This window comes from Moschus berezovskii, chromosome 8, assembly GCF_049115385.1.
Source record: "Moschus berezovskii isolate FMDL1 chromosome 8, NW_MosBer_1.0, whole genome shotgun sequence".
NCBI classification, from domain to species: domain Eukaryota; kingdom Metazoa; phylum Chordata; class Mammalia; order Artiodactyla; family Moschidae; genus Moschus; species Moschus berezovskii.
Window position 1 is genome coordinate 108,566,763 of NC_142467.1, and position 65,959 is coordinate 108,632,721.

The 65,959-nt window shown below is 41.3% G+C and overlaps 2 protein-coding genes across 4 annotated transcripts; one reads left to right on the forward strand and one right to left on the reverse strand.

Moving 5' to 3' along the window:
• Nucleotides 1–21,035: 21,035 nt before the first annotated feature.
• On the reverse strand, nucleotides 21,036–46,128 carry ZNF93 (zinc finger protein 93). 3 transcript variants are annotated; one of them, XM_055431298.2, is made up of 5 exons: nucleotides 45,927–46,128; nucleotides 44,811–44,898; nucleotides 41,330–41,456; nucleotides 40,496–40,591; nucleotides 21,036–24,201 (listed from the first exon to the last, which is right to left on the reverse strand). In XM_055431298.2, the coding sequence occupies exons 2-5, from the start codon at nucleotides 44,841–44,843 to the stop codon at nucleotides 22,622–22,624; spliced, it is 1,836 nt and encodes a 611-aa protein (XP_055287273.2). In that variant the 5' UTR covers nucleotides 44,844–44,898; nucleotides 45,927–46,128; the 3' UTR covers nucleotides 21,036–22,621. The 3 variants fall into 3 exon arrangements, with proteins under 3 accessions (XP_055287273.2, XP_055287275.2, XP_088695356.1); XM_055431300.2 differs by having other exon boundaries at nucleotides 44,811–45,023; XM_088839230.1 differs by lacking the exon at nucleotides 45,927–46,128 and having other exon boundaries at nucleotides 44,811–45,825.
• On the forward strand, nucleotides 45,612–56,172 carry LOC148777196 (uncharacterized; the record flags this gene model as incomplete). The annotated part of the gene is made up of 2 exons (XM_088839231.1): nucleotides 45,612–46,003; nucleotides 47,355–56,172. Coding segments are annotated over 2 exons (459 nt in total), but the record flags the coding sequence as incomplete, so codon positions are not given.
• Nucleotides 56,173–65,959: the final 9,787 nt, after the last annotated feature.

A 65,959-nucleotide genomic window follows, 5' to 3' on the forward strand; every position in this document is an offset into this window, starting at 1 on the left:
TTTAAGCCTGTAAAGAAAGAAAAAGAAAGTTATGGGCAAGAGAAGCTTTCTGGTCACAATGTCCTATCAGCCACTTTTGTTTTTCTCTAAACTTTCTGCTCCAGTCTCAGAACCTTCACCAGCCCTATATTCCTACCCATCCACCCGCCCCAGGCTCACAGGGGCATCTCTGAGGCCGACAGGGCCTGTGACCTCCTGTACCTGGGACAGGGACATTGTTCACAGAATCCTGGTGAGCAGCAGATGTTCAAGGCCCTTTCTGAGGACAGATTACATTCCTGAGATGAAGGATGAGACCACCCAGGCCTTAAAATTCTTAGTCAAAGTCCTTGTGTTCTGTGAGTTTTCAGATTTCATTATTCATTACTGAACTTGAACAATACCCAGGCACACAGAAGCTTCCGAACAAGACCGTGAGTACAGGGACTGGGTATTAGTTCTCCCAGTGATGCTGTGTCCCAAACTTCTCATTAATATTTTATCCTCTCCCACCAACAGACACAAAGGCAGGTGTAGGTCTTGTCAGTGTAGAGGGAGGGTCTCTGAAAACCATTGAAATATACACTGAGTCATGCCAAAGTGCACCCACATCTCTGTCCCTTCCTGGCCAGTACTTGCCACAAAATGGGGAATCCTTTTGCATCTTGAATCAAGGAAGAAGAATCATGGACAGCAAAGACAACCCCAAGACTCTCAAGCCCAGGGCCAAAAAGAAGAACTGGAAACGATGTCCTCAGGTTAGTCTGTAAGACTTGAATACTCGTGAAGCCAACAAGTGAACACTGGCCCATCATTATGGAGGAAACCTAAAGAAGAACTTGGGCCAGACTGGAAAGAGCATGTCCCCTCTGGTATGTCTCTTACACGACATTTTCATGATATTTAAGTAACCAGCATGGGCTGACCCAGACAATCACACTGTGCCCTAAGCAGAGTAGAGGATTATGAGACCAGGCTTTGCCCATGGTCCTGTTTTCACAAGACTGGAAAGGATTTCACACTCTGAGCCTGCCATACATCTCTCTCCTAGTTGCTCCTTTACAACTATGGCCCAAAGCAATGATGCTGAGGGACTCAGGGAATCATCTGTGGATATTGTTCACAGTGTTCACAGCCCCTGAGGAAGACAGGTTCAGAGGGAGAGAGACATGAAGTAGATCTGGGTCACCTAATCCAGCCCTGAAGTTATTTGTTCCAGTCAGCTCTTCCCTGTGCACATGGCCACCTCCCACTTCCCAGGACCAGCTCCAGGCTTGGTTCCCGAGGGTCAGATTTCCACCTCAAAAGTGAACTATATTGAGACACTTGAGTACTGTAATAGGTTCTGTGAAACTTGGGTCTTGTCTGGCTATCTCAACACCCATTTCCTTGTCTTCTGTTGAAGACCTCAAGCTTAGTAACAGTGGTGGACTTTATCAGATTATCATCTTGAAGACAGGACTTAAAGTCATTTAAACCTGTGTTATATAGCAACTTCCCACTAGTTATCTATTTTACATATGGTAATGCATATATTGGGCTTCCCTGGTGGCTCAAAGGTTAAAGCGTCTGCCTCCAATGCGGGAGACCCGGGTTCGATCCCTGGGTCGGGAAGATCCCCTGGAGAAGGAAACGGTAACCCACTCCAGTGTTCCTGCCTGGAAAATCCCATGGACGGAGAAGCCTGGTAGGCTACAGTCCACGGGGTCGCATAGAGTCGGACACGACTGAGCGACGGAGCAGAGCGGAATGCATATATTATACACGACCAACCTAGACAGCATATTAAAGAGAAGAAACATTACTTTGCCAACAAAGGTCCATCTAGTCAAGGCTATGGTTTTTCCAGTAGTCATACATGGATGTGAGAGTTGGACTATAAAGAAAGTTGAACATCAAAGAATTGATGCTTTTGAACTGGTGTTAGAGAAGATTCTTGAGAGTCCCTTGGACAGCAAGGCAATCCAACCAGTCCATCCTAAAGGAAATCAGTCCTGAATATTCATTGGAAGGATTGATGCGGAAGTTGAAACTCCAATACTTTGGCCACCTAATTCGAAGAGCTGACTCATTAGAAAAGACCCTGATGCTGGGAAAGATTGAGGGTAGGAGGATAAGGGGACGACAGAGGATGAAATGGTTGGATGGCATCACCGACTCAATGGACATGAGTTTGTATAGACTCTAGGAGCTGGTGATGGACAGGGAGGCCTGGCATGCTGCAGTCCATGGTCATAGAGTCGGACATGACTTAGTGACTCAACTAAACTGAATGTATATATTTTAATGCTACTCTTTCAATTTGTCCCACCTTCTCCTTCCCACACTGTGTCCGTAAATCTGTACTCTACATGTGCCTCTCTATTCATGTTCTACAAATAGGTTCATCAGTACCATTTTTATAGATTCCATATACAAGCATTGAAGCATCAGCCTGGTGCTCTGTAATGATCTAGAGTGGTGAGATGAGGGGGTGGGTGGGAGGATGGCTCAAGAGGGAGGGGACATGTGTATACTTACAGCTGATTGATGCTGTTATGTGTGGCAGAAACCAACACAACATTATTCTCCAAATAAAAATAAAATTTTTTTAGAAAGTAATTTAAACTGGATACCAATTCTGTTTGAAAGACAAGGGTTGCATCCACTGAACTGTATAACATCAGAAGGTTAACACTATGTGTGTGTGTATTTATATGTATTCAGTTCAGTTCAGTTCAGTTCAGTCGCTTAGTCGTGTCCGACTCTTAGCGACCCCATGAACCACAGCACGCCAGGCCTCCCTGTCCATCACCAACTCCCGGAGTTCAGTCAAACTCATGTCCATCGAGTTGGTGATGCCATCCAGCCACCTCATTCTCTGTCTTCCCCGTCTCCTCCTACCCCCAATCGCTCCCAGCATCAGAGTCTTTTCCAGTGAGTCAACTCGTCGCATGAGGTGGCCAAAGTATTGGAGTTTCAGCTTTAGCATAAGTCCTTCCAATGAACACCCAGGATTGATCTCCTTTAGAATGGACTGGATGGATCTCCTTGCAGTCCAAGGGACTCTCAAGAGTCTTCTCCAGCACCACAGTTCAAAAGCATCAATTCTTCGGCAATCAGCCTTCCTCACAGTCCAACTCTCACATCCATACATGACCACGGGAAAAACCATAGCCTTGACTAAATGGACGTTGGTTGGCAAGGTAATGTCCCTGCTCTTTAATATGCTATCTAGGCTGGTCATAACTTTCCTTCCAAGGAGTAAGCGTCTTTTAATTTCATAGCTGCAATCAGCATCCGCAGTGATTTTGGAGCCCCCAAAAATAAAGTCTGACACGGTTTCCACTGTTTCCCCATCTATTTCCCAAGAAGTGATGGGACCAGATGCCATGATCTTCGTTTTCTGAATGTTGAGCTTCAAGCCAACCTTTTCACTCTCCTCTTTCACTTTCATCAAGAGGCCTTTGAGTTCCTCTTTATATGTATAGAGTTCAGTAAAATAATCCAACTAGTCATTAACAATATAAACATGTTAATAGAAGCAACAATCTACAGGGGTTTGAAATACTCCAACAAAAGATATGAAACATACAAAGAAACAGGGAAGGAAGGCCTGTATGCTGGGAAATAAGCAGAGACCAGAAATTGCTTGTGAATAGGTGACAAATGAAACAGAAAAAGACTTCAAAATAGCTAAAAAGTACAGTTAAAATGAAAAATTTACTGGAGTGTCTCAATAAATTTGAACTAGTAGAAAAAATAGCAAACTTAAATGTGGATTGATAAAAAAATCATGTAATCTGAGAGAAGAGAAGATGAAAGAAATAGAAAGGAGACTCAGAAATCATGGGACATGGTTAAACAAATACACAATGTGAGTATCAGAAGGATAGGAGAGAAGGGAACATAAAATTATTTTGAGGAAATAATAACTGAAAATAAGCCAAATTTATTTTTAAAAACACAGTAATCTACACACTCAGGAAACTCAACAAATTCCAACTAAAGCAAATGCAAAGAGAGAGGCAATTATATCCATCACATTAAAACAATGAAAGCCAAAAGGAAAAAACATACTCTTGAAAAACCACTTGTCACTTGCAAGGGAAACTTAATAAGAATAGCAGCTAACTTCTCTTTTTTAATTAATTTTTTCACGTTAATTTTTTTTTTATTTTTAAAAAATGAATTAAGAAAAATTTTTTTTGACTGTACTGCTTAGCATGTGGGAACTTAGTTCCACAACCAGGGATTGAACCCACACCCCCTGCAGTGGAAGTGCAGTCTTAACCACAGGACTGCCAAGGAAGCCCTAATGGTTATCTTCTTATTAGGAACAATGGAGTCTAGAAAACAGTGGGATATTCAAAGAACTAAAGGAAACAATTGCACCCATCTCACATGATAGCAAAGTAATGCTCAAAATTCTCTAAGTCAGTCTCAACAGTATGTGAACTGTGAACTTCTAGATGTTCAAGCTGGATTCAGAAAAGGCAGAGGAACCAGAGATCAAATTGCCAACATCCACTGGATCACTGAAAAGCAAGAGAGTTCCAGGAAAACACCTACTTTTGCTTTATTGATTATGCCAAAGCCTTTGTCTGGTGTGGATCACAATAAACTGCTAAAAATTCTTCAAGAGATGGGAATACTAGACCACCTGACCTGTCTCCTGAGAAATCTGTATGCAGGTCAAGAAGCAACAGTTAGAACGAGACATGGAACAACAGACTGGTTCCAAATTGGGAAAGGAGTACGTCAAGCCTGTATATCGTCACCCTGCTTATTTAACTTATATGCAGAGTTCAGTTCAGTTCAGTTCAGTAGCTCAGTCGTGTCCAACTCTCCGCGACCCCATGAATCATCATGTGAAATGCTGGGCTGAATGAAGCACAAGCTGGAATCAAGATTGCTGGGAGAAATATCAAGAACCTCAGATGACACCACCATTATGGCAGAAAGCAAAGACAAACTAAAGAGCCTCTTGAGAAAAATGAAAGAAAAGAGTGAAAAAGTTGGCTTAAAACTCAACTTTCTGGAAAAAGACCTAAATGGACATTTCTCCAAAGAAGGCATACAGGTGGATAGCAAACATGAAAAGATGCTCAACTTCGCTCATTATTCAGTTCAGTTCAGCTCATTATTAGAGAAAGGCAAATCAAAACTACAATGAGATATCACCTCACACCAGTCAGAATGACCATCATCAAAAAGTTTGCAAACAATAAATGTTGGAAAGGGTGTGGAGAAAAGGGAATGCTCCTGCACTGTTGGTGGGAATGTAAATTGATACAACCACTATGGAAGACAGTATGGAGATTCTTTAAAAACTTGGAATAAAACCACCATATGACCCAGCAATGCCACTCCCAGGCACATACCCTGAGGAAACCAAAATTGAAAAACACACATGTATCCCATTGTTCACTGCAGCACTATTTACAATAGTTAAAACATGGAAGCAACCTAGATGTCCATCGACAAATGAATGGATAAAGACCTTGTGGTACATATACACAATGGAATACTACTCAGCTATAAAAAAGGAACACATTTGAGTCAGTTCGAATGAGGTGGATGAACCTAGAACCTATTATAGAGTGAAGTAAGTCAGAAAGATAAAGATAAATATCGTATTCTAATACATACATATGGAATCTAGAAAAACGGTGCTGAAGAACTTATCGACAGGGCAGCAATGGAGAAACAGAGAATAGACTTATGCACACGGGGAGAGCGGGGGAGAGGGTGAGATGCATGGAAAGAGTAACATGGAAACCTGCATTACCATATGTAAAATAGAGAGCCCATGGGAATGTGCTGTATGGCTCAGGAAACCAAAACAAGGTCTCTGTATCAACCTAGAGGGGTGGGATGGGGGGAGATGAGAGGGAATTACAAAAGGGAGGGGATATATGTATACCTATGGCTGATGACTGTGTGGATCACAATAAACTGTGGAGCATTCTGAAAGAGATGGGAATACCAGACCACCTGACCTGCCTCTTGAGAAACCTGTATGCAGGTCAGGAAGCAACAGTCAGAACTGTACATGGAACAACAGACTGGTTCCAAATAGGAAAAGGAGTACTTCAAGGTTGTATATTGTCACCTTGCTTATTTAACTTATATGCAGAGTACATCATGAGGAACGCTGGGCTGGAAGAAGCACAGCTGGAATCAAGATTGCCGGGAGAAATATCAATAACCTCAGATATGTAGATGACACCACCCTTATGGCAGAAAGTGAAGAGGAACTCAAAAGCCTCTTGATGAAAGTGAAAGAGGAGAGTGAAAAGGTTGGCTTGAAGCTCAACATTCAGAAAACAAAGATCACGGCATCTGGTCCCATCACTTCATGGGAAACAGATGGAAAAACAGTGGAAACAGTGTCAGACTTTATTTTTTTTGGGCTCCAAAATCACTGCAGATGCTGACTGCAGCCATGAAATTAAAAGACGCTTGCTCCTTGGAAGGAAAGTTATGACCAACCTTGATAGTATATTAAAAAGCAGAGACATTACTTTGCCAACCAAGGTCCGTCTAGTCAAGGCAATGGTTTTTCCCATGGTCATGTATGGATGTGAGAGTTGGACTGTGAAGAAAGCTGATCGCCGAAGAATTGATGCTTTTGAACTGTGGTGTTGGAGAAGACTCTTGAGAGTCCCTTATACTGCAAGGAGATCCAACCAGTCCATTCTAGAGGAGATCAATCCTGGGTGTTCATTGGAAGGACTGATGCTAAAGCTGAAACTGCAATACTTTGGCCACCTCATGTGACGAGTTGACTCACTGGAAAAGACTCTGATGCTGGGAAAGGTTGGGGGCGGGAGGAGAAGGGGACGACAGAGAATGAGATGGCTGGATGGCATCACCGACTCAATGGACATGAGTTTGAGTGTACTCCGGGAGTTGGTGATGGATAGGGAGGACTGGCGTGCTGTGATTCATGGGGTCGCGGAGAGTCGGACACGACTGAGCGACTGAACTGAACTGAACTGATGGCTGATTCATGTTGAGGTTTTACAGAAAACAACAAAATTCTGTGAAGCAATTATCCTTCAATTAAAAAATAAATAAATGTTTAAAAAGAGAAAATAAGAAAGCTAAGATCATGACATCTGGTCCCATCACTTAATGGCAAAGAGATGGGGGAACAAGGGAAACAGTGAGAGACTATTTTGGGGGCTCCAAAATCACTGCAGATGGTGACTGCAGCCATGAAATTAAAATACGCTGACTCCTCCTTGGAAGAAAAGTTATGACAAACCTAGGCACCATATTAAAAAGCAGAGACGTTACTTTGCTGACAAAGGTCTGTTTAGTCAAAGCTATGGTTTTTCCAGTAGTCATGTATGGATTGTGAGAGTTGGACCACAAAGAAGGCTGAGCACTGAAGATTGATGCTTTTGAACTGTGGTGTTGGAGAAGACTCTTGAGAGTCCCTTGGACTGCAAGGAGATCCAACCAGCCAATCCTAAAGGAAATCAGTCCAGAATATTCTTTGGAAGGACTGATGCTGAAGCTGAAACTCCAATACTTTGGCTACCTGATGGGAAGAACTGACTCATTGGAAAAGACCCTATGCTGGGAAAGGTTGAAGGCAGGAGAAGGGGATGACAGAGGATGAGATGGTTGGATGGTATCACCGACTCAATGGACATGAGTTTCAGGAAGCTTCGGCTGTTGGTGATGGACCGGGAAGCCTGGCATGCTGCAGTCCATGGGGTTGCAAAGAGTTGGACATAACTGAGCAACTGAATGGACTGATGAATGTTCAAAACCATCAATTCTTTGGTGCTTAGCCTTCTTTCAGGCCAACTCTCATATCCATATGTAACTACTGGGAAAACCATAGCCTTGCCTATACAGACCTTTGTCAGAAAAGTAATGTCTCTGCTTTTTAGTATGCTATCTACATTGGTCATAGCTTTTGTTCCAAGAAGCAAGCGTCTTTTAATTTCATGACGGCAGTCACCATCTGCAGTGATTTTGGAGCCCAAGAAAATAAAATTTGTCACTGTTTCCCCATCTCTTTGCCATGAAGTAATAATCTTTGTTTGAAGCCACAATCTTCGTTTTTTGAATGTTGAGTTTTAAGCCATCTTTTTCACTCTTTTCTTTCACTTTCATCAAGAGGCTCTTTAGTTTGTCTTTGCTTTCTGCCATAAGTGTGGTGTCATCTGTGTATCTGAGGTTATTGATATTTTCCCCAGCAATCTTGATTCCAGCTTGTGCTTCATCCAGCCCAGCGTTTCACATGATATACTCTGCACAGAAGTTAAATAAGCAGGGTGACAATATACAGGCTTGACGTACTCTCCTTTCCCAATTTGGAACCAGTCTGTTGTTCCATGTCTTGTTCTAACTGTTGCTTCTTGATCTGCATGCATGTTTCTCAGGAGGCAGGTTAAATGGTCTGGTATTCCCACCTCTCTAAGAATTTTCCACAATTTGTTGTGATCCATGCAGTCAAAGGCTTTAGTGTAGTCAATGAAGCAGAAGTTTTTCTGGATTATCTTGCTTTTTCTATCACCCAACTGATATTGACAATCTGATCTCTAGTTCCTCTACCACTCTACTATTTGTATTTATCATTTCTATGTTTATATTCTCATGTATCTTTGTTTCATATATCATTTTCTTAACATTCTTTTTATTTTGGCCGTGTCAAAGGGCATGTGGAATCCCAGTTCCCCAACCAGGTTCAAACTCAAGCCCCATGCATTGGAAGTACAGGATCTTAACACTGGACTGCCAGGGAGTCCTCAATTTCGTAATATTCATTACTTGTCTATCTGTGTTCTCTTTTACCTCACTGAGCATCTTTAAGAAGGTCATTTTGAATTATTGTTCATACAATTCACAAATCTGTTTCTTAGGGCTGAATAATGGAAATTTAGTTTATTGCTTTGACTGTGCCATGCTTCCTTGTTCCTTTCTAGACTGTGACTTTTGTCAGATTGGTTATGGGAAAAAACAGTCCCCTCCTCAGTCTTTATGGGCTGAGAGCGTATCTTCCAGTCATTATGGACTGGACAGGGGAACACTGTTATTAATCAGCTGGGCCAGATATTCTGAGGGTGTCTCAAATCTTTTTTAGGGACTCTTCTCTGAACTAGTGTGTATAATTTCCAAATTAAAGGAGATTGCTGCTGTTTCTCTGGAGACTGTAATGTCTTGCTTCACCTGGTGTCTGTCTGTGGTATTACAGTCTCTTTGGTGTTCCCCTTCAGTTCAGTTCAGTTCAGTCGCTCAGTCGTGTCCGACTCTTTGCGACCTCATGAATCACAGCACACCAGGCCTCCCTGTCCATCGCCAATTCCTTGGTTTTCAGCAATCCCAGCTTGGTGTCCAAACTGCCATTCCAGTCAATGCTCTGAGCCAAGTGAGGGAGAAATCAGTCCCCTACGCAAGACACTGAAAAGTCAGACCACTGGATGTATAGTCTATTTTTTTAATCTTTTTCACTCCTGGGGGAGAAGCTAAGAGTTGGGAATTTTTCTCCTGAATGTGTCTTGCTGTGCTAGCTAAAGTGAGTAAAATAGCACCAATTTTATTCTCCAATACAATGCATTTCTTACTGGCTTTGCACTCACCTGGAGTGCTGCAACCTCTTAAATGCATTCTGCACTTCTCAGAAAAGCAATTTTATCTATATCTTATTTAGTCAAAGTCTTTGTAAGAGAATGAAGGCCTGGAGCTTCCTAGTTCACATCTTACTGATGTGATTACCCTGGGTTCACAGATATTTTATTTCAGTCCTTGTACCTGTGTGGTTTCTGATGAAATATCTGCTTTTGTTTGCTTTTTTCCCCTTTATAAGGGGTCATTCTTCTCTATAACCTTTTAAAATTTTCCCTTTCACTTCAGTTTCCAGAAGTTTAACTGTGAAGTATTGTGGTACAGATTTCTTTGGTATAATGCCTTTAGGGGTTTATTCACCTTCCTGAGTTTGAAAGTTTACATCTCTTGCTAAACTTGGGAATTTTCAACTATTACTGCTTCAGACTTTGCCGGCCTGTACTCTTTTATTTTCCCACTTTTAAACTGTGATAATATGAATGCTAGATCTTTTGCTACAGGTACAGGTACCTGAGTAGCTCTGTTCTTTCTTTTGGCCTTTTTTCTCTCTGCTATTAAGTTCTGCTCCTCTGTCTTCAAGTTTATAGATATTCTGTCCACTCTGTTCTGCTCTTGAGCACATGTAGTGTATTTTTAAAATTTAGGTTACTGCATGTTTTCAGTTCTAAAATTTCCATTTGTTTCTTATCTTTGCTGAGACTTAAATTTCTTCACTAAGACCCAATTTTTTTGTTTCAAACATTTTAAAAATTGATTATTGAAGAATTTTTAGGATGGCTGTTATAAAAATGTTTGTTAAATTATTTTAACATCCTTGTCATCTAATTGTTGCCTTTTTCATTTAGTGATCTTCCTGGGTTTTGGTATGATGAAAGTTTCTTTTGTTGAATCCTTGAAATTTTGGTTATTACGTTACAAAACTCTTGATCTTATTTTAGTCTTTAGCTTCAGCTGACTTGCTTTGATACTGCCATGGAAAAGGTAGAGGTAAAGTGCCACCTCAAAATGGCCATGTGACATAGATCAGCTTTCCCATTTGATCTCCCTAGAAACCTAAGGAATTAAGGGTTTCCTTTTTATTGCTTGGTAGGGGTGGGATTTCTGGTTCCTCACTAAGCCTTCACTGGTATCACCTTGGCTGAGACAGATCAGTGCCTGGTTTGCTCCCTATTTGTCCTCTAATGGTGCTATGGGGTGGGACTGTGGCCTCCGGTGGTAAAAGTTCTAACCTGGCACTGGTGTGCGTGTGTGTGGGTGTCCCAGTTTCCCATGCAGTGTCCAATAATAGATTGCTGTGAAGATGGGTCACTTATTACCACCAAGCATGGGTGCATGTCTTAGCTCCTGGCCTTCTGTGACACCACCAGCAGAGTTTTATGGCCCCACTTTACAGTCTTGTAAGGGTAGAAGTTTAGACTCTTCACTCAGCCATTGCTGGTGTGTGTAGTGATGCTTTTTTTTTTTTTTTTGGTGATTTTTGGCTGGAGTAGAATGGTTATTATCTAAAAGTCATCTGTCTTGCTAGGGTACCCTTTTCCTGGTCCTTTGGCTAATGAAACTGAACACTTCGTTGGGGGTTTGTAAACTCTTTCTGTGTGTCTATGTCTCTTGCTGTCTCTGGGTTCCTGATTCTTCAGCTCTACATTTGGGATATAAGAGGCAAAACAACTGCCATATCATTCTTCTGGTCCTCCTAAGGTTCCTAGCAGGCCTATCCTTTTTCTCCATTTAAAAAAATCTTCTTATATATGTACACAATACATATATAATGTACAGGGGGGTTAGGTGTACTTGGTGGGAAAATAACACAAAGTATATACCTGCCTACTCCATCTTCCTGGAAAAATTTTGGATTGAAAAGTTGAGTTCATAATATATAACCTGATTATTTTATCCAACAATATATGCTAACACTGTTACAGATTAAAGATGTTTCTGCCACCAAAATACATAAGCTGAACACTTAAAATTATGAGTTAATCTACACCATTCATTGTTGCTGTTGTTCAGTCACTAAGTTGTGTCTGACTCTTTGCTACCCCATGGACGCCAGGCTTCCCCGTCCTTCACTATCTCCTGGAGTTTGCTCAAACTCATATTCATTGAGTTGGGGATGCTATCAAATCATCTCATTCTTTGTCATTCCTTTCTCCTACTGCCCTCACTCTTTCCCAGCATCAGGATCTTTTCCAATGAGTCGGCTCTTCACACCAGGTGGCCATAGTATTGGAGCTTCAACTTCAGCATAAGTCTTTCTTATGAACATTCAGGGTTGATTTCCTTTAGGATTGGCTGGTTTGATTTCCTTGCTGTCCAATGGACTCTCGAGTCTTCTCCAACATCACAACTTGAAACAAGTGTCTTTTAATTTCATACCTGCAGTCACAGTCTGCAGTGAATTTGGAGCCCAAGAATATAAAATCTGTTACTGCTTTCACTTTTCTCCCTCCTATTTGCAGTGATGGGACCAGATGCCATGATCTTAGTTTTTTAAATACTGAATCTTAAGCCAGCTTTTTCACTCTCTTCTTTTACCTTCATCAAGAGGCTCTTTAGCTCTTCTTTGCTTTCTGCCATTAGAGTGTTATCATCTGCACATCTAAGGTTGTTGACATTTTTCTCAGCAATCTCAATTCCAGCTTGTGATTCACCCAGCCTGGCGTTTTCTATGACGTACTCTACCTATAAGTTATATAAGTAGGGTGGCAATATACAGCCTTGATGTAGTCAGTGAAACAAGTGCTCTTCTGGAATTCCCTTGCTATGATCCAACAGATGTTGGCAATTTGATCTCTGGTTCTTCTGCCTTTTCTAAATACAGTTTGTATATCTGAAAGTTCCTGGTTCAGGTACTGCTGAAGCCTAGCTTGAAGGATTTTGAGTATTACCTTGCTAGTATGTAAAATAAGTGCAATTGTGTGGTAATTTGAACATTCTTTGGCATTGCCTTTCTTTGGGATTCCAATGAAAACTGACTTTTCCAGTCTTGTGGCACTGATAAGTTTTCCAAATTTGATGACGTAGTGAGTACAGCATTTTAACAGCATCATCTTTTAGGATTTGAAATAGCTCAGCTGGAATTCCATCACCTCCACTAGCTTTGTTTGTAGTGATGCTTCCTAAGGCCCACTTGACTTCACATTCCAGGATGTCTGGCTCTAGGAGAGTGTTCACACCATCATGGTTATCCAGGTCATCAAACCTTTTTTGTATAGTTCTGTGAATTCTTGCCATCTATTCTTAATCTCTTCTGTTTGTTAGGTCCTTCTCATTTCTGTCCTTTATTGTGCCCATCTTTGCACAAAATATTCCCTTGGTATCTCTAATTTTCTTGAAGGGATCTCTAGTTTTTCACATTCTACTGTTTTCCTCTTTTTTTGCATTGCTCCTCTCTTAAGAAGACCTTTTTTTTTTTTTTTTTTAAAATCTCTGCTGGCTATTCTCTGGAATTCTGCATTCAGTCGGGTATATCTTTACCTTTTGTTTCTCTTCTTTTCTCAGTTATTTGCAAGGCCTCCTCAGACAACCACTTTGCCTTCTTGCATTTCTTTTTCTTTGGGATGGTTTTGGTCACCACCTCCAGTACAATGTTACGAATCTCCATCCGTAGATCTTTAAGTGCTCTGTCTACCATATCTAATCCCTTGAACCTATTCATCAGTTCCACTGTACAATTGTAAGGGATTTTATTTGGGTCATACCTGAATGGCCTAGTGTTTTTCTCTACTTTCTTCAAGTTAAGACTGAATTTTGCCATAGGGAGTTCATGACTTGAGACACAGTCCACTCCAGGTCTTGTTTTTGCTGACTGTATAGAGCTTCTCCATCTTCAGGTGCAAAGAATACAATCAATTTAATTTTGGTATTGACCATCTGGTTATGTCCACGTGTAGAGTTCTCTTTTGTGGTGTTGGAAGAGGGTATTTGCTCTGATCAGTATGCTCTCTCGGCAATATTCTGTTAGCCTTTTCCCTGCTTCATTTTGTACTCCAAGGTCAAACTTGCCTGTACTTCATGTATCTCTTAATTTCCTATGTTTGCATTCCAATCTCCCATGATGGAAAGGACATCTATTTTGGTGTTAGTTCTAGACGGTCTTGTAAGTCTTCACAGAACCACTCAACTTTGTTTTCCCCAGCATTAGTCACTGGAGCATAGCCTTGGATTACTGTGATGTCAAATGGTTTGCCTTAGAAACAAACTGAGATCATTCTGTCATTGTTGAGTCTGCACCCAAATACTGTGTTTTGGGCTCTTTTACTGAACATAAGGGCTCCTCCATTTCTTCTAAGGGCTCTTGCCTACAGTAGTAAATATAACGGTCATCTGAATTAAATCTGCCCATTCCCCTCCATTTTAGTTCACTGATTTCCAGAATGTCGATGTTTACTCGTGCCAGCTCCTGCTTGACCATGTTCAGTTTACTTTGATTCATGGACCTGACATTCCAGGTGTCTATGCAGTATTGTTCTTTACAGATTTGTACTTTACTTTCACCACCAGACTCATCCAGAACTGGGTGTGGTTTCTGCTTCGACCCAACCTCTTCATTCCTTCTGGAGCTATTTCTCCATTCTTCCCTAGTAGCATAATGAATACCTATCAACCTGGGGAGCTCATCTTCTGGTGTCATATCTTTTTGGGTTTTCACACTTAATCTACACCATTAGGAACTATAAAGCAGTATATGAAAAAGGTGGCATTTCTATGGTTTAAAAAGCCAGAGACTGTGTAACTTGAACCAGAATAGGGGTAGGAAAACACATAAGTCTCTTTACTCTTTGTCCAATGCTCTCATGGAATGTTATCTCTCTCAAAAATAAAATATAATAAAACCTTACAAGCAGCTGTTGGAAGTTGTTTTTATAATCTGAAGCACACTGACTTACAATACAGAGATTATACGTTCTTATTTTGAAAGCATAGTGAAAGTCGCTCAGTCGTGTCCAACTGTTTGCTCTTCCATGGACTATAGAGTCCATGGAATTCTCCAGGCCAGAATACCGGAGTGGGTAGCCTTTCCCTTCTCCAGGGGATCTTCCCAACCCAAGGATCGAACCCAAGTCTTCCACATTGCAGGTGGATTCTTCACCAGCTGAGCCACAAGGGAAGCTTAACTGTACCTTAATTTTAAAAAGTAAATTAAATAAATTGTCAGTTTTAACAATTTTATCATCTGGTATTTAGCAAAATACCAGAACAATTGTCAGGCACCAAGAGTAGAGCTAGCCTCTGTCCGTTTTTCTTTTTCTAACTTCTCATTAAACATTTTTTTACAGATTCTCCTAAATTCATATTTCCAAAAGTTCATCTTTCAGCCAGTTTCTCAAGTCAGAAACTATCAAATCATCTTTAAACCTTATGCCACATCAGACATTCTTCCTAAAACAGGCTTCAAACTGGCCATTTGCTACTGAGAAATATACACTGATTTAATATCTAAGGATCATATCCAAACTCCTATACTCTCAGGTGGTATTTAAATTTTCTGATAACCTAACCCTAGCTTTCATTTCCAATACTACTTTTTCTTTTATTGTATCAGAAATCCTCTACATCAGCAAAGCTTGTTTCTCTCCTGGTCTTATCAGATGCTGCATTCACTCTCCTTCTGAGCCTCTTGCTCCTATGGTACTCTTGTCCATGCCATCCCCTTCTTCTCTCTAGATGTTGTAATTCCATCCATGCTTCAGATCTGGATGATAAAAGAAGTTCTGCTCTGAGTTCTTAGAACACAATCTTGGCTTCTATTTTATTTGGCTTCTACTTATTAAAGAAGAAACCTGATCTTATAAACACATACATGTAAATAATGATATGCCATGACCAAGTAGAATTTATTTTAGTAAAACCAACATTCAAGGGATTAGATCTAGCAAACAGTGTGCCTGAAGAACTATGGGTGGATGTCCATAATATTGTACAGGAGGCAGTAAACAAAACCATTCCAAAGAAAAGAAAAGAAAAGCAAGAAGGTAAAGTGGTTATCTCAGGAGGTTTTACAAATAGCTGAAGAAAGAAAAGCAGCAAAAAGCAACGGAGAAAGGGGAAGATACATTCAACTAAATGCAGAGTTTCAAAGAATAGCAAGGAAAGATATGAAAGCCTTCTTAAGTGTACAATGCAAAGAAATAGAGGAAAACAACAGAATGGAAAAAAACTAGAGATCTTGTCAAGAAAATTAGAGATACCAAGGGAATATTTCATGCAAAGATAGGTACAACAAAGGAAAGAAATGGTATCGACCTAACAGAAGCAGAAGAGATTAAGAAGAGGTGGCAAGAATACACAGAAGAACTATACAAAAAGAGTCTTAATGACCCAGAAAACCACAATGGTGTGATTATTCATCTAGAGCCAGACATCCTCGAGTGTGAAGTCAAGTGACCCTTAGGAAGCATCACTACAAACAAAGCTAGTGGAGGTGATGGAATTCCAGCTGAGCTATTTCAAATCCTAAAAGATGATGCTGTTAAAGTGATGCACTCAGTATGTCATAAAATTTGAAAAACTCAGCAGTGGCCACAGGACTGGAAAAGGTCAGTTTTTATTCCAATTGCAATAATGTTCAAACTACACAATTGTGCACCATGTTCAAAGCAAAATTGCATTCATTTCACATGCTAGCAAGGTAATTCTCAAAATCCATCAAGCTGGGCTTCAGCAGTACATGAACCAAGAACTTTCAGATGTACAAGCTGGATTTAGAAAAGGCAGAGGAACCAGAGATCAAATTGCCAACATCTCTTGGATCATAGAGAAAGCAAGAGAATCCCAAAAAATCTACTTCTGCTTCATTGATGACACTAAAGCCTTTGACTGTGTGGATCACAGGAAACTATGGAAAATTCTTAAAGAGAATCTGGAATACCAGATCACCTTATATGCCTCCTGAGAAACCTGTATACAGGTCAAAAGCAGTAGTTACAACCGGAAATGGAACAATGAACTGGTTCAAAATTGGGAAAGGAGTACGTCAAGGCTGTATATTGTCACCTTGCTTATTCAATCTACATACAGAGTACATCATACTATATGCTGGACTGGATGAAGCACAAGCTGGAATCAAGATTGCCAGAAGAAATATAAAATCTCAGATACACAAGGGATAACAATGTCAGAAAGAGAAGAGAAACTAAAGAGCTTCCTGATGAAGGTGAAAGAGGAGAGTGAAAAAACTGGCTTAAAACTCAACATTCAGAAAATAAAGATCCTGGTATCTGGTCCCATCACTTCATGGCAAATAGATGGGGAAAAAATGGAAACAGTGACAGATTTTCTTGGGCTCCAAAATCACTACAGATGGTGACTGCAGCTATGAAATTAAAAGATGCTTGCTCCTTAGATGAAAAGCAGTGACTAACCTGGACAGCATATTAAAAAGCAGAGACATCCCTTTGCTGACAAAGGTTCACCTAGTCAAAGCTATGGTTTTTCCAGTAGTCATGTACAGATGTGACAGTTGAATCATAATGAAGGCTGAGCACTGAAGAATTGATACTTTAGAACTGTGGTGTTGGAGAAGACTCTTGAGAGTCCCTTGGACATCAAGGATATCAAACCACACAATCCTAAAGGAAATCAACATTGAATATTCATTGGAAAGACTGATGGTGAAGCTGCAGCTCCAATCCTTTGCAACCTGATGCGAAGAGCTGACTCACTGCAAAAGACCCTGATGCTATGAAAGATTGAGGGCAGAAGGAAAAGGGGGTGAGAGAAGATGAGATGGCTGGATAGAATCATCAACTCAATGGACATGAGTTTAAGCAAACTCTAGGCGATAGTGAAGGACAGGGAAGCCTGGAGTGCTGCAGTCCACGTGGTCGTAAAGAGTCAGATACGACTGAGTGACTGAACAATTATGTTTGCAGAAAATTCCAAAGAACTTATAAACAAGCTACTAGAGAAAGTCAGTTTAGCAAGATTACTGGATATAAGGTCAATATATAAAAATCAATTGCATATTCATGTTCTAGTCATAAACAATTGGGAAATGAAAGTTAAAAAATACTACTTACAATAGTACAGTGAAGACATCATGTCTCCTATGTTCTTTGCCATTACATGGACTTTTCCTCTGTGTTAATGTCATTCCATCTACTTCCACACACTTGTCGAACTCCTAAAATTCTTTCCAGTCTCTGTTCAGGGTTAATCAGTCTTTTAATGCATTTTTTCTTACCCTTAAGTACTTTTTCAACGTTATAAGCAAATTCTCTTCTTAAACAAAACAAAAATTAACACAGATATCAAACATATAGAACTAATAAAAGTGGAGATTTCTTACTGAAATGAGTACAGAGTAAACCCAGAGTCATAAATTCCTAAAAAAGCTCCTAAGCACAGACTGAAACTCAAGATTTTTAAGCACCCAAAGATAAAAAATTGCTACTATAGCCAACATCTTAAAAAGTGAAATCTTTCTCCAGCTTTATAGAAAATAGGATCAGCATATACAAATTCTTTCACTTCCAAGTCAAACAGAAACTTATTTGCATTCCTTTCTGTAGGTTTTTCTCTCCAGCCTAAGTTGAATTCTTCCACCTATGCTCTCATTCTCTCATCTCAGAAAATCTGTTTCAGTGACCTCTTTAATTCACTCTCAAAATGTGCATACATTGTTGTCTTAATTATTAACACAGAAATATTGTCATTTTCTCCCACTGAAACACAAATTTCTTTTTTTCCCTTTTTAAACTTCCTGAAGTTCACATCTTCCATCTAACCTAGACTAATGTGGCTTCTGTTCACCCTGATTAACAGAAATTGTTCTTGCCAAGGTCTTCAACATGCTAGCTACTAATTCACTCTCTTTTATGTGATTTGTGGCACCCAACACTACTGAGATCCAGTTCTCCTTTGGGTTCACTGACTTCACTCCTCCAGCTTTTCTACCTCTGGGGCCATTCCTTTTCATGTCAAATTACTTTTCCTCCACCAGCTCCTTATTTATTGATATTTTTGTGAGTTTTATCTAGGATCCCTGCTCCCCATTCTAATCTATACACTATGCTGGACAAGTTCACACACGATGGTTTTGACTACCAATTCTGTATTTCACTCTGAATTCTTGTCTTCTGGGTCTAGACTTCTAGGCTTGTCTGTTCAGCTGTTTTCAACCTTCTAAACTCAGTCTCTACACCTTATTGCTAGACCCACTTCCCTTATATAAAATCTTTCATTGGTATAAATTTCCGAATCAATTTCAAATGGTTTAAGATGGCAAGTAAAACCTTTGGTTCTGCCATCTTCTCAAGCTTCAACATGTCATTCTCACAACTTAATAGATGTTCTACAAATGTGTCACGCTGTCACCCACCTTTATGTTTGCTTATGTGGCTCCCTCTCCTTGAAGTACTCATCACACTGTCTGGAGAAATCTTATTATTCTTCCAAAACTAGGTTCAGACCTCACTGTCCCTAGTCCTTTCAGATTCCCTTGGTTAGGTCCATTCCTTCTTTATGCACCCAGCACAAAAAAACAGCATTTGTGTTCTATAACAAAGTATCACTGTAACATCTATTTCTCTGTGCAAACTGCTTTAACACATTGTAATCTGCTTACGTTATCGTGACTATCTTGGTCGTGAAGATCTTTACCTAGAGCCAGACATCTTGGAATGTGAAGTCAAGTGGGCCTTAGAAAGCATCACTATGAACAAAGCTAGTGGAGGTGATGGAGTTCCAGTTTAGCTATTTCAAATCTTGAAAGATGATGCTGTGAAAGTGATGCACTCAATATGCCAGCAAATTTGGAAAACTCAGCGGTGGCCACAGGACTGGAAAAGGTCAGTCTTCATTCCAATCCCAAAGAAAGGCAATGCCAAAGAATGCTCAAACTACCACACAATTGCACTCATCTCACGCTAGTAAAGTCATGCTCAAAATTCTCCAAGCCAGGCTTCAGCAATATGTGAACCATGAACTCCCAGATGTTCAATCAGGTTTTAGAAAAGGCAGAGGAACCAGAGATCAAATTGCCAACATCCGCTGGATCATGGAGAAAGCAAGAGAGTTCCAGAAAAACATCTATTTTTGCTTCATTGACTATGCCAAAGCCTTTGACTGTGTGGATCACAACAAACTGTGGAATATTCTGAAAGAGATGGGAATATCAGACCACCTGACCTGCCTCCTGAGAAACCTGTATGCAGGTCAGGAAGCAACAGTCTGAACTGTACATGGAACAACAGACTGGTTCCAAATAGGAAAAGGAGTACGTCAAGGCTGTATATTGTCACCTTGCTTATTTAACTTATATGCAGAGTACATCATGAGGAACGCTGGGCTGGAAGAAGCACAAGCTGGAATCAGGATTGCTGGGAGAAATATCAATAACCTCAGGTATGCAGATGACACCACCCTTATGGCAGAAAGTGAAGAGGAACTCAAAAGCCTCTTGATGAAAGTGAAAGAGGAGAGTGAAAAAGTTGGCTTGAAGCTCAACATTCAGAAAACAAAGATCATGGCGTCTGGTCCCATCACTTCATGGGAAATAGATGGAAAAACAGTGGAAACAGTGTCAGACTTTATTTTTGGGGGCTCCAAATTCACTGCAGATGCTGATTGCAGCCATGAAATTAAAAGACGCTTACTCCTTGGTAGGAAAGTTATGACCAACCTAGACAGTATATTAAAAAGCAGAGACATTACTTTGCCAATCAAGGTCCGTCTAGTCAAGCCTATGGTTTTTCCCGTGGTCATGTATGGATGTGAGAGTTGGACTGTGAAGAAAGCTGATCGCCGAAGAATGGATGCTTTTGAACTGTGGTGCTGGAGAAGACTCTTGAGAGTCCCTTGGACTGCAAGGAGATCCAACCAGTCCATTCTAGAGGAGATCAATCCTGGGTGTTCATTGGAAGGACTGATGCTAAAGCTGAAACTGCAATACTTTGGCCACCTCATGCGACGAGTTGACTCACTGGAAAACACTCTGATGCTGGGAAAGGTTGGGGGCAGGAGGAGAAGGTGACGACAGAGAATGAGATGTCTGGATGGCATCACTGACTCGATGGACATAAGTTTGAGTGAACTCCGGGAGTTGGTGATGGACAGGGAGGCCTGGCGTGCTGTGATTCATGGGGTCATGGAGAGTCGGACATAACTGAGCGACTGAACTGAACTGAACTGAACTGAATCTGCTTACACATTTGCTGTTCTCTTCAACTCCATCTTTTTGCCTGTCAAATCACGACTTCCTGGAGGCCTGTTCTTTTTCTTTTGTATGATTTCCAGTGCCTAGAATAATAGCCGGCTCACACTTGGGGTTAAGCATTTACTGAGTAAACTGTTTTTTAAAGGTTTAGAAAATTTCTCCTTCTTTTATTTTCCTTTGGAGTATGAGATTTTTAAAAACTAGAAAATCTTAAGTGGGGAAAACATGCTTTTATTTCATGAAATCGATTCCTTTTTAAGACTGCCACATATTCTTAGAACTTTTGCAGCGAACTAAAAAAAAAAAAAAATTAATAGCTTTAAAGTGATTATCTAATCAAATTATCTATATTTTTTCTACTTAAATTAGCATGCTGTACAGAACAGAGCAAATACAGTTATATGATAAATATGACTTCAATGCAACAAAGGAAAATAATGCTGAAACAAAATTAGAAATTGTGTAAAAATTTTGTGACACTCTTAGGTATAGTTTGGAAGTAACAAGAAAAATAAAGGAGGAGGAGAAAGTTATGACCAACCTAGACAGCATATTGAAAAGCAGAGACATTACTTTGTCAACAAAGGTCTGTCTACTCAAGGCTATGGTTTTTCCAGTAGTTATGCATGGATGTGAGAGTTAGACAGTGAAGAAAGCTGAGTGCCAAAGAACTGATGCTTTTGACCTGTGGTGTTGGAGAAGACTCTTGAGAGTCCCTTGGACTGCAAAGAGATCCAACCAGTCCATTCTAAAAGAGATCAGTCCTGGGTATTCATTGGAAGGACTGATGCTGAAGCTGAAACTCCAATACTTTGGCTACCTCATGTGAAGAGCTGACTCATTTGAAAAGACCCTGATGCTGGGAAAGATTGAGAGCAGCAGGAGAAGGGGACGACAGAGGATGAGATGGTTGGATGGCATCACCGACTCAATGGACATGGGTTTGAGTGAACTCTGGGAGTTGGTGATGGACAGGGAGGCCTGGCGTGCTGTGGTTCATGGGGTCGCAAAGAGTCAGACACGACTGAGCGACTGAACTGAACTGAACAGAGGGTAGGTTTTTTGGCCTCTTTTTTGATGAAAACCATGCACCAAGTTTGACAGCAATTTAGGAAAAGTAAGTTGCAGAGGCTGAGGTAGGTTGCAGTTTATTTTTATCTATTATTTGGTCCTTTGCTCTAAAAATGCATATATTTTAAGATTTTGTTTGCTATTAAAATGTTAGTTGTAAGAGACATGGTACTAAGCTTATGCAGTTGGTGTCTTTCTAACGAGAAAACTTTACACCTAGATTTTTACTGTTTACATGTTGCATATAGCATATAACACTGTATAAAGAGACAGAAAAACTTCACATTTATCTTACAAATGGCCAAAATCAGTATTTTCAATTGTGATTTATTTGTCTCAGGATATTTTAAAAAGTGACTGACAGGTATTAAAGTATTCCACATATTTATTACACAGTCAAACCTTTTCCTTAAAATTAAATAACTGATAAGGACTAAATTAAAATTTAAGTTTTATCGTATTCATTAAATTTACTAAGTCATTCTCAAGTGTGTATACAGTTGTCCCACACTATCTGTAGTGGACTGACTCCAGGATCCACCCCCCCAGATACCAAAATCTGAGGATGATCAAGTCCCTTATGTAAAATGGCATAGAATTTGCATGTAACCTAGGCACATCCTCTCATAAACTTTAAATCATCTCTAAATTACTTGAAATACCTAATACAGTGCAAATGCTTATGAAAATAGTTGCCAGTGTGTGGCAAATTCAAATTTTATTTTTTGGATATTTCTGAAAAGTATTTTTTTAGTACTTTAAATTTGCAGTTATTTGAACCAGTAGATGTGGAACCCACAGATATGTGGGACCAATTTTATTCTAATGGCTTTTGGTTTAAGGGTTTCACACATGCAAATCTACTTTGAAGGGGTTCTCTTCAATGTGAATTTTATAATGGTTCGTAAGGGAGGACCTCTGGCTGAAGAGTTTCCCACATGCATTACATTCATAGGGTTTCTCTCCAGTATGAATTCTTTGATGTGCAATAAGTGATGAGCTCTGCCTAAAAGTTTTCCCACACGTAATACACACAAAGGGTTTTTCTCCTGTATGAATCCTTTGATGTTGAAGAAGAGCTGCACTTTGCCCAAAAGATATCCCACATTCCAGACATCGATATGGTTTCTCCCCTGTGTGAATTCTGTGATGATTACTAAGGGATGAGTTACACCGGAATGTTTTCCCACACTCGTTACATTTATAGGGTCTTTCTCCAGTGTGCATTCTCTGATGTTGGATGAGGGCAGAACTTTGTCTGAAGGCTTTCCCACACACTTTACATTTACATGGTTTCTCTCCAGTATGAATTCGCTGATGAATAATGAGTGTCGAGTGGGAACTTAAGGCTTTACCACACTCATTACAATTATACAATTTCTCTCCAGTATGAATTATTCGATGTCTATTAAGTCGTGAAATAGAAGTGAAACCTTTTTCACATTCATTACATCTGTAAGGCTTTTCTCCAGTGTGAATTCTTTCATGTTGAATCAGAGATGCACTCTGACTGAAGGCTCTCCCACATTCACCACATTTAAAAGGTTTCTCTCCTGTGTGAATTCTCTGGTGGTAACGAAGGGATGAACTAGACTTAAAGGTGTTGCCACATTCGTTACATAAATAGGACTTCTTTCTTGAATGAATTCTCTGACATCCAGGAAGGTTGCAAGTGGATGACTTCCTTCCTGGGTTATATTTATGGGGATTGTCTTGAGCATGAATTTTTTGATGTATAAAAAGGGCAGACCTTCTGCCAAAGGATTTGCCACATTCTTTACATTTGTAGGACTTTTCCACAGTATGTATTTTTACATGTTTATAAAGGGATGCACTATGGCTGAAGGCTTTCCCACACTCTTTACATATATAGGGTTTCTCTCCAGTGTGAGTCCTTTGATGTTGAATAAGAGCTGAACTTTGGTTGAAGGCTTTCAAACATTCATCACATTGAAATAATTTCTCTCCAGTATGGTTTTTTTGATGTTTACGAAGGGATGACTTGTGAATGAAGGCTTTTTCACATATGTTACATTTATGGCGTTTTTCTGCTGTCTTTATTTTCGATTGGTTAAGTACATTTGAATCCTGCTTGAGGCTATTTCTTTGTATTTCATATTTTGAGGGTGTTTTTTCTCTAGCAATCCTCTGTTGCTTAACAAACACTGATTTCAGGTTGAAATTTTGGTCGAAGTCATTATTTTTATGGCTTCTTTCTTCAGTGAGGATTTTTGTATGGGTGACTGAAATTATTTGCAAACTTTCACTTTTGTCCTTCTGTTTCTTTATTCTGTCTTCATATATGCAGGGGTTTTCTGATATGAAATTCCATGGTTCATCCTTTTTGAGTGTTTTCCTTATTAGCCCTGAAAATGATGAGTCTTGAGTTTGAGTTGCCTTTGTGGTTTTAGGACTGTTCTTACATTCTGAAAAAAATAAAAAAAGGAAGTGGCAATGATTCACGTGATTAGCTGAGACTATATGCATAGAAGGAACAAAGATTAATGATATCTAAATAAGGCCCCGCTTTCTGGATAAAACAAAACTAGGAAGAGGAAACAATAGGAAAGTAACACAGTCTATATAAACCAATAACGAATGAGAGATGATGTACTAGGGTGAATAAAATAAGGGATCCTCATTTAAATAAGGTGAGCACATATGCATGACCAGGAGAATGGAGAGAAGGGATCAGAAGACAAGTATGAACTGGGAAATGAACTAGCACCCGAAGCATGTGACAAGCTCATACATTACCTCCATGACATCATTCTCATTTCTGTAATTCTTTCTAATCTTGAATATCTTCCCTACTTTTCCTACATGTCAAACTTTTCTGTAGCCTTCAGATTCAGTTCCAACGTTAGCTCGTCTGTCACCCTTTCCTGACTCTGAGCCCCAACAATCTATTCCCCTTATTATACCACTTACCATAGTATACCATAATATGTATTTAAGGGGGAAATACTAGTATATCTAGAGACAATGAGAAAGCCTTAAAAAATTCAGAACCATTAATAATAAACACATGCAAGAAAACAGGAATTGAGAGATACTTCCTCAACAAGGTAAAGTACATATACTTTAGTCCTAAAATCAGTATCTTATTTAATAAAGAAACTCTAGAGACATTTCCACCACAATCAAGAACAAGGCAAGGATACTAACTACCATCACTCCTATTCAACATTGTACTAGATGTGTTAACCAATACAAGTACACAAGCAAAGTCTTTGGCTTTGTGTATAAAGAGGCATAAGGATGAGCAAAGAGAAAATTAAATTACTTCTATTTGCTGATGCTATTAATGCTACATCTAAAATTAAACCTCAGAGAATCAATGATAAAACTTGATCAGTGACATAGCAGGATATAAAATTAACATACTAAAATCAATAATCTTCATTTATATAAAAATTTAGGGAAATAAATTCACAAGAAATATGAAAAACTTATATGAGGAAAAATCTAAAACCATCTTGAATGACATTAAAGTATACCTGAACCAACAGCAAAACCTCTCCTATCCATGGATAAAAAAATTAAATATTATAAAAATATAAAGATATTAAATTGCATATGTGTGTGTGTATAGACAGATAGATATTTTAAATCCTGCAGAATTTCTCAACTTCAGCTGATATTTTATGCTGGATAATTCTTTGTTTTTCAGTGATGGCCTGTGCAATAGTACCCACTCTTTTCACCACTCTTAACTTATCTAAAGTTGTGACAATCAAAAATATTTCAAGACACCGAAGCACTGAAATGATAAAATCACCCCTGGTAGAGAACCAATGGTATGAATGAAATAAAAATGACAGTAAGTTAATAAATGTTGAAACTGGGTGATAGATACACAGGAATTCCTTATGCTATTTTCTCTACTTATATATATGTTTAAACTTTTCTATAATAAACACAAAATTAAATTTTCTTTTACTTTCTGTTAATTTCTTGCAAGAGGAGAGAGTAGGTTAATATTTCCCCCCTTCATACCATGTATAATCAGGGAGAAATTAGAAAATACCTACATAAGAATGAAAATGAAAAAACAATTTACTAAAACTTATGGGGTGTAGTGAAAACACCGCTAGGAAGAAAATTTAAAGAAGTGGTTAAAAACATAATTTACTACTTAAGGAATCAGAAAAAAAAACAACAACACTCAACCCAAAGCTAGCAGAAGGAAGGAAATAACAAAGGCAAGAGCCTAGTCACATAAAATAGAAAAACAATAGAGAAAAATCAACAAATCCAAAATTAGTTATCTGAAAAGACCTAGAAAATTGATAAGCCTTTAGTAAGACTAAGAATAAAAGGAAAAAGACACACATTAGTAAAATCAGAAATGTGAGTGGTGACATTCAGTTCAGTTCAGTCGCTCAGTCGTGTCCGACTCTCTGCGACCCCATGAATCACAGCACGCCAGGCCTCCCTGTCCATCACCAACTCCCGGAGTTCACTCAAACTCATGTCCACAGAGTCGGTGATGCCATCCAGCCATCTCATTCTCTGTTGTCCCATTCTCCTCCTGCCCCCAACCTTTCCCAGCATCAGAGTCTTTTCCAGTGAGTCAACTCGTCGCATGAGGTGGCCAAAGTATTGCAGTTTCAGCTTTAGCATCAGTCCTTCCAATGAACACCAGGATTGATCTCCTTTAGAATGGATTTGTTGGATCTCCTTGCAGTATAAGGGACTCTCAAGAGTCTTCTCCAGCACCACAGTTCAAAAGCATCAATTCTTCGGCGATCAGCTTTCTTCACAGTCCAACTCTCACATCCATACATGACCACGGGAAAAACCATAGCCTTGACTAGACGGACCTTTGTTGGCAAAGTAATATCTCTGCTTTTTGATATACTATCTAGGTTGGTCATAACTTTCCTTCCAAGGAGTAAGTGTATTTTAATTTCATGGCTGCAATCAGCATCCACAGTGATTTTGGAGCCCCAAAAAATAAAGTCTGACACTGTTTCCACTGTTTTTCCATCTATTTCCCATGAAGTGATGAGACCAGATGCCATTACCACAGATTAAAACAAAAAGGATTATAAGAAAAAATATGGGTAATTGTATGACAAAAAACTGGATAGTCTAGAAAATATGGACAAATTCATAGAAACACAAAACCTACCCAAACTGAATTATGAAGTAGAAAATCTGAACAGATATATATCTAGAAAAGCAACTGAGTCAGTAATCAAAACCTCCCAATAATAATTATTAAAAACAGCTCTGTACCAGATGGCTTTACTGCCTACCAAACATTAAAGATCTAACACCACTCCTTCTGAATGCTTCCAAAAAAACAAAGGAGGCAGCAATACTTTCCAACTTATTCATGAAGCCATCATTGCCCTGATAATAAAACCAGACAAAAAGCCTACAAGAAAAGAAAGCTAAAGACCAATATTTGTTACATATATTGATTTTAAAATCCTCAATAAAGTACTTGCTAAGAGAATTCAGCACATTAAAATGATTATACGTCATGACCAAATGAAATTTATCCCTGGCATGCAAGTATGAAAACCAACTAAAGCAACACATCACATTAACAGAATGAAGACACAAAACCACACAAGCATCTCAAGTGATGTAGAAAAATGCACCTGACAAAGCTCAAAATTCAACACTTTTTCATGATTGAAAAAAAAAAGAACAAAACTGGGACTAGAGGGAAACTACCTCAACACAATAAACATTATCCTTACAGAACTCACAATTAACATCATAGTCAAAAGACCGTAATCTTTTCCTCTAAGATCAGGAATGAAATAAGGATGTCCACTTTTACCACTTCAACCCAATATTGGAATTTCTAGCCAGAACAATCAGGCAAGAAAAATAAAGAGTATCTAAACTGGAAAGAAAGAAGTAAAATGATCCTAGTCACAGATGACATGGTCTTTTTTAAAATGTATTTTACTGAAGTACAGGTGACATATAATGGTGTGTTAATTTCTGCTGTACCACAATAATTCAGTTATCAGATGGTAAAGAATCTGCCTATAATGCGGGAGACCTAGGTTCAATCCTTGGGTTGGGAAGATCCCCTGGAGGAGGGTATGGCCGCCCATTCCAGTATTCTTGCCTAGAGAACCCCCATGGACAGAGGAGTCTAGCGGGCTACAATCCATGGGGTCACAAAGAGACACAACTGAGTAACTAAGCACACAGCACATACATATACTGGGCTGACCAAAAAGTTCATTTAAATGTTTCTGTAACATCTTATGGAAAAAATCCAAAAGACCTTTTTGGCCAACCCAATATATACATTCTTTTCCATATTCCTTTCCATTATTTATGGTTTACCACAGGATATTGAATATAGTCCCTTGTGTTACACAGTAGGACTTTGTTGTTTGTCCACTCTATACAATAGTTTGCAATAGATGACATGATCTTATATACAGAAAATCTAAAGATTCAACAAAAAAACTGATAGAATACACAAACTCAGCAAAGTGGCAGGATTAAAAAATCTACACAAAATCAGTTGTGTTTCTATATTCTAACAATGAACAAGTCAAAACAGAAATAAAGAAAAGGATTTCATTTACTACAGCATCAAAAAGAATAAAATACTTAGGAATTAACTCAAAGGAAGTAAAAGATTTATACACTGGAAACTACAAGCACTGTATAAAGAAGACAAAGGTAAATGGAAAAACAAAGTATTTATAGGTTATAAGATCTAATATTGATAAGATGTCAATACTACCCAAAGTGATCTAGAGATTAAATGCAAGTCCCATCAAAATTCACATGCTAATTTTGGGCAGAAATAGAAAAACCCACGTTAAAATTTATATGAAATCTCAAGGGACCCTGAGAAGTCAAATAATTTTGAAAAAGAAGAACAAAGTTGGAATACTCATACTTCCTGGTTTCAAAACTTATGCGAAGTTACAGTATGGAAGCATCACAGTACTGGCATAAAGGCACATACAGATCAATGGAACAGAACAGGAAGTCTGAAAACAAACCTTCGCACATAAGGGCAAATGATTTTTGACAAGGGTGCCAAGACCATTCAATGGGGAAAAGATAGTCTTTTTAACAAACAGTGCTGGGAAAACTGGATATGCACGTGCAAAAAAACAAAAAAAATGAAGGTGGACTCTTCATGTGTGTAACACTGGACACAAAATTTAACTCAAAATGAATACATGACTTAAATGTAAGACCTAAAACTATAAAATTCTTAGAAGAAAACATAGGCAAAAAGCCTCATGACTTAGGATTTACCATTGATTTCTAGAATAGAATACCAAAAACACAGGAAACAAAGGAAAAAATAGACAAATAATTGTACATCATCAAGATTAAAAGCTTCTGGGTTAGGACTTGGCACTCTCAGTACTGGGGTCTGGGTTCAATCCTTGGTTGGGGAACTAAGACTCCAAAAGCTGAACAGTGTGGCCAAAATAAACAAATAAAAGCTTCTGTACATCAAAAAAGACATCAGCAGAATACAAAGGTAAGACTAGGAAAAATATTTTCTAATTATATATCTGATAAAGTGTTAATATTCAAAATATATTAAGTATTCCTATAACTCAACAACAAGAAAAAAGCAATTTTATTAAAAAATGGGCAAAGGACTTGAACAGACATTTCTCTATAGAAGGTATACCAGTGGACTCTAATAAGCACATGAAAAGATGCTCAACATGTTCAGTTCAGTTCAGTTCAGTTGCTCAGTCGTGTGCGACTCTCCACGACCCCGTGAATCACAGCACGCCAGGCCTCCCTGTCCATCACCAACTCCCGGAGTTCACTCAAACTCATGTGCACAGAGTCAGTGATGCCATCCAGCCATCTCATTCTCTATCGTCCCCTTCTCCTCCCGCCCCCAACCTTTCCCAGCATCAGAGTCTTTTCCAGTGAGTCAACTCGTCGCATGAGGTGGCCAAAGTATTGCAGTTTCAGCTTTAGCATCAGTCCTTCCAACGAACACCCAGGATTGATCTCCTTTAGAATGGACTGGTTAGATCTCCTTGCAGAACAAGGGACTCTCAAGAGTCTTCTCCAACAAACATGTTAGGAAATAAAAATCCAAACCACAATATTCTATTTCACATTTGTTATTATGGCTAACAAACATATATGTGTGTGTGTGTATTTTAATTATATATATATAGAGATGGAAAGTAACAAATGTTGGCAAGGATATGGAGAAACTGGAATCCTTCTGAACTGCATTGGTGATCATGCACCAGCTAGGAGAAAGCAAGCTCTGACTCAGTCTCTTTCAAAATCTCTGCTAATGCTTGAAATGTCAAAAATTCCAATGTTTACTTGCCACCCCCATCATTCCAGTTTGGCTTTGAATGTAGCCACTTTACATGCCAACCTAAACACACTGTCATTCTCCCCTAAACTGACATACGGAGTCTGTTGAGCAGGTTGAATATGTCACACAATGACCCATTCTGTGTCACTGAAATATGCTGCTAGTGTTGACCAATTTTCTAAAAGAAATCTCTGGAACGTCTCTCATAACTCAAAAACTCTGGCCAGTGATCTACCTTTAGAAAGCATCTCACTTCTGTGTATAAGAGAAGACATGTGTGCTCCGTATTCATCTCACAGCACTGTGCAGACAGACATGCATTAAGGGCATGTACTTTAATGTGGTTGATAATTTTAATCACATTCTGCAAAACGTCGTTAAGGTGACATTTTCCAGCTAGCCAGTATTTCTCTACAGATAACACTGCATAGACTCACATTCAGAAGTGACCTCTTTGACCCAAGTACATTACTTTGCCAAAAAAGGTCCATCTAGTCAAAGCTATAGATTTTCCAGTAGTCATGTATGGATGTGAGAGTAGGGCTATAAAGAAAGCTGAGTGCTGAAGAACTGATGCTTTTGAACTGTGGTGTTGGAGAAGACTCTTGAGAGTCCCTTGGACTGCAAGAAGATCCAACCAGTGAATCCTAAAGGAAATCAGTCTTGAATTGGAAGGACTGATGCTGAACCTGAAACTCCAATGCCTTGGCCACCTGATGTGAAGAACTGACTCGTTGGAAAAGACCGTGATGCTGGGAAAAAATGAAGGCAGGAGGAGAAGGGGATGATAGAGGATGAGATAGTTGGATGGTATCACTGACTCAATGAACATGAGTTTAAGCAAGCTCCGGGAATTGGTGATGGACAGGGAGGCCTGGTGTGCTGCAGTCCATGGGGTTGCAAAGAGGCAGATGTGACTGACCGACTGAACTGAACTGAATGAAACCTAAAAGCCATCTAGTGGCTTTCTGACCATCTAATAATGGTCTAAAGAATAGAATAGGAAAAACAAGAGATCTCTTCAAGAAAATTAGAGATTCCAAGGGAACATTTCATGCAAAGATGGGCTCGATAAAGGACAGAAATGGTACGGACATAATAGAAGCAGAAGATATTAAGAAGAAGTGGCAAGAATAAACAGAAGAACTGTACAAAAAAGATCTTCATGATCAAGATAATCACGATGGTGTGATCACTGACCTGGAGCCAGACATCTTGGAATATGAAGTCAAGTGGGCCTTAGAAAGCATCACTACGAACAAAGCTATGGAGGTGATGGAATTCAGTTGAGCTATTTCAAATCCTGAAAGATGATGCTGTGAAAGTGCTGTACTCAATATGCCAGCAAATTTGGAAAACTCAGCAGTGGCCACAGGACTGGAAAAGGTCAGTCTTCATTCCAATCCCAAAGAAAGGCAATGCCAAAGAATGCTCAAACTACTGCACAATTGCACTCATTTCACACGCTAGTAAAGTCAAAATTCTCCAAGCCAGGCTTCAGCAATATGTGAACCGTGAACTCCCAGATGTTCAAGCAGGTTTTAGAAAAGGCAGAGGCACCAGAGATCAAATTGCCAACATCCGCTGGATCATGGAAAAAGCAAGCGAGTTCCAGAAAAACATCTGTTTCTGCTTCATTAACTTTTCACTGCCAAAGCTTTTCACTGTGTGGATCACAACAAACTGTGGGAAATTCTGAAAGAGATGGGAATACCAGACCACCTGACCTGCCTCTTGAGGAACCTGTATGCAGGTCAGGAAGCAACAGTCAGAACTGTACATGGAACAACAGACTGGTTCCAAATAGGAAAAGGAGTACGTCAAGGTTGTATCTTGTCACCCTGCTTATTTAACATATATGCAGAGTACATCATGAGGAACGCTGGGCTGGAAGAAGCACAAGCTGGAATCAAGATTGCTGGGAGAAGTATCAATAACCTTAGATATGCAGATTACACCACCCTTATGGCAGAAAGTGAAGAGGAACTCAAAAGCCTCTTGATGAAAGTGAAAGAGGAGAGTGAAAAGGTTGGCTTGAAGCTCAACATTCAGAAAACAAAGATCATGGCGTCTGGTCCCAACACTTCACGGGAAATAGATGGGAAAACAGTGGAAACAGTGTCAGACTTTATGTTTTCGGGTTCCAAAATCACTGCAGATGCTGACTGCAGCCATGAAATTAAGACGCTTACTCTTTGGTAGGTAAGTTATGACCAACCTAGATAGTATATTAAAAATCAGAGACATTACTTTGCCAACCAAGGTCCGTCTAGTCAAGGCTATGGTTTTTCCCGTGGTCATGTATGGATGTGAGATTTGGACTGTGAAGAAAGCTGATCGCTGAAGAATTGATGCTTTTGAACTGTGGTGCTGGAGAAGATTCTTGAGAGTCCCTTGGACTGCAAGGAGATCCAACCAGTCCATTCCAAAGGAGATCAGTCCTGGGTGTTCATTGGAAGGACTGATGCTAAAGCGGAAACTCCAATACTTTGGCCACCTCATGCGACGAGTTGACTCACTGGAAAAGACTCTGACGCTGGGAGGGATTGGGGGCAGGAAAAGAAGGGGACAGCAGAGAATGAGATGGCTGGATGGCATCACCGACTCGATGGACATGAGTTTGAGTGAACTCTGGGAGTTGGTGATGGACAGGGAGGCCTGGCGTGCTGTGATTCATGGGGTCGCAAAGAGTTGGACACGACTGAGTGACTGAACTGAACTGAACTGAAAGACATTACTATGGTCTCTGTGCAATCAAACCTTTCTGCTAAGGATAATCTGTATTTGCACTCCCACCGTCTGCCCCAGCTATAGCATCAACATCTCAGTTCCACGCCAGATCAAGCATTTGATTCTCATAAAGAGTGAGCAACCTAGATCCCTTGCATGTACAGTTCACAGCAGCTTTCATACTATTATGAGAATCTAATGCCACTGCTGATCTGACAGGAGTTAAGACTCAGTCTTGGCAGCCACTCTGTCCATGCATATACGGACACAAAATGACCAATTCTGTTTTCCTGATATGAAATCACTCTTGAATAGTTCTGCAGCTGTGATGTTGGTTGCCAACAAAAGTGCACATAACATATCCTGAAAAATAGATTACACAAAAACAAGCAGTGTTGTCCTGTTGTCAGCATCGGTAGACTCATCAACCTGTATTGCATACCACAGTGACTCATTAATCCTCTCTAACAATTGTGCCTCAATATCCTCTGCTGTTTCACCCATTTGTCTAGTTACAGTGCTAGCCGAAAGAGGAACTCGTGCCACCTTTTGAACTGCAACCTCTCCTAAAAGTTCATGACAAATGAACTTTAGCAGCAGACAGGATCTTCACCAATAGTAAAGGACTTCTTACCTTTAGCAATGCAGTTAGCCCTAAGAATGATGCTCTCAGTGCAGACACATTTGATGAAGTGGTGGCCTTCAGTAATTGCTTCTGTTCTTCGTATTCACTTTCTTTTTTTCCCTCTTTGAAAAACTCCAGAGACTTGCATTTTATTGCAGGGTGCTTGGTCTTCCTGTGGTAAAGCAGTTTCGAAGGTTTCGAAACTTTGTTGGATAGCCAGTCATCACATATTATACAAAGTGGGTGTATAGAATGTGAATCACCTGTTTCAATAAACCTGTAATTTAAGTTGGACTCCTGGTATTCTATTTAACTTTTATTATTTATTTTTATTTTTGGCTGCTGGGTCTTTGTTGCTGTGCTCAGGCTTTCTCTAGTTGTGGAGACTGCAGGCTTCTCATTGCAGTGGCTTCTCTTGTTGCAGAGCATTGGCTCTATAACGCAAGGGCTTCAGCAGTTGCAGCTCTTGGCTCTGGAGCACAGGCTCAGCAGTTGTGGTGCAAATGTTTAGTTGCCCTGAAGCATGTGGGATCATCCTGGACCAGGGATCAAACCAGTGTCCCCTGCATTGTAAGGTGAATTCTTAACCACTGGACCACCAAGGAAGCCCCATTTTCTTTTAAATGCAGCTTTATTTTTGCTGGCAGTCTTAGAGCCTCCTGCTGTCTCATTATTGTGTCTTTCCCACTTTTCAAAGAAGCTCTCCAGTGATGTTCGTTTTTTACTTATTTTGGCAAGGGTTACTTTGTGGGTTTATCAAAACTGTGACTGAGACAAGTGTGCAATGAGGGAAAGAGGCATGGATACAAGTGATAAATAAAATAATGGACAGGCCATATGTGGACTAAAATAAGTGTAAGATTCTGATTTAAAGCCCACCACTAGATGCAGCTGTCCAAATCATCAACCCATTTGCCACTATAAAGCCTGCCACCAGATACAACTTAGTTGTCACTTGCCACCCACTGATAGGGTTTTGATATCAGTCTTTAAGCAATTGATTTATTATGGCCTCTGTCAGTCAAACCTCTCTGCTAAGGATAATCTGTATTTGCACCGCCCCCCACCCCCCCTAGCAAAAGCATCAACACCTCAGTTCCACATCAGATCAAGCATTAGATTCTCATAAAGACTAAGCAACCTAGATCCCTCGCATGTACAGTTCACAGCAGCATTCACACTGTTATGAGAATCTAATGCCACAGCTGATCTGACAGGAGTTAAGAGCTCAGGCAGTAAATGTGAGCAATGGGGAGCTGCTGTAAATACAGATGAAACTTCCCTCGCTCTCCTGCTGCTCACCTCCTGTCATGCAGCTTACCACTCACCTCCTGCTACATGGACTTCTGCTCTGTAAGACACTAGGGATCCAGTAATGATAAGAAATGTTTTGTTTCCTCCAGGAGCCTAGTTTAACATGAGAAACAAATTAATTCAATGTGCAATCAATACAAAATGTGATCACTTCTACAACGAAAACGAAAGATAGAAACAGAAGCAAATGTGAGCTTTAGTATCCTATGTGAGGATAGTATCCAAACTATCCTCAGACGGTGGAGGATACAGGCAGGAAAGATGTTCAGGCAATAGTCACAGTTTCCTAGGATTTTAGGGGATTAGTAGTTTGCTAGTGGAAATTTAAAAATTGAATCTTCCCTTAAAGATATGTGCTTTCCCATCCTTTTTCTTAGCATATCCTTTGAGAAAACTTTTATTTGTAAATCATTCCTCTATGCCTTTGATATGTGTTTAAACTTGTAAAGCCACTGTTAGCATTACAAACCAGCACTAAAAATTCTTGACAGCTTGGGAGCCATCTCTCTGAAATACAATCAAGAAATATAGTGATACTATCTTCCTGTCCTTGTGAAAGTTTAGCCTGGGGCCTAGTTCCAAACTGGCACAATCTGCTCATCATAGGATATTAGAGGTTTTCTAATCAGTAGGACAGATAGCCCAACTGCCTGGTGAATTTAGGATAAATACAAAAAAAATGTATAGCTGTGTTGTCATCAGTCTCCTTGAAAGTGAAAGCGTTAGTCGCTCAGTCATGTCGACTCTTTGTGACCCATGGACTGTAGCCTGCCAGGCTCCTTTGTCTATGGAATTTTCCAGGCAAAATTACTGGAGTGAGTTGCCACTCTCCTCTCCAGGGATCTTCCTAACCCAGGGATCAAACCCAGGTCTCCCACATTATTCTTTACCATCTGAGCCACCAGGATGAAGACAAATGACAATTAACCTCAAGAACATGTATTCCAAGAATATGTAATTCTCAGCTACATTAAAAAAGGGTGGTTTTTTTTTCTTTCTGTTTTTGTGATCTCATCAGCAGGTTACCTATGCAGTCTAGTTTAATGCTTATTCAATAGTGAAAATGTTTTCTGTCTTTTGGAGAAGTTTTTCTGGGTTGGCAGGAGATTTAAAAAAACTTTCCCCAATATTATATGAAGGGATAAGCATGAGGATTGAAGGCAGAATCAGTATTTTTTTTTTTTTACCCAAAATAGGTTTTTGGCCTTATTTTCTAAAGCATTCCCCTGATTTACCCAATAATCAGTCAAAGTTAGGTCTTAACGAAAATGTGACTTTAATTGGCACTTTCACAAGACTTCTTATGTACCAGAGGACTGAGAGAATTAAAATCAGTATGCTGGGAATTATACATAACAGTATAATTATACATGGGTGTAGTACTGCACATTTGTGAACACCCTCTGTCTTACTGAAAAAAGAAATGCTGGTCTAGACAATGTTTTCGGCAATGTCAATTTTAAAAACTTTTTATTATGGAAAAATTTAAATATATACAAAAGTAGAGAGAATTGTACAATGCTTCAAAAACCACCAACACTTCATAAATAAGCTTCACTCCTCCTCCATCAGACAGGCTAAAGCAAATCCCAAACATATCATCTCATCTGAAAATATTTCCAAACACATTTCTCAAAGGGCATTAAAAAAAGCAGTAAAAAGCAAAACATCTCACAGCCAATGAAATGAACACTACTTACTAGTAGCATCTTATATACAGGTAGCATTTGAATTTCCCTGCATGAAAGCCTTTGACTGTGTGGATCACAACAAACTGTGGGAAATCCTGAGAGAGATGGGAATACCAGACCACCTGACCTGCCTCCTGAGAAACCTGTGTGCAGGTCAGGAAGCAACAGTTAGAACTGGACATGGAACAACAGATTGGTTCCAAACAGAGAAAGGAGTACGTCAAGGCTGTATACTGTTATCCTGCTTATTTAACTTATATGCAGAAGACATCATAAGGAACGCTGGGCTGGAGAAAGCACAAGCTGGAATCAAGTTGTTGGGAGAAATATCAATAACCTCAGATATGCAGATGACACCACCCTTATGGCAGAAAGTGAAGAGGAACTAAAGAGCCTCTTCATGAAGGTTATAGAGGAGAGTGAAAAAGTTGGTTTAAAACTTAGCATCAAAAAACTTGAGATCATGGCATCTGGTCCCATCACTTCATGGCAAATAGATGGGGAAACAATAGAAATAGTGACAGACTTTATTTTCTGGCTCCAAAATCCCTCTGGACAGCTCTAGACAGTTGTACTTTCATTCAATTTAATCCACCTAAAGCTTAACTCAGAAAGGGGGACTCCTCATGGATCAGAGGCTGTCAAGGCGAAGGGAAGGGTAACAATCCCTCCTCCTCTTCCTCTGATCTTTCATGCCAGACTCAGCCCACACCTGACAGTGGGACTGACGCCTCTCCTAACTCCCTCCTGGTCCCCTACTGCCTGAGGTCTCTGTTTATTTTGTGGTCATCTTCAGCTGTTCCCACAAAATTAGTATATTTCTCCCAAATGACAGTTACAAAGAGAGACAAGTGTGGTTCCCACCTCAAAAGATCTCACCTTGGATGGGGAAGACAGCACTCTCCTAAAGGGGCGGGCACCTTAGGAATCGAGACAGCCTGTCTCATAGCCCGTCTCATAGCCCGTCTCATTTACTTACTCACTTCAGTCGTTCAGTCGTGTCCGACTCTCCGCGACCCCATGAACCGCAACACGCCAGGCCTCCCTGTCCATCACCAACTCCCAGAGTCCACCCAAACCCATGTCCATCCAGTTGGTGATGCCATTCAACCATCTCATCCTTTGTCGTCCCCTTCTCCTCCTGCCCCCAATCTTTCCCAGCATCAGGGTCTTTTCAAATGAGTCAGCTCTTTGCAACAGGTGGCCAAAGTTTCAGCTTCAGCTGAGTTTCAGCTTCAGCATCAGTCCTTCCGATGAATATTCAGGACTAGTTTCCTTTAAGATGGACTGGTTGTTGGATCTTCTTGCAGTCCAAGGGACTCTCAAGAGTCTTCTCCAATACCACAGTTCAAAAGCACCCATTCTTTGGCACTCAGCTTTCTTTATAGTCCAACTCTCACATCTATATATGACTACTGGAAAAACCATAGCCTTGACTAGACGGACCTTTGTTGACAAAGTAATGTCTCTGGTTTCTAATATGCTGTCTAGGTTGGTCATAACTTTCTTTCCAAGCAGTAAGAGTCTTTTAATTTCATGGCTGCAATCAGCATCTGCAGTGATTTTGGAGCGCAGAAAAATAAAGTCAGCCACTGTTTCCCCATCTATTTACCATGAAGTGTCTGCTGGGCCCCAATTCCACATCTTAATGGGTCCACTGACTCATTGGGAGCTGACAACAACCTAAGACAAGTCCTACCACATCTACGCCAGGTGGCTCCAGACTGGTTGCAGGCTGATCCTTGCAGAATATAAGCCTGAGTCTGTGGCCAGGCTACTTCAGCTCCTCAGAGGCTGTGACCAGCTCTCAGGCACAGATCAGGTCCAGTGATAGGGCTCCCAGCTCAGCAGGATCTGGTCCCTTCCCCTTTCTCCCTGCTCCCACCTTTACACACCAGCTCCCTTTCTCTGGACTCACACACACCCTTCTGAATGCTTCTCACATCCAAGGATCCTCTCTTGGGAAGCATTGCCCACACTGCCCCTCCTGATCCACATTCTCACAGAGAATGTGATTCTCACAGAGTTCCTGTGGCTCTTCCCCCAAGATCCCCACCAGAATCTGTCATTCCACACTCCTGTGTGCACTAAGTCTTCCTCTCAACTGAGCTCTGCCAGGGCAGGACCTGTGTCCTTCTGTCCAAGGTTGCACCGCTGTTTATCACGGGATAAGAAAGCAGTGGATGAGGGTTTGAACTTGGTTCTCCCAGAGCCCCAGCCTCCCCAGTTCAATAGCTGTCAGTCCCCAATTCTCATGACAGCCACCTCTGCCATTTCTCTCCTCTGGTGACTACTTCTCTGGTTCAGTCACAGAATCTTCCTTCTTAACCCACCTCATGAACATTGAGGTTTCCTGGAACACTGACCTCTCCTCCATTCCCTCACCTACTCAGCTCGAGGCTTTAAATGCTTCTTTCCCAGTGATGGCTCCCTTACCCCCCTGCTGAGTTCCAACTCCCTAATGCTTCTACAACTGTCCACTGCTGACCTCCACCCATATTTCATTCACATCTCAAATGAAATCCATCCCACACTGAACTCATCATGTGCCCTTAACAAAGGGGGCCCTCCTCTTTCCTCCCGAACCCACTGCACACGCCTTCTTCCAGGTAATGTCTTGCCTACATTATGTAATAACGTCTAGAAGGTTCCCACCTCTATTTTTTTCTCACTTCAAATCTAAGCCCAACACTGTTTCCAAAGTGACTATTCTTTTTAAATTCAAATTACATAATTAAGGACTTCATGAACATATTTTGTGAAAATTCTAATAAAATTAAATGTAAATAAAGTCCCCTTTCATCATGCCCATTCTTGATCCCAATCCACATGTAACTAGTGTCCCCTGACCCTTTTTTAAGCACTTAAGTACATATTATGCATATAGACAAACATGCATAACATCAGGGGCTTCTCCGGTGGCTCAGCTGGTATAAACAATCCTCCTGCAATGTGGGAGACCTGGGTTTGATCCCTGGGTTGGGAAGATCCCTTGGAGAAGGGAACAGCTACTTACTGCCATATTTTGGCCTGGAGAATTCCATGGACTGTATATCCATGGGGTCACAAAGAGTTGGATATGACTGAGCTACTTTCACATGCATGCGTGTAGACAAACACCATGTAATTTTCTTTACACGTAAATGGTGACATGCTATGATCATGTTCTGTAACTTGCTTTTGCTTCTCACATGCCTTGGAGCTCAGCCCACACCAGTGCTCCTTCTTTGTAACTGTGATGCTGTGTGCGAACACAGGGACCCACCTCAGGACGCTTAAAGTGTCTCAGACTCAGACCAGTCTTTCCAAAATATCAAGGACCATATAATTTTTCAGCTTAAGATTCTTGAATTGGGGCTTCTCTGGTGGCTCAGTGGTAAAGAATCAGCCTGCCAATGCAGGAGACACTGGTTCAATCCCTGATCCAGGACAATCCCACAGGCCACGGAGCAACTTGGCCCATGAGCGTCAACTGCTGAGCCTGTGCTCCAGAGCCCGGGAGCCACAGCAAGAGAAGCCACTGCAGTGAGAAGCCCGAGCACCGCAACTAGACAGCAACCCACACAGCAACAAAGACCCAGCCAGCCGAAAAACAATAAACAAATAAATAAAACTATCAAAAAATTCTCAAATTATTTCCAGTCAACCACAGACAGTTCTCATCTTTAAGAACTGTACCAAAGCACCCGTAGTGTGGCCCCCACCGGGCTTTCCAATCTATTTCCTTTCTCATCTCTTTCTTTTCCTATAACGCTGGCCTTCAGTCAGAATGAATCAGCTACAATTCCTTAAATACACTAAGTCTGCTGAATGAATACATGAAAATGTAGCCCTTCTCTGAAACAGCAAAGAATAAGAAAAAAGATCCTGAGAGATTCACCTGTGAAGTAACTGTAAGAGAAAAAGAGGACGCTTGTGACTGGGGGCCTGAGCATTCCTTCTTCATCATTTCCTGAGGACTGAGAACCTGGAGAAAGTTCACTGACCAACATCTCCAAGTCACACACCCATTCATTTACGAGACTGCTGCTTGCAGAGATTCCCCACCTACTCACCTAGAGAGGAACCTCCAGGGCTTTCTTTCTCTACCTTCCAGGGATCTTCTCCTTGCTGTAACAGGGAGATCACTTCAGGTTTGGAAAATGGAAGTCCTGCTCACAGCAAAAAAAAAAAAAGGACAAAAATATAAAAACAACAATAAACTCAGTCTTGACACAAAGAGGTAACTGGTTCTGAGTGGAAACTGAAAGGATGATACAAAGAGCTTCTGTGGGGTGCTCAAGCTATGCCCCTATGATGTAAGGGAGTGGGTTAGGGAAAAAGCAAGGGACTTGTAGAACCTAACAATGGAATAATTAGTTACATGTTAGGGAAACACAATGAACACGCAGCCCTGAAATAGGGTACCATTAGCTTTCTGTAGGAAAAGAAATATGTGAGATGTCCAGACTAATACCTATACACAGGTATCTATGGAAAGGATTACGTAACAGGTAGCTTGTTTAAAATGAGAAAACACTATCTGGCTCCCTTTAAAATATGGATTATATGGTGTTCATCTGGCTGGAAAAGAAATGGGGAAAGGCAAGTGGCGGGTCAATGAAGGGGGCTGAAGGATGCTCCCTGCTTAGAAGTGAGCAAACGCATCAGAGTGGGAATAGCCTGAACTATGAGGGAATTTCTAATGTGCAACTCTGCAGACCGTCCCATCCACAAGGCACGAGGCATCCATGCTTATGAGGAGGAAAAAGTTTTCAGATTTATTTTTGGAGATTCGATTTGTACAGTGCTAATGCAAAATTCAGCTGAAATTTTGATGGTCCATGGCTTTTATCCAGGGATTTGGGGGCTGAGTTATCCCAATTTCCGATCAGAGGAAGCTTCCTTACCCAATGAGACAAGGTTACTATAGTTCTCCAGCATCACATCTTGGTACAAGTTTCTCTGAGAAGGAGCCAGCTTTCTCCACTCATCCCGTGTGAAGAGCACAGCCACATCTTCGAACGTCACCGACACCTGTAGAGACAAGCCATCCCAGTTCAGCCAGGACCACCCGTCACACAGAGTAAGGGCAGCAGCAATGGGAAGTAGTCAGGTTACCATGAAACGCTTTTATATTATTCTAAGTTCTGAAAGGTTCAAGTCACTTGTTTAATGAACACTTGACTTGTGACAAATATGTACTAAGCGGAGAAGGCAATGGCAAGCCACTCCAGTACTATTGCCTGGAAAATCCCATGGATGGAGGAGCCTGGTAGGCTGCAGTCCGTGGGGTCGCTAGGGGTCGGACATGACTGAGCGACTTCACTTTCGCTTTTCACTTTCCACTTTCACACATTGGAGAAGGAAATGGCAGCCCACTCCAGTGTTCTTGCCTGGAGAGTCCCAGGGACGGGGGAGCCTGGTGGGCTTCCGTCTGTGGGGTCGCACAGAGTCGGACACGACTGAAGTGACTTAGCAGCAGCAGCATGAAGTCTGAAGTTAACCACAGAGATGTGTGGAGGTATTAAGGCCATTAGTAGGAATGTTCATTAGAATAATCTTTCTTAAGGCAATTCAATAAAACATATTAAGAGTGTTAAAATGTTTGTACTCTTTAACTCTCCAAATTACTGTATTTGTTTGATAATGAACCATGCAAAAAAATGCACACACAAGGACATTTATTACAGTGTTAGTAAGAGCAAAGAAATGGAAACAACCTAAATAATCATTGACAGAGGCTGGGTTAAATAATTTAAAGCATTATCCAAGTGCTCTCTGAAGCCTGAGGACAATAGTGGCAATTAAAATAGCTATCATTTATTGAATGCTTTCTTCAGGCCAAGTACTATTCTTAGAGCTTTATATTAATCTTTAGTGTAAATCTTTTATTTTATCTTCATGACAACCCTGAGAAGAAGGTACTATTATTATCCTCATTTTACACAGGAGAACTCACAGAGAGGGGAAGACATCTGTCTAAAGTCATAAAGCTGGTCAGTGGTAGTGCTGGGATTCCAATTTCAGGTGCATGTCTAAGGCTCCATTCTTAACCACTCTGTAAAAGGCCTCTCAAAATCTACCAAATAATTAGTAAATAATTGAAATACTGCACACAATGTACTTAAAACTGTACCAAGCTTATATTAAAGGTTCAGATGTTACCTATTATCACATCAACATAAAGTACAAGGCAATCATTAAAACTGATGGTATAAGACAACAATGTTGACTTAAAAAGACATTCATGATAATGTTAATTACAAAAAGCAGGTTATGTATCAGTATGTATAGTTTGTTCCCATTTTTGAAAAAAATTAAATATGTACATAGAAAATGATGCTGAGAGAGACATAACAAATGGCTCATAGCAAGTATCTCCAGATGGTGGGGTTCTTTTTGCATATATGGAAAAAATACATACACAAATACACACACATACACACATTTATGCACATATGTACATATACAAGGATATATACATATACACATATATATGTGCATATTTTATTCTCTGCAAAGTCTTTTGCCACAATTATGCAATATTTTTATGGTAAGATGAGGCATTAAATTAATATTGGTGAGGAATACAAGAAGTGATCTTTGCTGTCAAAAAATTTACAATCTAACTAACAGACAAGAAAAGTGCATGAATTTGAACAACAAAAGAAAATGGGCAGCTGAATATGACCACACATCATTTCCATTAATCCTTATTAGAGACAAGGAACACAAAATCCAGGGCAATTAGGATTCCAAGTCACATACTTTATTAATGGCAGAAACAGGATGATAACTAGTCTCCTTTTAACATAGCACTTGGTATATTTTCTCTCTGACCCTAAAACATCCCGTCACTGAGTTTTACATACAAGTCCACGCAGCAGGTGAGGTTATGGAGAAATGTCATATAGGGATGGAGAAGATTCTGGGCAACAGAGCAGTTTGACTTCGTTGGAATGGGATGTGAAAGCCAAACAGCTCTAATATACACAGGCAGGTCCTAGCCATTGCCTCAGAAGATCAATCACCACAGTTCGTGGCTTTAAATGACATACAACATCACATAGCACAGAGCTCTGGTAACACAGGGTCTGGGCCTACTCTGCATTCTGAGAAATGCACCAGAGGAATGGCTGGACAATAACCAGCATGAAGTGAGAGGCCAGACATACCTGGGTTTGATTTCAGGTCACTTGACTTCTTTGAGCCTCAGTTCCCTCATATGTAAAATGGGGTAATAACTGCTGTGCTGTTATGAGAGTGAGAACAAAGGTAAAGTCCTCGCGACATTCCCTAGCAACATTAACTATCAATATTATTGTTCGAGGAAAATGAGTGCAAATTGGCAATATTTTCTGGGTCCAAAAAACACTGTACAGTCATTTCTACCTACCAACAGTAACAGTATCATGGACTAGAATGATATTGTTCAGCTACCACGGCCACCATCTACCGGACATCTCTGATGTGCCCAGCCCTGATTAAAACACTTTTCATGCTGTAATTTCATGTGATCCTCTCATCTACCCTATGAGGTAGGCACGGTTGTTACTCCCATTCTACAGCTGAGGAAACTGAGGCACAGAGACATGCAGATGTCTAAGGCCTACAAACGGCGACAGAGGATATGGGTTCAAACCTGGTGGTCTGGCTTGAGAGCCCCACTTCTAACTGCACACCCTGTACACCGTGACTCCCCACTACTGATATCCCACAAGTCCTTCCTGCCACTTCCTGAGGAGTCTTCTCTCTGCTCTTGAAGTCAGGAGACCTCTCCATTTATGTTCCCTCTGACATGGTTAACCTGGATGGGGGCCCCACCTTCATTTCCACAGAACAAAGATAAGATCAGCTTTCAAGAGAGTGACAGAAGCAAGATACATGATCCGGAAAGTTAAAAGGGAGGAAAAAAACTAAAAACTGTGGACTGGGAAAAACCTGGGAAAGATAGCATGAGGATTCTCAGGGGTGGAAAGAAAAACAAAAGCATTCTGGCCAAGAGTAGGGAGAAGGACAGGAATGAGCAAAGGGGCCAGGCCAGAAGGGAACTCTGCCAAGTGTGCATGTTTGCTTGTTCTGACCTCAAGTGATATAAGACGTGTGGCATCTTACCTGTCTAATTAGTAATCACATGGTGAGCTGAGATTAATGAATAAAAGAGTGTCTACCAGGAAAACAAAAGAGAAACACTAGATAAGGATTGCAAGGTTGGAAGTGAACATTCCCTATGGAATCCACCATCCACCTCCATGGGCCAGTTCTTCAAAGAGAAAAGGGTATGGGCTCCAAATCCTGGTGAAGATTGTATTAGGGGGAGAACTCCAGTTTGAAGATTAAAAAAACAAATCTATTTGTCTATAAGACTTGAAAGGGCATTGAACTCACCTGAGACCTTGCTTCCCTCTGTTCGGCAGCCATATCCTCTTTCTGAGCAGTTTCCCTTGAGGATGGGTGAAGTCTCCAGAAGTCAGATCTGAGAGAAGAAAAAGGGAGCCAGGAGGAAGCCCCTTCTCTTTCCACCCCTCAGAATCAGCAGCTCTGAAACCTTTACATTCCCTGAGAATGATACCACGTGCCCTCAGAGAAGGAAGTCAGGACCTAGGAATAGGCAGCACCAGGGAGAAGGGTTGGGTCATCCTGTTCCAGGCCCAGTTCTCTCCCTGAGTCAGAGGAAAAGGTCCTAGGACTCTATCAGCAGTAGGAGCAGCTCCTTGAACCTCACCAAGTGTCAGGCGCTACCTGCATCATTGAGCACAGTTGGCACTGTCAACCCCCATTTTATAGATCAGGAAACTGAGGGCAGAGTGGGAGCAACTTACCCCAGTTCACACAGCCAAGGGAGGGTGGTACCAGGATTCCAACCACAGCTGGCTACGGAGGACATGCTTTAACCTCCCTGCATGCACGTGACAACTTTTCTCCACTCAAGTCTTCCCACCCAACTCCTCCCCCTCCTGTCAAGGAAACAATTTCCAGATTTTTCTAGAAAACCGGCTTCCGGAAGGGAACACATCAGCTCTCGTAAAGCGGGGAACAGGCTTGAGGGAGGAGACACAGACAACCGAAGACCGGGATTCCAGTCCTGATTCTGCCACTCGGGAAAACCAGTGACTCACTTCTCACGCAAAACAAGCCTTTCACTAAGGAGGGCAGTGGCGATGTTAGGGGGAGTAAATAATCTTCACATTCACTGACGGCCCGGAGCAAATTAAAACGCCAGCAGGAGCCGGGCAGGTAGCTCGCTGGGTACAGGTCGGGAGAAAGCAGCAGGGTGGCAGAACCCAGCGACTGGGGAGGAAGTGCCCGACTTGCGGCGCTCAGGGCACATCTGTGGGAGGCGGTGGTGCCAAGAAGACAGGGCCGGTGGTGCCCCGCCCACGGCCCGCCGGCACCCACGAAGAACCCGCTCTCGCCTCTTGGGCCTCTGCCCCGCGCCCCGACGCAGCATCCTCCCGAGGCCCGGTCCTCCCTCCTGCATCCCGCCGACCCTCCGCCGCTCACCTCGCCCAGGCCTCCGGGGGTTCCGCGGGCAGCAAGTGGTATGCTCCGGAACTGCCACGGCCAGACAGCTGCTTCAGGTAGGGACTTGTCCGAGGTGCTGCCTGGGTCGACCTCACGCCGGGAGGCCTTTCACGCCAGCGGCAAAACCCACGCAGGTCCGGGACCCTCAGGGGCTATCGCTATCCCCACTGGGAAATGTAGTCCACACCAGAACCCAAGGATTCTGGGAAGTGTAGTTCTTCGTAACTGTCTGCCAGGAGAGGCCGAGCTGAGTCTGTTCCGTGTCCAGAAGCATTCTGAGCTAATGCTGGTGCTTCCTGCGCCGCTGAGTCGTGGGTTCCTGGTTCTTCCGGGAGAAAACAGTTTTGCCAGGATAGTATCCTGTAGCTCTGCATCTTTGTAGATGATAGTAAGGCAAGTAGACAACTGACAAGAGCAAACCTATTTTCTCTTCAGTCTTTCAATAAGTGTATTGAGCACCTGTTGGAGATAAGCCCTACCTAGGTGAGCAAAACAGAGATCATTGCTCTAAAGAACTTTTTTCTGAGTTGGGGGTCAGGGAAGGAGGTGTTGCAGGAAGGGAAACCCCTTCCAGGGCGCAAAAGAGGGCTCTTGTCTAACACTCGGAAGTGATATGTCCAAGGAGCCACACATGCTGACAAAGCAAGAGACTTTATTGGAAAAAGTACCCTTACCCCACCCCCCAGCCCCCCAGAGAGCAGTAGGGTAAGGGAACCCAGGAGAACTGCTCTGCCACATGGCTCAAAGTCTCAACCATTATGGTAATGGGGGATAACTTTCCAGGTTGTCTTTGACCAACTATTCTGACTCAGAGTCCTTCCTGCTGGCACACACGTTGCTCAGCCAAGATGGATACCAGGGAGAAGGATTCTGGAAGATGACTGGACATGTGGTGTTTCCTTTTGACCTTAACTGAACTCTTTTGGTTGGTGGTGGCTTATTAGTTGCTGTTCTTTACTAGGACCTCCTCCTGTCATGTAATAACTCATGCAAATGGTTAGTATGGTGCCTGGCCAAGGTGGGCGATTTCGTTCAGTATGCTTTCCCTAACAGAGAGATTGAGCAGACAAGAAATCGTGAACAAAATTATATAGCATTTTAGAAAATAAGCATTATGGGGAAAAGCAAAAGAAAAGAAAAGAAAAGTAGGAAGAATCTGCAACAGGTATGGAGGCAGGTTGCAGCAAGGAATAGGGTCACAAATACCACCCTTTGTTAATATAGCAGGAAACAATTTTGATAAGGTAGAATAAGTATCCTTCCCTAAGTTCTTTCTTTCTTTATTTTATTGAAGGATAATTGCTTTACAAAACGTTGTTGTTTTCTGGCAAACCTCAACATGAATCAGCCATAGGTATACATCTATCCGCTCCCTTTTGAACCTCCCTCCCCATCCCATCCCTTTAGGTTGATACAGATCTCCTATTTGAGTTTCCTGAGCCAAACAGCCAATTCTCCTTGGCTATCTATGTGAGAGTTGGACTGTAAAGAAAGCTGATCGCCGAAGAATTGATGCTTTTGAACTGTGGTGTTGGAGAAGACTCTTGAGAGTCCCTTATACTGCAAGGAGATCCAACCAGTCCATTCTAAAGGAGATCAATCCTGGATGTTCATTGGAAGGACTGATGCTAAAGCTGAAACTCCAATACTTTGGCCACCTCATGCGATGAGTTGACTCACTGGAAAAGACTCTGATGCTGGGAAAGGTTGGGGGCGGGAGGAGAAGGGGACGACGGAGAATGAGATGGCTGGATGGCATCACCGACTCTGTGGACATGAATTTGAGTGAACTCCGGGAGTTGGTGATTGACAGGGAGGCCTGGCGTGCTGTGATTCATGGGGTCGCGGAGAGTCGGACACGACTGAGCGACTGAACTGAACTGAATGTAAGTTTCCATGTTACTCTTTCCATACATCTCACCCTCTCCTCCCCTCTCACCATGTCCATAAGTCTATTCTCTGTGTTTGTTTCTCCATTGCTGCCCTGTAAGTAAATTCTTAAGAACCATTTTTCTAGATTCCACATATGTGCGTTAGAATATGGTATTTATCTTTCTCTTTCTGACTCACTTCACTGTGTATAACAGGTTCTAGGGTCACCAACCTCATCAGAACTGACTCAAATGCATTCCTTTTTATGGCTGAGTAATATTCCATTGTGTATATGTACCACTACTTCTTTATCCATTCATCTGTTGATGGGCATCTAGGTTGCTTCTATGTTTGAGCTATTGTAAATAGTGCTGCAATGAACAATGGGATACATGCGTCTTTTTCAACCCTGGTTTCCTCAGGGTATATGCCTAGGAGTGGGATTGCTGCGTCATATGGTGGTTTTATTCCTAGTTTTAAAAGGAATCTCCATACCATCTTCCATAGTGACTTCTGTAAGTTCCTGTTCAACTGTCTTGGCTATGCTCAACTCAGATGAATAATAGTCATCATGACAACTTATAAATAAAAATGCTGAGACTTTTATGGGATTCTTTGAATCCTTAAATTTACTTGGGAAAAAATATTATCTAACATTATTGATTTTAATAGTCCATTACCATGGTACAGCTTTCCTTTTATTTTGGTCTTATTTAGGTCTCCCTATATTTAGGTCTTTGGAGAAGGCAATGGCACCCCACTCCAGTGTTCTTGCCTGGACAATCCCAGGGAAGGGAGAGCCTGGTGGGATGCCATCTATGGGGTCGCACAGAGTCAGACACGACTGAAGCGACTTAGCAGCAGCAGCAGCATATTTAGGTCTCCATATTTTTTCTCCATGGCAGTATTGCCTATTTTTGTGAGTTTTATTTGAGGATGTTACATAATTTTTGACCCATTCATGAATGACAGCCTTGTGATGAAGGGGTTTTCATAACTCAAAGAAGCTATGAGCCATGCTGGGCAGGGCCACTCAAGCCTGATGGGTCATAGTGGAAAGTTCTGACAAAACATGGTCCACTGGAGGAGGACATGGCAACCCACTCTAGTACTCTTGCCAAGAGAACCCCATGAACAGCATGAAAAGGAAAAAAGATTTAATACCAGAAAATGGGCCCCACAGATCAGAAGGTGTCCAGTGTACTACTGGGAAAGAGCAGAGGGCAGTTACTATTAGCTCCAGAAAGAATGAAGCAGCAGGGCCAGAGAAGAAACAACACTCAGTTGTGGATGTGGTGAAAGTAAAGTCCAGTGCTGTAAAGAACAATATTGCATAGAAACCTGGATTGTTAGGTCCATGAATCAAGATAAATTGGGCATAGTCAAGCAGGAGATGGCAAGAGTGAACTTTGACATCTTAGGAATCACTGAACTAAAATGTACAGGAATTTAATTCAGATGACCATTATATCTACTACCATGGGCAAGAATCATTCACAGGAAATGGAGTAGCCCTCATAGTCAACAAAAGAGTCCACAATGCAGTACTTGGATGCAGTCTCAAAAATGAGAGAATGATCTCAGTTCCTTTCCAAGGCAAACCAATCAACATCAGAGTAATCCAAATCTATGTCCCAATCACTAATGTTAAAGTAGCTGAGGTTGAACAGTTCTATGAAGATCTACAAGACCTTCTAGAACTAACACCCAAAAAAGATGTCGTTTTCTTTATAGGGGATTGGAATGCAAAAGTAGGAAGTCAAGAGATACCTGGAGTAACAGGAAAATTTGCCCTTAGAGTACAAAATGATACAGGGCAAAGGCTAACAGAGTTTTGCCAAGAGAACATGCTGGTCATAGCAAACACTTTCTTCCAGCAACACAAGAGATGATGCTACACATGGACCTAATCAGATGGTCAACACCAAAATCAGAATAATTATCGTCTTTGCAGCCAAAAAGGAGCTCCTTATTTGAAAATTCAGACTTGAATGGAAGGAAGCAGGGAAAACCTCTAGGCCATTCAGATATGACCTAAATAAAATCCCTTATGATTATACAGTGGAGCTGATGAATAATTTCAAGGGATTAGATATGTTAGAGTGCCTGAAGAAATATGAACAGAGGTTTCTAACATTGTACAGGAGGCAGTGCCCAAAACCATCCCCAAGAAAAAGAAAGGCAAAGTGGTTGTTTGAGGAGTCTTTACAGATAGATGAGGAAAGAAGAGAAGCAAAAGGCAAGGGAGAAAGGTAAAGGTATACCCAACTGAATGCCAGAATTCCAGAGAATACCAAGGAGAGACAAGAAAGGCTTCTTAAGTGAACAACGCAAAGAAATAAAAGAAAACAATAAAATGGAAAAGACTAGAAATCTCAAGAAAATAGAAATAGTAAGGACCTAACAGAAGCAGAAAGATTAATAAGAGGTGGCAAGAATACACAAAAGAACTATACAAGAAAGGTCTTCATGACCTGGATAACCATGATGGTGTGTCACTCCCTTAGAGCCAGACATCCTAGAGTGTGAAGTCAAGTGGGCCTTAGGAAGCATCACTACAAACAGAACTAGTGGAGGTGATGGAATTCCAGCTGAGCTAAAAGATGATGCTGTGAAATTGCTGCTGTCAATATTTGTCGGCAAATTTGGAAAACTTGGGAGTAGTTACAGGACTGGAAAGTCAGTTTCTATTCCAAAGAAGAACCTCTTGGTGAAAGTGAAAGAGGAGAGAAAAAGAGCTGGCTTAAAATTCAACATTTAAAAAACTAAGATCATGGCATCTGTGCTGACCCAAGGATGAAAGAGCAGATAAAACCAAGGAGGTTCTTGAAATGCAGGAACAGAAAAACCAGACCCTTATCATCCTTCCCTCCCCCATGTTGTAAATAACAGATTTCAGGTCCTCCTGAGCCTTATAACCCATCTCCCCTCTTACCCCACAGGGAGAAGGTATTTCCTTACTCTTGCCTCCACCCAGTATACATGCCTCATCCAATTAGCAAATAACCCGCAAGACCCCATCCCACTCCTTGTACCCTGAATAAAAAGTGAACTGAGGACCCCTCTTCAAGGTCGGTTCTCCCTTGAGCTCGCCCACTGTTGTAACAGCGCATCCCACTCTAATAAACTTTATTTCTTTCTCATTCTGTCTCATGTCTGGAAATTCCTTTCCAACCCGCGCTTGGACCACATTTTTGGTGGCCCGTATGGGGACCTTCGGGCCTCTCCCCCCACCTCCTTGCTTCTCCTTCCTCATAGGGCCCCTCTGCAAGCAGGCAAGTGCTGTGGGAGCAACTGAGGAACTCTGGCCAGGGCTACCCTCTGGTGTGCTCCAAAGGCCCCACTGCTCACTGTGCCCCAGTAGCTGCCGCCCGAACGGGTGAGGGTCTCTCCTGTGTCTTCTTTCTGACCAAGGACTAGGCCAACCAATATTGTGTGGGCACGGGTCAGGCACTTAAAAGCCATTAGGGTTCCTGCCACACGAAGACTCCCGTGTGAGGATAACGGGGACACGGAACGGATCAGGCCACTAGGGCATCCGCCCACAGCAAGACAACTTCTCTGCACCTTGTCAGGCACATAGTGATTGAAGGAAAACAGAAACCGTTGTCCCCTGGCGCCTCCCCAGTAGGATTGTAAGGCAGATTCCTCAGCCTTCTTCCCTGTCACTTTCACTTCTTTCCCTTTCAGTCCAGATTGACTTACAGGAGCCTAGGTATTGCCTCTGAGCCATCCCAAGAGTGGCTTCCACATTTCAGGGAATCGCCAAACAGTGAGTCACCCGGTTGCTCCCAAGAATCTCTATCTGTCTCTGCCCAGGTCACATGGTACCTTAGCCACATGGTTCTCAGGGGTCACTTCTCACTGTTGGACACGACTTGGGATGGTTGGCCATTTTTGTGCCATTAGTCACACGGAGAGATCACTGGAACAAAAGGGACGCCTTTCTGTCAGCCAGTGTCTCTCAGTACCCACATTCTACAGCAGATAGGCTAAGACTGAATTCTGGTACGTCTCGGGAGCCTCTCTCAGACTCACCCCTTGGCTACATTCTCAGAAACTGGAAAAATTTGACCCTGAAAAAGGAACTGGGGCACCCCCAAAAATGGCCTCTAAATGGCACACTATCTTTTGCCAAAAGCAGGGAAAGGACTCAGAATTTCCTTACATTCAGCCCTTCATGGTCCTCAGAATCCGGATTTGAGGGACTCGTGTCGCATGCGCATGTGTCTTTCTGTTGCCTTCCCATCACCTGTCCCCCTCTGTCTCTCTCCATCAGATTTCCTAGACGACCCCTACTTGACCTTGCATATCAACATGATCTCTAAGAAAGGATTCTGAGGTTCCCTTTGGTCCAGGTCTTTCTCCTATATTCAAAAGCCTGAAGGATCAAAAACTCTCCTCTATGTATGCTTATCTCTCAGGTGGGGAGGGAACCAAGTTTCCCCCACTCCTGAACATCCTAAAAGAATTCCCTTCTAGCTACTGCTCAGAGTGGGGAAGGACCAAGCCTCCCCCTTCAAATTCCCATAATCCTTCAGATTCTTCTGATGGAACAAAGACCTCAGTTCCCACCAGAGGGACAATCCAAGATTTTTATCAGCTGATCTGCCCCTGATATCAGAGTCAATTTGAGCACTATTTGGCCTATAATTTAGGTATAAAACTATGACTATAGAAAGGAAAGATGACTTTTTGACACAGGATGGGCATGATATTCTTTAGACTCTGGAGAAAACTGGTTAAAGTGAAATTTTTTTTCTTCGAAACTGCAAAACCAGTCTTTTTGCATATGCAGTTAAAAACAACTAGCTTGTTAAAAAAAAAACAACCAAAAAACAAGGGGTCAAAAAGACATTTTAAATCTCAAGTGGAAAACTATGAAATCTCTGTCTGTCTGTCTGTGTCTGGATTTATGTATGTCTCAGTGTGTGTCTTTTGTTTTTATTTTTGTTTCTAATAATATTGCTGAAGTTGTAAATGAATTCTAACGGGGGCGGGAGGAGAAGGGGACGACAGAGAATGAGATGGCTGGATGGCATCACCGACTCTGTGGACATGAGTTTGAGTGAACTCCGGGAGTTGGTGATGGACAGGGAGGCCTGGCATGCTGTGATTCATGGGGTCACAGAGAGTTGGACACGACTGAGCGACTGAACTGAACTGAACTGAAAGAAAAGTAAGCGCTTACAAATCAGACAATCCTAAATACAAGAGAAATTAACCTAAACGAATTTCAGATTTACATGAACTGGGGAATTTTCAGTATTAAATATCTAGTATTAATGTTTGTTTGCTAATCTAATATAGACATGTCTAAGAGTCATTACCTAGATAGCATCTTAAAAAGCAGAGACATTACTTTGCCAACAAAGGTCTGTCTAGTAAAGGCTATGGTTTTTCCAGTGGTCATGTATGGATGTGAGAGTTGGACTGCGAAAAAAGCTGAAGAATTGATGCTTTTGAACTGTGGTGTTGGAGAAGACTCTTGAGAGTCCCTTGGACTGCAAGGAGATCCAACCAGTCCATCCTAAAGGAGATCAATCCTGGGTGTTCATTGGAAGGACTGATGCTAAAGCTGAAACTCCAATACTTTGGCCACCTCATGCGAAGAACTGACTCACTGGAAAAGACTCTGATGCTGGGAGGGATTGGGGGCAGGAGAAGAAGGGGACGACAGAGAATGAGATGGCTGGATGGCATCACCGATTTGATGGAGGTGAGTTTGAGTGAACTCCGGGAGTTGGTGATGGACAGGGAGGCCTGGAGTTCTGCGATTCATGGGGTCACGAAGAGTCGGACACGACTGAGCAACTGAACTGAACTGAACTGAAGAGTCATTACGGAGAAGGCAATGGCAACCCACTCCAGTACTCTTGCCTGGCAAATCCCATTGACGGAGGAGCCTGGTAGGCTGCAGTCCATGGGGTCACTTTTCACTTTCATGCACTGGAGAAGGAAATGGCAACCCATTCCAGTGTTCTTGCCTGGAGAATTCCAGGGATGGGGGATCCTGGTGGGCTGCCGCCTGTGAGGTCGCACAGAGTTTGACACAACTGAAGCGACTTTCAGCAGCAGCAGCAAGAGTCATTAAGCATAGTATTTTCATTCCTGGCGTGCTGTGATTCATGGGGTCGCAAAGAGTCGGTCATGACTGAGCGACTGAACTGAACTGAACTGAGGTTTGTTATAAGTTAAATATAGTTATATCTGTTACAAGTTTGTCAGCAAGGAAAATAATGAGTGAAGAAACTTTTAAAAAAGAAAAATATAAACAAGACAAGAGCTTTTAGTTAAATTATTAAGAATAATTATACTTTAGGTATGTCTGTCTAAAATAGTCTCTTCAGATTGGGGTAACTTGAATTTCTAGGGTTATGCTAAACTAAGTGATGGAAGTTTATTGAATAGCTAGGTCATTTCCAAATAAAATTAGATTCTGAAACATTCATTACTGAACACTAACTTCCTCTTACAGAGAAAATAGTGATTTTCGACTATTATTGAATAATGTTTGATGCCATCCTGAGATGTTTTCTAGAATTGTTTTTAGAATTTATCACTGGTATTTATGTTCACCAATCTATACAATGGTAATATAAAGGTCAGTTCTTGGTTTGCTTAAGGAAAGTAGGATGTGTGTTTTCAGTAAAGAAGATATGAGGAATGAAATTACATTTTATGAAGGGAAAAGGAAGTAGGTCTGACTTACAGATGGCAGTTTCAGGATGGGAGAACAGAGTAATGGGTACAGAGAGTGATAAGAAGGTTTGATGGAAAGTGGACCCCAAGGGAAGAGTTTTGTTTTCTTGAGATGTTGAACTGCCTTTGATAATGGATTTTAAGTTTGTTTACCTCTGAAATGATCTGTTCTATGTTTACCTTTGAAATCTTCTTTGTTACTTTGGCTAAGTGAATATATTTTTTTGCAATGATTTATATGATTTTATCTGACTGAGTGTTTTAAACCCTTTCAATATTTATTGACAAAACTTCTTAAATAATTTGACTTCTAGCTGATTTTGGGATGCTTCAGAGGACCTCTGGGACATCCCAAAGAGCTATTAAGCTACCTGGGTCCATTGGACACGTTAAATTACATGAGAAGTGCTGTTAAAGGGGTGGTAAGTCTTCTTGGATTATATTGTATGGTTGATGTTACTAATATAGATATCCTAGAAATTATGTGAAATTTATGAAAATCTGATATGTCCTGGTAAAACGTTGTCAGTTATAATTCTAGTTATCATGTTAAAGTGTTACAGGTCACAGCAATGACCATGTTACTTTGTCAATTACAATTTAATCAGATTTTAAACCTGCCTTCTATGGTTTCACTCTGATGCCTTTGCAAGAATACTGCTACTTCAAGATTTATGGAAAAGACTTTTCTAAGATTAAATGATAAACAAATTTTGTTTGTTATCTGGTAAACTGGTAACAGGCTGGAATTTAGTCTACTTTCTATGTTAAGAGAACAAAGTTTTCTTAGAATGCAACTTTTGATAACAGATTATGAATTTCTTTGCCTTTAAGTGGTTTATATTTGTTTTTAAAATCTTTCGTTACTTTGGTAAACTAAATAAACAATATTTAAAATTATGGTACATGTAGACAAAGCTTATTCTGCTTCTACAAAAAATAAGCCCTCACGGTTAGATTTTGCTATCCTGATGTCCTTAAAATATGGCAACAGTCTACTCCTGAATCGGGGAATTAAAAATGGGTGAACAGTAGCTGTAAATCAAAGAGTCAGGGCTACGGGAAATCCAAGACAGCTGCTTGGCTTTTCCCGGCTCCCTGACAAACCTGATTTTTATTTGATGGGTTAAATCCTTCCCGGGCTACAGGGTTAATGCCCTCATAATGAAAAATTATGTTTCACTGAATGTTAAGTTTTGTTAATTGTTAAACTAAGTTTCTAGTTTTGTTAATTAAGGTCTAGTGTTTACTAAGACTCACTTCTGAAATAGTTCCTTGTTGTTATGTTATACTGATAAAAGATTTAATAAAGCTATTAAGAAGGACACTCTAAGTTTGTTTCTAAAGCTTATCTCAGTAACCAATCTTCAGATAAAGATCAGATGCTCCATGACGTACAACCAGGAGATTAACACCAGGCTGCAGTCATTTAATATGCCAGCAAATTTGGAAAACTCAACAGTGGCCACAGGACTGGAAAAGGTCAGTTTTCATTCTAATCCCAGAGAAAGGCAATGCCAAAGAATGTTCATACTACCACACAATTGCACTCATCTCACATGCTAGCAAACTAATGCTCAAAATTCTCCAAGCCAGGCTTCAATAATATGTGAACTGTGAACTTCCAGATGTTCAAGCTGGATTTAGGAAAGGCAGAAGAACCAGACATCAAATTGCAAACATCCACTGGATCATCGAAAAAGCAAGAGAGTTCCAGAAAAAAAACATCTACTTCTGCTGGATCACAACAAACTGTGGAAAATTCTTCAAGAGATGGGAATACCAGATCACCTGACCTGCCTCTTGAGAAATCTGTATGCAGGTAAAGAAGCAACAGTGAGAACTGGACATGGAACTACAGATTGGTTCCAAATAGGAAAAGGAGTATATCAAAGCTGTAAATGTCACCCTGCTTATTTAACTTACATACAGAATACATCATGAGAAACCCTGGGCTGGATGAAGCACAAGCTGGAATCAAGATTGCCAGGAGAAATGTCAGTAACCTCAGATATGCAGATAACACCACTGTTACGGCAGAAAGTGAAGAAGAACTAAAGAGCCTCTTGATGAAAGTGAAAGAGGATCATTGTTACCATCTTTCTAAGTTCCATATGTATGCATTAGTATACTGTATTGGTGTTTTTCTTTCTGGCTTACTTCACTCTGTATAATGAGGCTCCAGTTTCATCCATCTCATTAGAACTGATTCAAATGCATTCTTTTTAATGGTGATTCATGTCAATGTATGGCAAAAGCCACTACAATATTGTAAAGCAATTCACCTCTAATTAAAATTAATTAATTAAAAAATTAAAAAACTAAAAAAAAGTGAAAGAGGAGAATGAAAAAGTTGACTTAAAGCTGAACATTCAGAAAACTAAGATCATGGCATCTGGTCCTATCACTTCATGGCAAATAGATGGGGAAACAGTGGCAGACTTTATTTTTGGGGGCTCCAAAATCACTGCAGATACTGGCTGCAGCCTTGAAATTAAAAGATGCTTACTCTTTGGAAGGAAAATTATGACCAACCTAGACAGCATAGTAAAAAGCAGAGACATTACTTTGCCAACAGAGGTCGGTCTAGTCAAGGCTATGGTTTTTCCAGTGGTCATGTATGGATGTGAGAGGTGGACTATAAGGAAAGCTGAGCGCTGAAGAATTGATGGTTTTGAAGTGTGATACTGGAGAAGACTTTTGAGAGTCCCTTGGACTGCAAGGAGATCCAACCAGTCCATTCTAAATGAGATCAGTCCTGATTGTTCATTGGAAGGACTGATGCTGAAGCTGAAACTCCTATACTTTGGCCAGCTGATGCAAAGAACTTACTCATTTGAAAAGACCCTGATACTGGGAAAGACTGAAGGTGGGATAAGGGGATGACAGAGGATGAGATGGTTAGATGGCATCACTGACTGAGTTTGGGTAAACTCCAGGAGTTGGTGATGGACAGGGAGGCCTGGTGTGCTGCAGTCCATGGGGTCGCAAAGAGTCAGACATGATGGAGTGACTGAACTGAACTGATAGTCATTTAACAAATGAAGTCAGATGACCTGGGGTATACTGGGTTATACCTAATGAAAGTTATTGACTTAATTCTTGCTTATGACCTTACTAGTAGCTGCTATATTATTTTCTGTGTTGCTTGTTTCAGAAGATTGTTTCTTACATTACTAAATGTGTGACTGAGCCTGTGATAAAGTGTTGATATGCTGTTCCATATAAGATCAATGATTGTAATAATGTAACTCTAGATGCAACGAGTTGACTCACTGGAAAAGACTCTGATGCTGGGAAAGGTTGGGGGTGGGAGGAGAAGGGGACGACGGAGAATGAGATGGCTGGATGGCATCACCGACTCTGTGGACAAGAGTTTGAGTGTACTCCGGGAGTTGGTGATGGACAGGGAGACCTGGCGTGCTGTAATTCATGGGGTCGCGGAGAGTCAGACACGACTGAGCGACTGAACTGAATTGAACTGAACTGAACTGAAGATACGGGAAGAAGCAACAGGAGGGAATATTTTCCTGGACCAATAGGCTAGTAAGACAGGTATGGCCCAAAGACTTTTGCTACTTTCAAGGCCTGGTCTAGTAACAGCACATTGAGTGGCCTGTCAATGAAATCTTCAGTAGACCTGGGAATGAGCCTTCCCAGCACTGTGGGACAGAATGGCCATGAAAAGCCCCCAAAGCATGGTCAAATATGTGGCTATGAAGGGACCCTGCTGACTGGAAGTTGTCACTGGCCAGCTGCCTCTACAAAGATTACATCACGACCACTGCAAGCTACTGACCTTCAACACCCCCTGAAAGGAGTTCAGGGTGGAGATCAGAAATAAGGCACTCTGTTCTCTGGGAAAAACTCAGAAGAACCGGCCTTCAGATAATCAGATGTTTTCAGGTAAAGATTCTATGAGCCCAACTTCTTGTATCTTCTTGTACCTAGAGAAACACGAATGTCACAAACCAATGTCTGATCTTGGTTCCCCTGGCTAACCCCTGAGCAGTTTTCCTGCTTCTATTAATCTTTGGGCCATGTACCTTTAACTTTCTTGTTAAATTTGTTTCTTCTAGAATACAACAAATCTCCAAGTGGTAGTATGACAAGAATATTCCTTGACCAACATCTAGACAATGCTGAAAGAAGCTGCCTTATCATTCCATGGATTGTCCCTCCATAAATGCACCTTGACAGAGAGCAGGCAAAGGGAACCCAGAGCCCCATGATGCCTCTATACAGCATGAAAAAGTCAGAGCGGTCATCATCCCTTTTCCTTTGAGACTGGGTTCTCAAATGTCTGAGAAGAGAAATAGGTAGATAGTTAGACATGAGCAGGGTATCAACAGGGGCCAAAGCATTGGCCCTAAAGATAAAGAGAGGGGGGAATGTGGTAACCCAAGGACAAAAGAGCAGATAAAACCAAAGAGAGTCTTGGAATGCAGGAACAGAAAAACCAGACTCTTACCATCCTTCCCTCCCCCATGTTGTAACTATTAACGGATTTCAGGTCCTCCTGAGCATTGTAAACGGTCTCCCCTCCTACTCCATAGGGAGAAGGTATTTGCCTTACTCTTCTTCCCTGGTCGCTCAGAGGTTAAAGTGTCTGCCTGCAATGGGGGAGACCCAGGTTCGATTCCTGGGTCAGGAAGATCCCCTGGAGAAGGAAATGGCAACCCACTCCAGTATTCTTGCCTGGAGAATCCCATGGAGGGAGGAGCCTGGTGAGCTACTGTCCACAGGGTCACAAAGAGTCAGACACGATTGAGCGACTTCATTTTCACTTTCACTTTCCTTTCACCCAGTATATGTGCCACATCCAACAGCAAATGACCTGCAAAATCCCCATCCCTCTCCTTGTACCCTGAGAATAAGAGTGAACTAAGGACCCCTGTTCAAGGTCGGTTCTCCCTTGAGCTATCCCGCTGTTATAACAGCATCTCCCACTCTAACAAACTTTATTTCCCTCTCATTCTGTCTTATGTCTGGAAATTCTTTTCCAATCCGTGCCCAAACCATGACAGCATCCAGTCCCACCACTTCATGGAAAATAGGATGGGAAAAAACGGGAACAGTGACAGACTTTATTTTCTTGGGCTCCAAAATCACTGCAGATGGTGACTACTATCATGAAATTAAAAGACACTTGCTTCTTGGAAGGCAAGAGATGACAAACCTAGACAGCATATTAAAAAAGCAGAGACGTCAATTTGCTGATAAAAGTCTGTATTGTCAAAGCTGTGATTTTTCTAGTAGTCATATATGGATGTGAGAGTTGGTCCATAAAGAAGGTTGAGGGCCAAAGAATTGATTCTTTTGAATTGTGGTACTGGAGAAAACTCTTGAGAGTCTGTTGGACTGCAAGGAGATTGAAAGGTTGTTGCTGAGCCATGAAAGATGCTGGGATTATTGGCCTCTGGAGGAGAGGAATTTGATCTGCGGCCAGTGACAAGGTTTAATCACTCAGAGTTTCTGTGTAATAAAGTTTTATTAAAGTATAAAAGAGATAGAGAAAGCTTCTGACATAGACATCAGAAGGGGGCAGAAAGAATGGCTCCCTGCTAGCCTTTAACAGTATGTTATATACCTATCAGCAGGCTGCTAATTAGAGAAAGGAAATATCTCAAAACTCAGAGTGGCACAGACCCCTCACCCACAACATACATTTTGAGATAGTGTTGGCACAAGGTTAGTTGTTCCGGGCCATAAAACGATTGACATGAATCTTGAAGAAAGGCGGGTTTCCAAGCAAATACATAGTTTCATTAACATAGATTAGGAGAACAATTGTATGAGTAAAACATTGGTTTGTTGAGCCCTTATAGGTTCTGAGTCTTAAGCGAACCTATTTGAAGAAAGGCAGAGTCTAGGGTAAATACATAGTTCATTAACATAGCTTAAGAAAAACATTTCCGTAAGAAAAATGCATTGGTCAGCTCAAGATCTGAGAAAAGTTAAGTTCAGGTGGAACCAGGTGTCATCATGGCAACACAGAATTTTAAGAGAAACTTCCTTTTAATTTTGTATAGAGAAGGGAAAATATCTGACACTTGCAGTTTGTTTCCTCCTGCTGCTTAAGAGAGAGATAACACTTGCAGCCTATTTCCTCAGTTTGGAGACCCTTAGCCTTCCTGCCTGTTACACTCTCAGAGATCAAACCAGTGAATCCTGAAGGAATCAACCCTGAATATTCACTGGAAGGACTGATACTCCAATAGTTTGGCCACCTGATGTGAGGAGTTGAATCACTGGAAAAGACATTTTTTGCTGGCAAAAGGAGAAGAGGGTGGCAGAGGGTAAGATAGATAGCATCACTGACTCAATGGACATGAGTTAGAATAAACTCTACTGCTGCTGCTGCTGCTAAGTCGCTTCAGTCGTGTCCGACTCTGTGCGACCCCAGAGACGGCAGCCCACCAGGCTCCCCCGTCCCTGGGATTCTCCAGGCAAGAACACTGGAGTGGGTTGCCATTTCCTTCTCCAATGCGTGAAAGTGAAAAGTGAAGTCGCTCAGTCGTGTCCGACTCTTCGTGACCCCATGGACTGCAGCCTATCAGGCTCCTCCGTCCATGGGATTTTCCAGGCAAGAGTCCTGGAGTGGGGTGCCATTGCCTTATCCGGAGTTAGTAAAGGAAAGGGAAGCCTGGTGTGCAGAAGTCAAGATAGTTGCAAGGAGTGAGACACAACTTAGAGACTAAACAACCTAACTTTTGATGCTATTGTAAGTGATATCTTTTTAAGTTTCATTGTAAAGTACTGGTTTTATGTATAATTTACTGCCTGCTACTGCTAAGTCACTTCAGTCGTGTCTGACTCTGTGCGACCCCATAGACGGCAGCCCCCCAGGCTCCCCCGTCCCTGGGAATCTCCAGGCAAGAACACTGGAGTGGGTTGCCATTTCCTTCTCCAATAATGTATAACTTACTGCCTAAAGTCTTATAAATTCCAGTAATGAATTTACTGTGTGTTTCAGATTTTCTGTGTAATGTCATATAACATGTGAATGATAGTTTTGCTTCTTTCTCAGAACTTTTGCTTCTTTCATATTTTATTTCTTTCAGTTGCTGTACTGAGCGGGCTGTAGTTTTTAGAACTGAGAGACTAACAGTCAGGAAGGCTAGGGGCCCCAATCAGAGGAAATAGACTGCAAGCGTCAGACATTTTTTTCTCTCTCTCTTAAGTGGCAGAAGGAAACACAAGTGTCAAAGATGTTTTTTCCCCCTCTCTATATGCAATTAAAAGGAACTTTCTTTTAAAATTCTGTGTTGCCATGATGACACCTGGTTCCACCTGAAGTTAACTTTTCTCAGACCTTGAGCTGACCAATGCATTTTTCTTACAGAAATGTTTTTCTTAAGCTATGTTAATGAGCTATGTATTTACCATAGACTCTGTCTTTCTTCAAGTCCATTCTGCCTAAGACTCAGAACTGATAATGGCTCAACAAACCAGTATGTTTCACTCATGGAAATGTTCTCTTAAACTATGTTAATGAAACTACATATTTGCTTGGAAATCTGCCTTACATCAAGATTCATGTCAATGGTTTCATGGCCAAGGATGACTCACCTTGTGCCAATGCTATTTCAAAATGCATGTTGTGGATGAGAGGCCTGGTGCCACTCTCTGAATTTTGAGACATTTCCTTTCTCTAATTAGCACCTTGTGAATAGGTATATAACTTCTTGCTAAAAACTAGCAAAGCGGCACTCTTTCTGTCCCTTTCTGATGTCTATGTCAGAAACTTTCTCTCTTTTATACTTTAATAAAATTTTATTACACAAAAGCTCTGAGCAGTCAAGCCTTGTCACTGGCCCCAGATTGAATTCCTCTCCTCCGGAGGCCAAGAATCCTGGCATCTTTCGCGGCTCATCACAACAACCTTTCAGAACAATGTTAATATAAAAAAGTCAAAGTAGAGGGCCATCAGCAAAATGACTTAGCAGGGAACTCCAAACCCATATCCCCCCAACCCATGTAAACATGAAAAACAACTAGAAACTAACTAAAATAACCATATGAAAGCTCTGAAAAACAGTAAAAGATCTACAGAGGGGAAAAAAAAGAAAACTCAGTTAAAGAGAAAACCACATTTGAAATCATGGGAAATTTTGTGGTTTTTACTTACCCTTGCCCCATCCCTGTCTCATTTTAGCAAAATCTTTGCCTGGAGTGGCCAAAGCTAATTTCCCATTTCCCTTGCTCCAACATAGTGGGAACAAAGGAACTTTTATTGTAAAGTTCCACCCTGTCTGAGGGCTGCCAGAAGTACTGGGCTCTGTCATGTCTATCTCAGAACACAGGTAAGGAGAAGTGGCAGGCACTGCTCATGGAAGATATGGGTGGACTACAGTCCCGTAGACACTTGGGGCAAGACATTAAGGATAGAAACATAAGATAGACCATCTAAAACTCTGAGGAGAGGCTGTGGTTGTTGTTGTCCTTGTTCAGTTGCTATCATGTTCAACTCTTTGCCATCTCATGGACATTAGGACATTTGTACATTAGGATCCTCTGTCCTCCTCTGTTTCCTGGAGTTTGTTCAGATTCTTCTTGATTGATGCAGTGATGCTATCTAACCATCTTTTACTCTGCCACCCCCTTCTCCTTTTGCCTTTGTCTTTCCCAGCGTCAGGGTCTTTTCCAATGAGTAAGCTCTTTGCATCAGGTGGACAAAGTATCGGAGCTCAGCGACAGTGTTTCCAATGAATATTGAGGGTTGATTGCTATTAGGAGTGACTGGTTTGGTCTCCTTGCAGTCCAAGGGACTCTCAAGAGTCTTCTTGAGCACCACAGTTTAAAAGCAACTATTCTTCCACACTCAGCCTTCTTTAATGACCAGCTCTCATATTCATACACAACTACAGGAAGAACCATAGTGTCGACTTATATGGACCTTTGTCGGCAAAGTGATGTCTCTACTTTTTAATACACTGTCTAGGTTTGTTGTAACTTTCATCCCAAGGAGTAGTTCTTTCAGTTCAGTCTCTCAGTCGTGTCCAACTCCACTTTGTCCGACTCCAGGTCACTCTTGACTTCCTAATTTTGCATTCCAGTCCCCTATAATGAAAAGGACATCTTTTTTGGGTATTAGTTCTAGGAGGTCTTGTAGGTCTTCATAGAACTGTTCAACCTCAGCTTCATCAGTATTCCTGGTTGAGGCATAGACTTGGATTACTGTGGTATTGAATGGGTTGCCTTGGAGACGAACAGAGTTCATTCTGTCGTTTTTGAGATTGCATCCAAGTACTGCATTTCAGACTCTTTTGTTGACTATGATGGTTACTCCATTTCTTCTAAGGGATTCTTGCCCACAGTAGTAGATATAATGGTCATTTGAGTTAAATTCACCCAATCCAGTTTGTTTAAGTTCACTGATTCCTGAAAGGTTGATATTCACTCTTGCCATTTCCTGTTTTACCACTTCCAATTTACCTTGATTCATGGACCTAACATTCCAGGTTCCTATGCAATATTGCTCTTTACAGCATCAGACTTTACTTCCATCACCAGTCATATCCACAACTGGGTGTTGTTTTTGCTTTGGCCCCGTCTCTTCATTCTTTCTGGAGTTATTTCTCCACTGTTCTCCACTAGCATATTGGGCATCTACACAGCTGGGGATTTTGGCTTTCAGTGTACTATCTTTTTGCCTTTTCATACTTTTCATGGGGTTCTCAAGGCAATAATACTGAAGTGGTTTGCCGTTTCCTTCTCCAGTGGACCATGTCTTGTCAGAACTCTCCACCATGACCCATGTGTCTTGGGTGGCCCTACATGGCATGGCACATAGTTTCATTGAGTTAGACAAGGCTGTGGTCCATGTGATCAGTTTTGATTAGTTTTCTGTGATTGTGGTTTTCATTCTTTTACCCTCTGATGGATAAGGATAAGAGGCTTGTGGAAGCTTCCTGATGGGAGAGACTGACTGAGGGGAAAACTGGGCTTCCCTGATAGCTCAGTTGGTAAAGAATCCAAGGAATTTTAATTTTAAATTTAACACCTTTTAATTTCCTGGGTGTATTCACCATCTGCAGTGTTTTTGGAGCTCAAGAAAATAAAGTCCTTCACCATTTCCAATTTTTTCTCTTCTATTTGCATGAAGTGATGGGACCAGATGTGATGATCTTCATTTTTGAATGTTGAGTTTTAAGCCAACTTTTCCACTCTCCTTTTTCATCTTCATCAAGAGGCTCTTTAGTTCCTCTTCACTTCTGCCCTAAGAGTGATGCCATCTGCATATATGAGGTTATTGATATTTTTCCCAGCAATCTCATTCCAGCTTGTGCTTTATCCAGCTGGGCATTTCACATAATGTTCTCTGCATAGAAGTTAAATAAGCAGGGTGATGATATACAGCCTTGATGTACTCCTTTCCCAATTTGGAACCAGTCTGTTGTTCCATGTCCAGTTATGACTGTTGCTTCTTGACCCACACAGAGTTTTCTCAGGAGGCAGGTAAGATAGTCTGGTATTCCTATCTGTTAAGAATTTTCCATAATTTGTTGTGATCCACATAGTCAAAGGCTTTAGTGAGTCAATGAAAGCAGAAGTAAATGCTTTTCTGGAACTCCCTTACTTTCTCTATGACTCAGCCAAAGTTGGCAATTTAATCTCTGGTTCCTCTGCCTCTTTGAAAACCAACTTGTATATCTGGACATTCTTGGTTCACATACTGTTATAACCTGACTCAAAAATTCTGAGCATAACCTTGCTAGCATGTGAAATTAGTGCAATTGTATGGTATTTTGAACATTTTTTTGCATTGCCCTTATTTGGGATTGGGATGAAAACTGACCTTTTTCAGTCCTGTGGCTACTCATGAGTCTTCCAAATTTGCTGACATGTTGAGTGCAGCAGTTTCACAGCATCATCTTTTAGGATTTGAAATGGCTTAGCTGGAATTCCATCACCTCCACTAGCTTTGTTCATTGTGATGCTTCCTAAGGCCCACTTGACTTCACAGCCCAGAATGTTTGGCTCTAGGTGAGTGACCCCACCATCATGGTTATCCAAGTCATTGAGACCTTTCCTGATTCAGTTCAGTTCATTTCAGTTGCTCAGTCGTGTCCGACTCTCCGTGACCCCATGAATCACAGCACGCCAGGCCTCCCTGTCCATCACCAACTCCCGGAGTACACTCAAACTCATGTCCACAGAGTCGGTGATGCCATCCAGCCATCTCATTCTCCGTCGTCCTCTTCTCCTCCTGCCCCCAACCTTTCCCAGCATCAGAGTCTTTTCCAGTGAGTCAACTCGTCGCATGAGGTGGCCAAAGTATTGCAGTTTCAGCTTTAGCATCAGTCCCTCCAATGAACATCCAGGATTGATCTCCCTTAGAATGGACTGGTTGGATCTCCTTGCAGTATAAGGGACTCTCAAGAGTCTTCTCCAACACCACAGTTCAAAAGCATAGATTCTTCGGCGATCAGCCT

Coding starts and splice junctions, on each gene's coding strand:
- ZNF93 (XM_055431298.2), bottom strand. CDS start 44,843: ATGGCTGCCGAACAGAGGGAAGCAAGGTCTCAG. Junction 40,592..41,329: donor TAGTAACCTTGTCTCATTGG/GTAAGGAAGCTT, acceptor TGCTGTGAGCAG/GACTTCCATTTTCCAAACCT. Junction 24,202..40,495: donor CCCTGGAGGTTCCTCTCTAG/GTGAGTAGGTGG, acceptor TATTTTTTTCAG/AATGTAAGAACAGTCCTAAA.